We start from the raw sequence: 72,089 nt of genomic DNA, 5'->3' as shown, positions 1-72,089 counted from the left end.
TCATAAATCTGAGCGGAGCGCTGCTCATTATCAGGCTGTGCTATCCGCAGCCTGATAATAATGTAAAATAAACATAGCCTTTCCTTAACTTTAAAAGAAAAACACACACTTATTTATTGCAGTTCTTAGTAAAAAATGAACTCAAGGCTGGGAGCTACTCTGAAGGCTTCTGCAAGCTACTGGTAGCTCACGATCTATTGGCTGGAGACACCTACTGCACTATAAGGCCCTATTACAGGGGGCACAGCCAGACCTGATAAAACTGCAATAGCTTTGGGGGGAAGATTTAGGGTCACCTTTTTATAAAGGGCTTGGAGGAGAGTGCTTAGATTCTACCCCTCAGGCCCCTCAAAATACTCACTTCAAGCTCATCCAGATTTATTAGTCACATCGGGCTCATCTCACTCCCCGACGCCTATGTGCTATGTTCCCAGCTTAGACTTTGGCTTGCCCTAAATGCGATGCGGACAATGTGGACTTCTTTCCTGTGGTATGGGACTGCCTGTTACTGGTGCCATATTGAACTACTGTCCTTCAGGTGGTCAATATGGCTATTGACCGTGAGTTTTCACTCAGCCCCAAGTTGTGCTGGCTCCACCAACGCTCTGCGGGTAGGAAAGTAACCAACAGGTTTACAGCTCTGCATTGACTCCTGGTCGTAGACAAATACCTATGAGCTGGAAATCCTCTTGAGGGCAGGATTTGTACTGATGGGGGATGGAAATGTTTAAATGGGTGGATAGTGAGAGGGGAGCGTTTCATAAAGAGGAGTTCCAAGGGGTCGGGAGGGTGCCTATTCAGCCGGAATGGGCGCTTGGTGTTACTAGCTTGTCCTCGACTGTATCACGCGGGAGCCATTGTGATAGGTGATCGTCCTTCGAATTACCCCTCACCCTAGAACACAGAGGGGATCTACCCCATACAATGGAAGGCCCTTCTTAGGTTCTTCTGGGTGGGGAATGTGTTTGGCAACTGCTGATGTGTGTATGCGGCCGGGGGCTGGATGAATGCGCCACTGCTTTCCTTGCATTCATGTTCTGCGTTACTTTTGCAAGCACTAGAAGGACTTATTGAAGGTGACGCCCTTCCACATCATGTACTTCCCCTGTTATTATTGATATATTATACTTAAAGCTGCTGGATTGTTCTATATTGATCTCGTGCTGTTTTTGCCGGGCATCTCGCCCACCACCCCCACAGACTGCTTTGCATCTGTTTGGTTGTTTTAATAGTTTGAAACGCTAATAAATGTATAAGAATAAAACACCTGCACACTTACCATGCAAAGTGACGTCCTTAATGATGTGATTTCATACATCATCTGTGATGTTATCAATAATCACAGAACATCATGACTGATGTAATATGGGAGGTTCTAAGCAATGCATGACAAGTGTGCAAGTTATTGTTACTTTAGTTAAATATAACTGACGACTGTTAGTGTTTTTTGGAGTTTCAAATGGTATTTGTAAACTGACTTGTGCACCTAACTTTAAATTGTGTTTTAACCTTAGTGTTTTTTTCAGTCAATTGTGAAGGTTTTTGTCGTGTAAATTAAGGTATTACCATGCATAAATATAACATCACTTTAACCTTGTTTTTTTAGGTGAATTTCTAGAGTTGCTGTTAATTGTAAAGTAATATTTAATTCCAATACCTAACTATCCCAGTGTCGGCTTGGGTGCACGGTCTGGCCATGGGGATAACCACCCCCCACTGCAAATGGTCTTCTGATATGCCCCCAGTTGCTGGCCAGTCGCACAACACCCCCACAGACACCCACCCAACTATGTTGTTGTTTTTTTGGTCCTACAGTAATCTCCCTTTCCAGGAAGGATCTGAGGTGGATGACATTTTTTGGGAAAGTTTCACTAGCATTCGTCAAACAGTGCCAAAGTTATGAGCAAATCAAAAATTCAATTTGTATGGATTTCCAGTCCTAACAATACACACAAAGAGGAGAGAGAGAGAGAGAGTCTGTGTATATCTATACTACTATAATAAAGGAGAAACTTGCAGGCTTTGAGGCAAGTAAACGCGGGAACCACTGCGCCAATCTACACACCCGATACACCGTAGAAATCCGCAGGGTGTGTAGATGGTTATAGGCTATATTAACTTAAAAAAAAAAACCTTATTTAAAAAAAATTATTAAAAAAAAAAAATAGTCCCCCCAAAGTAGCGCCGGCCGCGACGTGCGTGCTCACGTCGAGGAGCGGCGTCAGAGGACCGGGGACATGGCGCGGGGGAGGAGCTGTCACGTGAGCAGCAGCGGACAGGCCAGGGCGATGAGAGACCAGCATCCACAAAGTTACAGAGGCGGTGCTTTCATTATGCCTCCCTTCGCTCTATCCTTTTTCTCCTTTTCTTTATCTACCTCTCCTCGGCTCTTCTCTCCCCCCTCCCTCTTTGCCTCCCCATATCCCTCTTTCCTCACCTTGTCTATTTCCCCATCTCCTCTCCCTACCCCCAGCCTGATAACAGCACTTTATAGCTGTCATCAATTAGTGCGGCAAGTGCTGAATTATATAAACCGCCTGTTGCCGCGCTCAGCGGCTGCAATTACACCCGAGGAAATAAGCCCGTGCAGAGAACATCAAAGTCTCTCCTTCCCAGTTTGAGCAACACAGCTGCTCGAGGAGAGGGCTTCGGGGGGGGGGCTGCACAGCGCTTAGAAGCAACAGGAGGACTGTGCGCAGCCACAGCTACCAGAAGACTCTGTGTCAGAACAGTGTCCGTCCTGTTCTGTCCCTGAACAAAAGAAGTCATTCTGGGAATTGTAGTTTTGTGTAATGTCATCTGCACACCGTGGGCTTAAGTTTGAAACTACAATATGTTGTTAAAGGAACGTCCGGGAGTGGAAATGTAGGGTCTTAGAGAAATTTTACAAAACTATGCGAGGCCTCTACAGGACAGAGGCAAGTTGGGGAAGAGCAACACAGAGGCAGTGTATGATGCGAAGGGTTAATAAGGCAGAGTGCTGAACATGTAGGGGTAAAAAACATAAGACAGCTAGCTGTACGTGGAGTGCATAACACCCAGATGCCCGAGGTGTAATTGTAATTGCATTTATAAAGTGCTTGCTACCCCAGACGAGGCGTTGAGGTTAGTGGTGGCTGATACGGGGCAGTGGTGGTATTTGTGTGTGTGTGGTAGGGAAGTGTTAGAAACAAGCATTTGCAATGCAATAGGTCTCGCATTAGGAAAGTTTGGGCTATTGGTATTGTAAATTACAAATTTTGTATTTATGTTTTGTATTTGAAAATAGCTAAATTAATAGCTTTGTCATTTACAATGCCAATAGTTATACCTTTCGCAAATGTGACACCTATAGCATTTGTAATGCAATATGTGTTGTGTTTACGTGACTTACATGTATTGATATTGATATTACAAATAACAATGGCTTTTAATTTCTTTTCAATAATTAATACTTAAATAAAAGTTATTGTAATTTATAATGGCAATAGCTTAAAGTTTTGTAAATAACGTTTGTGAAGATTATGTTCAGTGTATTTTATTGTGACGAAAATCCAAGAACAGAAGTGACATATTAACATCTTTTTGTTACATCTATACTACTATAATAAAGGAGAAACTTGCAGGCTTTGAGGCAAGTAAACGCGGGAACCACTGCGCCAATCTACACACCCGATACACCGTAGAAATCGGCAAGGTGTGTAGATGGTTATAGGCTATATAAACTTTTTAAAAAAACCTTATTTAAAAAAATGTATAAAAAAAAAATAGTCCCCCCAAAGTAGCGCGACCGCGACGTGCGTGCTCACGTCGAGGAGCGGCGTCAGAGCGGCGTCAGAGGACCGGCGGACATGGCGCGGGGGAGGAGTGGTCACGTGAGCAGCAGCGGACAGGCCAGCGGCGGTGAGAGACCAGCGGAGAGGCGGTCATGACGCGGGGAGGAGCGGCGGCGGACAGGCGGTGAGGAGCAGAGCGCGAGGACCTGTCAACTCAGGAGCGGAGAATGAGGTAAGCAGGCGGGTGTCGGGCCAGGCGGGGGACGGGGAGTTACTAAAGGCAATGTCGGGGCAGGCGGGGGTCGGGGCAGGAGGGGGACGGGGACTAACACCTCCAGGCGAGGGTCGGGCCAGGCGGCAGGCGGGGGACGGGGCAGGCGGGGGCACGGGCTGCTGGGCAATGTCGGGGCAGGCGGGGGTAGGGGGAAGCCTGAAAGCACCCGGACAAGGTCGGGACGGGCTGCTAGTTTTATATGAAGGCTTAACAATTGTTACCTGTGGAAAAAAAACATATTTAATTTCGGAGGAGTTTAAGAATCAAAAAACAACATACGCTTTTCTACCGCAAAGGAATTCTGGACCCCAATGCATTTCAGGTTTCACCAGTCACCAGGGGCTATTGGGTAGATTGTATGGCGTAAAATGCTTCTAAATGAAATTTAGGGAACAGGATACGGGGACCCCTACCGGGGCCAGGTATCATTCAGTGGCATTTTAGAGCAAAACATCCATCCACCAAACACCTGAGGAAGGAAGAACCACAAAATGCACAGGGCCCAGGCATTATATTGGGGGGAAGCATTGACATTTTAATTTATGATGTGTCAAGTGCAAATCTAAACATGCATTCAAGTCTGAGTGAGAGTGCAAATCGGAACTTTTGCAAAGTATTTAGGAGTGATGGGGCATTCTTAAAAATAACCAAGGATAACCAAGTAATGGCGTAAATTGAAATTTGCCGTTAGGATTAATGAGTTACAATCAGAGTAATGAGTAATTGTGAAAATCTGAGAATACAGTAAGAGAAATGAGTAATGGTGCAAATCTGAGAATGCAGTAAGAGAAATGAGTAATGGTGCAAATCTGAGAATGCAGTAAGAGAAATGAGTAATGGTGCAAATCTGAGAATGCAGTAGGAGTAAGGTGTAATGCTACAAATCTTAGAATGAAGCAATGGAACAAATCTGAAGGTACACTAAGGATTACTGAGTGAAGGGCAAATCGGAACATGCACGGTGGTAGTAGTTCTTGAGATATTATGGGGATGCTTTGTACTAGGGTGCCCACCATACATAATGGTGGTAAATCTCAACATATTGTAAGCACACTTGGCATAGCGCCACGTATCTCCTGTGTAATGATCGCTACGTCATAATATTGGGAATTGCTGGTATTTCATTTTAGCACTGCCTACCTCCCGCTATACCCTCACTCCTCCAATTATCCAGTCATGCATTTATTTTGTGCAACCAGTCGCCTTTTCAACCATCCGTGAAATAATTTGTCAAGCACTCATTGCTTCATCTGCAATACATACACTCATCCATCCAAACATTTGGTCACTCTCCCATTCACCCTCTCACCCATGTACACAATCACACACATATAGAAACTCGCCTGTCAGTGACAATGCTTTTGCCCTTAAAAAATAAGCAGAATTTTTCAATGATTGCTGAAGCTTGCACTGGTGAAAACAACAGTGTTTTTCATATTGCACCAATTACTCTTAGAGGTTTTGCTGAAGATGTTTGGGGGTGCACACTGCGCTGTATTGTAGAGGCAAAGTGGCATATTTACAATAACTGGCGCTTTTCTGCATATCAGCAGGGATGCGCCAGTTATTGTGCGGCACGGCTGCGCCACCATGGATGCGCCGCATTTACAATGCAAAAACAACAGTTGATGGACAGAATGCAGTACAATGTCATACATTCACCCCAGTACAGAGATCTGGCCCTAAATCCATCGTCCATCACCACCCCCTTTTGTACCACTTTGTTCGCCATAAGTTAGCAGGGTATGCTCAGACGTGAGTCCCTTGCTCACTTTGCCACTGGATTCAAGCAAGCCGGGCTGAAGACGGCTGAAATGCCAGAAACCGGTCCTAGGAAGCTTGTTTCCGGTCCAGGGAAGACATGGCTTGGCAGTTCGGGCTGAACTGTTCCCATGAGGCACAGGGTCAGACTGATTTGCATATGGCCATGTCTGAACTGGGGTTGCAGAGTGGGCTAAAGAACGGTGATGGATTAAACCCAGATCTGTTGACTGAGTGTGAGTGTTTGATTGGTTCAGATGCTCCGTCCATCACCACCCCCTTTTGTACCGCTTTGTTCGCCATAAGTTGGTAGAGTATGCTCAGACGTGAGTCCCTTGCTCACTTTGCCATTGGATTCAAGCAAGCCTGGCTGAAGACGACTGAAATGCCAGAAAACGGTCCTAGGAAGCTTGTTTCCGGTCCAGGGAAGGCATGGCTTGGCAGTTCGAGGTGGACTGTTCCCATGAGGCACAGGGCCAGACTGATTTGCATATGGCCATGTCTGAACTGGGGTGGCAGAGTGGGCTAAAGAACGGTGATGGATTAAACCCAGATCTGTTGACTGGGTGTGAGTGTTTGATAGGTTCAGATGCTCCGTCCATCACCACCCCCTTTTGTACCGCTTTATTCGCCATAAGTTGGCAGGGTATGCTCAGACGTGAGTCCCTTGCTCACTTTGCCTCTGGGTTCAAGCAAGCCTGGCCGAAGACGGCTGAAATGCCAGAAACCGGTCCTAGGAAGCTTGTTTCCGGTCCAGGGAAGGCATGGCTTGGCAGTTCGGGCTGGACTGTTCCCATGAGGCACAGGGTCAGATTGATTTGCATATGGCCATGTCTGAACTGGGGTGGCAGAGTGGGCTAAAGAACGGTAATGGATTAAACCAAGATCTGTTGACTGGGTGTGAGTGTTTGATTGGTTCAGATGTTCCGTCCATCACCACCCCCTTTTGTACCGCTTTGTTTGCCATAAGTTGGCATGGTATGCTCAGACGTGAGTCCCTTGCTCACTTTGCCACTGGATTCAAGCAAGCCTGGCTGAAGACGGCTGAAATGCCAGAAACCGGTTCTAGGAAGCTTGTTTCCGGTCCAGGGAAGGCATGGCTTGGCAGTTCGGGCTGGACTGTTCCCATGAGGCACAGGGTCAGACTGATTTGCATATGGCCATGTCTGAACTGGGGTGGCAGTGTGGGCTAAAGAACGGTGATGGATTAAACCCAGATCTGTTGACTGGGTGTGAGTGTTTGATTGGTTCAGATGCTCCATCCATCACCACCCCCTTTTGTACCGCATTTACAATGCGGCACACCATGGGGAAAAAATGGACAGATGTGTGACGCATCTGCTGCCGTAAAGGCAGCGCATTGCTGGAGTTGTCCCGATGAAGACCCTCGTTGTAAGGATCATCCACCCTACAAGCATTTGGGTTGAAACTTAGACTGCCACCTACCCTATCAACTCCTACCATCAGCAGGATGTATACAGCCGTTTAGGAGCTTGATTGTAGAAAATAATGTATTGATCTTTGCATTTCTAATGTGGCCCGATTGATGGGGACCATCAAAAATAACATTCACATGAACTTCAATGTATGCTATTGTTTTTTCACAATTGATTGAATAGTGAGTCACAACTATTTCATTCTGATCTTTACCCTGCACCCCCTCCTTCCCCCCTTTTTCCTGTGTGGGCACATAAAAAACACTGAAAATACCAATGTTTCCCTTTGATACATATCGTCTACACCATTGAGAGGTGATACGAGTATGGTGTGAATAAAAACACTGTACGGTCTGATTTGTTCCTTTCCTTTCTTTCTAAATTGTGTCAAGTAATTTTGTGATATACTTTATACTAATTGCTTCTTCAGGTCTGGGACCCCCCTGTCCGTAACGGGAGTTGTATCGCAAGCGCGACGCAGCTCCAGCAAGGCTCGGGGGTGCCCTATCCTTAAAATGATGCATCAATCCTAACGCCTGCTTCAAGTAGGCGCAGGGTTTTGACGTAGCATTGGCCTTAAAAGTGACTGAGTGAAATCTTATAGATTTCACTCAGCCACTTTTAGGAGGCATTCCTGCACTGGAGCACCCGCCCCCACGCAGGAACGCCTACATGTGGCGCAGGGCTTTACAACGTGACGCATCTCCCAAAAGTGACGCAACAGTGACGTAAAAGAGGCACAAGGGGCTTGTAAATCTGCCCCAAATTGTTGTATCTGGCTTTTGCCCTTTAGTTGCCTCTTGTGGCTCAGCGAGTTAACACTCACCTCTTGCATCTAATGTGATCTGCAGATAAGGTGTTGGAATCCGTTCCTTTTTTATTATGAATATTGTATGATAATACATTGGTTAATAGTAGCACCTGCCGTTGTACACCTTTTAGAAAATTGAAGACATTTTAACTTTCCTCTGTATATTTATCTAATAATAGAAGCTAAATTAAATATAGGGATTATTTGGAAAGTGCTGGATTTTGAGCCTGAAAACAATTCCAGATGCAAACTGCACAACCGGTAAACAGGGGCGCAACTAGAACTGAACTTCAGGGGGGCTAACACTGACCAACAACGCCCCTTATCTCTCTGCAGCACATTCCTGACAAACATTTCATTTTTTTATAGCACTACTCATACTTTACTCACACTCTGTTCTGTGATCTGGATGGTACACGTTCTTTGTAGCAGGCACATTAACCCTCTGTGCTGTGTGGGTGGCAGGAGCGCCCATGTGAGTGCACGGTGAACAATGCGACAGTGAGAGTAGGGTGAGAGGAGTGACTGCAGGGTGAGTGAGGTGACCATATGAATTAGGGTGCAGATGTAAGTGCAGAGTGGGACGAATTATTGCATGGTTAGTGATGGGGTTGTTTGAGTGAGATTGCAGAGTGAGCAGTGAGGTAGACAGGTGAGTGAAGTGTCACATAAGTGCAGGGGGAGTAGTGTGCTTGTGTGACTGCAGGATGAGGTACAGGGTGAACAGCACAAGTGCATTGTAAGTGCAGAGTGATCACTGAGTGCACGGTGAGCTGGTGAATGGTGTGAGTGCATGGGGATCAGTGTGAGCGCATTGTGATCGATGTGAGTGCAGGGGGAGTGGGTGAATGGTGTGAGTGCATGGTGATCAGTGTGAGTGCATTGTGATCACTGTGAGTGCAGGGTGAGCGGTTGAATGGTGTGAGTGCATGGTGATCAGTGTGAGTGCATTGGGATCGCCGTGAATGAGGGTGAGCGTGAAAGTGAAGGGCAAGAATGAGGAATGAGTTGTCTGAATGCAGGGTGCATTCCCAAACACTTGAAGTAACTCAGCATGTTATTGAGGTGGAGTAGGGTTTCAGATGTAAGTTAAACTATTTCTATTATGGCATTAATCAGGGAACGAGGGTGGAGAAAATAAATAATGTGCTGTTCCTGTAACAAACTTCCAGTCTTGTGATTAGGGTTACCAGCTCATTATTTTGATGTCCCTGATGGGAAAAAAAAGAGTCACCTAAAGCTGTTTTCAGCACTTATCTGTACATACTTCGAACAGCAAATATAAATAGAAAGCACCTTTAATTGCTTTCTGGAGCTGCCTCAATGATCCATGAATGATAATTAAAGGGAACAAAGACAGAGAAGTCACATTACAAATCAATGCATACTTTTATTTATTTATAACTCTATTTAGGGGCCGATTCTGATCTCGGTCGGAAAGCACTCTGACCGAGCCGGATCCGTGGTGATTTCTGACCGAAGCGGACTCCTGCAGTCCGACCGAGTGAGTACGATGCGGCTGTATGCTGTCGGACTCAGATCGGTCGGACTCCCATAGCAGTCAATGGGAGCTGGTCATACAACGCGTACACGGGCTCCCATTGACTGAATGGGTATGTCTCGGACAAGTGCGCCCTCTACAGTGGGTACGCATTGTGCCATCCGCACCGTATATGCCTGTGTTGGGGAGACCCATGGGACTCCCCCTGTGTCCGAGTCGTAACTCCGTGGGTAACTGGGGGTCCGGCGCGGACCCCCAAAGTCCACCTCCGGAAGATATTGCGAGCCGGGCGCTCCGACTCGATCCGGCTGTCCGAATCGAGCATCGTACTAGTTCGTTCATGATACGTCTCCATTGCGCGCCATGGTTAGCTTACGGCCGAGACGTACGGGGCGGTTCGGACCAGGAAACGATTCGGACGGAGATTTTGCGCTTCTTCGCATCGTACTTCGTCGTCCAGACCCGTGTACGAACGGACGGAAATTCAGCCTCTGAATCAGATCTGCTGATGCCGAACACGATTCGGTGCCCTTCCGACCGAGAGCGGAATCGGCCCCTTAGTTTCAAGAGGAGGTCTTTGCAGGCTCTTTAAACAAAACATGGCTGGCATTTTCCTTTTGGCAACCCTACTTTATATTCCTTTTCATGGAATGCATTCTCACACTAAGGCAGTAAATGTAAAATACAAATGTAAGGAATAGGCAGAGTGGGAGCCCAGGGGGTACTGGAACCAGAAAAAAAAAAAGCCTAGGTCATCAGTTTACAAAGGTATGTAAATATGCAAATGGTCTTTAAAGACCTGAACAACTCAGGCTTGCCAAAGATAAGACTCCTGACACTGCCCAGCAGAGCCCACACCAGCTTGAGCTGCAGCAGCCTGGACTGAGACACACAACGGTGGGTGGGGGGAGCTGAAGCCCTTTTTGCCCTATGGGTGTTGCGCGTCTGCCGGTGGGTAATTATAGCACACGGCATGGTACTCACCGGATGTGCAGTCTGCGCATCATTCCTCGCTTCCGTCATCCTAAAGGGGGCGGTTCCATTGTTTTACACAGCTAGGGATTTGATCACGATTTTCTCTAGGTTTCAACAAGGGGACAAATGGCTCAGGGTGCATAATGAGGTGTCATATTGATGAGTGGGGTTGCATCGCACTTGCAGCACACAATGTGGTACATGCGCTACACAAGCCCCAAATGCAATTTATGAAGCCACGTAAGGCCACCTCGGGTGGCCCTGTGTGGCTTTATAAATCCAGAGCAACACAACACAGTGTAAATTGCGGAGTTGCGTTACTCTGCCCTGGGAAGGCGTTCCATGGGCATTGCGGAGGTATTCCCTCACAACTCCTATATTATAAGTGCAGGAATGCGGCATATTCTTTTAAATGCGGTGCATTCCTGCCCTTTCCCTGTCACGCAGCGCAGCAAAGCGTCTTGCTGTGCTGTGCTGCGTGACTTTGTCATTAAGATTGCACTAAGTGTCTGAGTTGGAATCTCAATTCCTGCAAACACATGAGACAGCGCAAGGGGGCGAATATAGTCCCTTTGATTTAACCCCTCAGGGTTTGACGCCTGCCCATCCCTTCTGAGGTTCGAGCGCACGCCAAGTGCAACCCCACCTTGTTGTTCAACGTCTTGGTATTATTAAAAGCCACCGCTGCCGAGGTTCCTTGATTCCCCCCTTGAAGAACCAGCCGTTCACTGGCACACATCTCTTCATTCACTACCATTCCACGCCACTATCGCAGGAGGCTTCGCTTATTTTTCTAATCATGGTAGATTTCTGAAACTTTTTAAAAGTAATATTGACCTGTGCCATCAACTTAAAAGACTCCATGAAGGAACCTTTGCGAAGGTACGCTTTGGTAAATTTGGCCAGCTGTCTAGGGCATTTCCAATTGAGAAAGGGGTTAGGCAGGGGTGTGTACTTGCCCCCACACTATTTTCCCTCTTTCTAAATGGCCTTATAGAAGATCTGACCAGCGCAAAATATATTGATGCCCCTAATTTAGCTGTCGCTAAATTCCCTGCACCAATGTTTGCGGACGACACCCTGCTGCTTTCAAAAACACCAATGGGGATGCAGCGGGTGTTAGACCAATTTACCGAATTCTGTAAGAAAAGGAACCTGGTGATTAACATAGATAAAACAAAGTACATGGTGTTTAACGCCAGCACAATTAATTGCCCCCACCCGAAAATGGATGGACGACCCCTGGAAAGGGTAAATAACTTTGTCTACCTAGGTTTGACATTGAACGACAAAATGGGGTGGGATACTCAAATGTCTACGGCTAACCTAGGGCTGTCACAGGCCGCGGGGGGAATCTTAAAAGTGCAGAAAACTTGTGTGCATAAACTAGTGAGTGCCCCGCTAGAAATATACAAAGTTCAAGCCAGATCTTCCACCCTCTATGGGGCGGAACTTTGGGGGCACCGACCAGTAAATGAGATCGGTGTTACCGAAAATAACTTTATTAGGCAGCTGCTCACTCTACCAAAAAGCACACCGCTAATACCATTAAGGCTGGATTTAAATCTGAGGCCAATTGCAGAAGTAATTGCCTCTCGCCCCCTCCTTTATTGGCGAAGATTGTGGAGTGTCCCGGAGCTTGAGAGCTATAGAGAAGAATTGAAAACCGTGAAGGCCTGTCAGGGGGCAGGTAGGATACAGTGGCTATCATTTATAAGGGGGTTAGCGACCAAGATTGGACTGGAGAACCTGTGGTTCAATCCTGAGGCTGCATGCCAAGTTATCTCGAGACAAACCCTGGCTGAGACCATAAAACATCATAATCTACAGGAAGCTCTTCAATCAGCCAGGCCCTCCAGTCTCACGGATAGCTTTTTAGATCACAAGAATGTTTACAGATTTGAGAAGGAACTAGATATGATTGAACCGGTTCTAGCAAAGAAGTTGTATCTACAGTTTAGATATGGCACACTGCCCCTGCATTCATATACAGACAAATGGAAAGAGGGCCCAGCTCGCCCCTGCCCAGGATGTGGAAACTCTAATGAGACCCTAATGCATGTAATCTTGTTCTGTCCTGCCTATAGTAACAGCAGAAAGAAATGGATTATACAGCTATGTCTGAACTTGGGAGTTAGGAATTATCTAGAGTTTTTTAGAATTCTAAAATCCGATACTAATGCACTAATAGTTACCGCCGTTGCCAAGTTTCTGTTCTCTATGTGGCTAATAAGACGGAGAATGCTTCGGAAGTAACAAAGCTCCTGGGCGGTTGTTGGATAACACATCCAGGAAGACTTTGGGCTTCTACTGTATTTTAACTTTTTAAATTTGTTAATATATAACTTATTGTCTTAGGAATTTTAATGGGACTCCGCCACCAAATGGAAATTTGTAGTCTATGTATATCAACCGGGATGTAATATGTGTATTTATTCAATGTCTAAAATGTGTTCTGTACTTTTATGGTTCATAAGCAAACCGAAATAAAGTTTTTTGAATGAATGAATGAATATTGAAAGCAAGTAGACTTTTTTATGTTATCATTTAAAGCAGTTTAAATGTGGTTTGACAGATTAGTACAAATTTCCAGACAGAGAAATAAACCCTTTACATAAGAAATCCATTGGTGGCTCGCAGAGGTAATGCTGTGTGGCGGTGAGGCGGGGCAGGTTGGAGTCCGACATACGACGGCAAAGGTGAACGTAAATAAAGAAATATCTGCCATCGCATGTCAGACTCCACTACCCCAACTCAGCCCCGCCCAGCCTCACAGCCCCACAGTGTTACCACTGCGAGAGCTGCCACTGAAGAAATCTACAAACAGATTTATACATATTTCAAAACTGAGATATAAAGTATTTTCATGACGAATACAAAAGGCATTAGTAACCTGGGAATCAATGCAGGATAGAGAGGTATATAAAATGTTTACCAAATAAAAAATAGCATATAAAAAGAGGTTTTTCCATGGTGCACATTCTCTTTGAAAGCACAACAAAATAAAATAAATGAACCATGCTCCATTCTGTCTGCATGCCGTCTTTGCTTGTCTGGCCTAAAGAGGGGGGGCGGGGGCAGAGAGAGAGAGTGTATGTGCGCGCACACACATGCATGCAAGATCATTTTGAGAGATGTTCTTTGCAGTGGGGGTGTTCCAATATTTTTCCTGCTAAAGTGTTTCACTGTATTGAAATGTTTAAATACTTTTTTGTCACACACATTGTTTAAAATGTAATTTATTGTTTAGGCAACTCTACAGTAGCTTTGATGACAATCCCATTCGTTTTTTGTTTTTTTTAACCAAAGGTTGGCAAGCAATGAAACCTTAAAGTACAGAATACCGGTTACTTGATCAAAACAACGTGATCATTTAATACCATTATAAAATTGCATGTAAAGGCTTCCCATAAATATGTTTAGAGAACATACGTCAATCTTGGTTCATTCTTGAATCTAATTTATCCAAGTCCTTTTTGCAAATTATAGGACAGTTTTTGTTTTAAAGCAAATCTAAATTATATAGGAGAGTGTAGATTCTCACGACACACAAACATTTCTTTCAGAAAAAGATCCACCTGGAATATCAAAAGATTGCTCACTGCATACTGTACCATCGGCTAGGACGACGCTGCTGCCTGAAAATGAGCTAAACGACCATCGCCACCAAGACGAAACATACAACACGATTTCTATTAATCAATAAAAATACATAGGCCTGATTTTACTGAAGGTCTCCCATAACTTAAGGCAGTCCTAACACTACTCTCTGTGGTTTAAGACAGACGTAAAACTTTATTAATCCAGAAAAACTGAAGCCAGGGGTACATCGGCCTAATTTACGTAAGACTGTTGTTATCCAAGGAAGGTCTTAGTAAATGAGGCCCTTGTTTTCTACTTTAGTATGTAAAAAGATAACATTATGAGTAACAGTATAGCAAGAATCAGACAACAAAAGCCACAGCATGTCCACAAAGAAGAGTCACAAACAGACTGGTCTTCGTACTGTTCGGTGCAAGGCTCAGGGATGGTGATACTAACAGGCAGAGCCGACTCTTTGGTGTACTGCACAGAATATCTCATGGCAGGAGATGTCTTCCTAGAAGATCTCTTGCCACTAGTAGTCCATGGACAGATCCCTAGATGGCAGGCCTCACAGTTCTCAGGCTGGTGTGGCCCATGGAGGCTTACATACACTTTGGTGTGTTGCGGCTCGTCATCCACGTACTCGCCGTAGCACGACCTGCGGATGAAGATCAGCAGGTTGTTTAAGATGATGTTGATGTTCTCCTTGCTAAACGTTGGTTCTTCAAAAATTTCTGCACTGCAGCTGTTACACTTCTGCCCCAAGATATTCATTTTCACAGTCCCTCGTCTTCTCTTCTTTTCCAGTTTCATTTGGAAGAGGATTAGTACGTGTACCGATGCCCAGGTGTGGCCGCAGCGGGAGCAGCAGAACCTGAGGACGGAAAAGGTAGAACAAGTTACTCGGTCCTGGAAGAGCAATATCGCAAAGCGTATTGACATAGAGTGTGGAGTCTTAACTCTCCCAATCCATAAATACTCTGTACCACTTACACTACCCTTTAATACTCTTCAATTTCTTTCCCCTGATGAGAAATATACTACTCCGTAAGATCTTTGTACCCTGTCTGCATCATAGACATGCCAAGGTTCAATTTGTTATTTTTTTTATATTCAGGTCAATGACAGGGACAGTTGGATGGCTCAAGGCACTAAGTTTCTAGAGCTATGAAATGTAATCAACATGGTGTAGGCACAAAAAATTGAGCTTTTTATATCACAATACTGAACGATCATGTACAGAATATCGTTATTACAAAAATATGGTGTCACACAGTATCATTGTCTAGAATATTGTTTTTTTTGTAAATAGTATTGTTTTAAATTGTTTCATTTAAAATATAGTTGTAAAGAGATTGTTATTTATTGTTGTGTTTTTTATTTAGATAAGTTTCATGTTTTATTTGTCAATTATGTTGATTTTGGAAGTGGGTTGCTGATCTTGTAGGGGAATAGGTTGGGAAGTTAATTACATTTTAAATGATCGTATATTGCTGGCAATTATTTGTGTAATGTATAATTATTTGTGTAAAATGTTTTATTTTTTGTTTTAGTTCTTGTTTTATTTACATTTTATTTTATAAATGTTAGAGTATATTTAACTGCTAGTATTTCTGTAAGTTATTTATATTTTAGTAGGTTCTGTAGGTGAATAGGGTTGGAAGTTATTGAAGGTATAATATTTTTATAGTTAATTGTTTATCATGTTTAATTGATAAATCGATAATTATTTTTATGGTGGGCATATTAAGTACTTTATTTCTTTTTCCATTATTCATTAATTTGAATTAAGTATTTTAATAGTATTGTTTGTAAAATGCATATTTATTTTTTGTATTTGAAAGTAAATGTGTTGGTTTATTAATTTGCAATACATTTTGTTAGATATATCATTTACGTTGTAAGTTTTCTATTATGTATTTTTTAATTTGTTTAATACTTTGTAATAAGTATTTTTCTATTTATTTCTTTTAATATGATATTTGGTATTTACATGTTTTGTATAAAAGGATGAGGAGGTGGAAGGCTTTTTGTAGTCCCTGCAAAGACCAACATTTTTTCTACTGTTACTTGGACTGGAGTGAAAATAGTAAATGTAATCCTTCCGGAGACTGACACTTTCCCTTTTGTTTATTAGACTGGAGTGGTAATAGTCAATATAATCCCTCTGAAGTCGAAAACCTACCCTTCTGTTTATTTCGATGGAGTGAGATTTGTAATTAAAGCCCTTGTAGGAAAGATAGTTTATGTAATAATTGTTAAACAGTATTTATTGCAATTATTTTTTGTATATTTGTATATATTGTTGCGAGATTGGTAACAATTTCATTCACGGGAAACTGATGGAATTTCATTTTTGGGATTGACCAGATCATATTGGACAAACGAGGCGGGGACAGAGAACGTGCTCTGCGGAGATTGGATTCTGCATACATCATTTTGTTAAACAGTCTCCATCCAACAGGACTCAATCAAGATGAGGAAATGCGCGTACATCTAGGCTGACCTGCACTGGGGACTGTATATTTTCTGGCCTAAACATCAGGGTTCACATTGGTATCTGTTTTGTTTTTACTTTTAGTATTACTTTATAGCAGATTATGGTCTGATATGTAAAGGAGTTGGACTTTATCATCCTTTTTGTGCCTTTCACTGCTCATAACATAGACTTTAGAATTTATTTGATTGTTTACTGATATCACACTTAGGTTTCTTCCTATCACCTAGGACATTTCAGTACTTCGTACTCAGAATCCACACTTAAAACACGCACGTTGGTGTCATCCCTTTCACTGTCTTGACATTCAGAATCAGAGAATCTTCTAAAAATGTAACTGCTGTGTATCTATTCTGCTTTTTCTTGCAGACCTTTTGAAAATGATGCATGATTCTGGACCCCAAACGTCTTTGATTTTGAGCTGGACATTTTGTTTCGTTGGCAAAATGTCCCGAAAATTCACATGTGTAATACTTGATCTCACAATAATGCACATGATCTCTACAGAAATAGCACAGAATATTGTGCAAATCTTTAACAAGATGTTTGCAGAGGGAATTTTTCCTTCTAATTAGAAACAGGCCTCTGTTCAGTCTTTGCTAAAAAAGGATAACCTGAATGCACTGGACCCAAACAACTATAGCCCCATATCAAGACTCCCTTGACCGCCAAATTGGCAGGGAAGGTGATAAATGAACAACTCTCAGAGTGCATAGAGGAAAACGCTCTTCTGGATGACACTCAGCATGATTTTAGAATAAATGGAGTACAGAATTAGCCTAGATAAAAGCGACGGAAGACATCCGAGGAAGGTTTGATAACGGGGGACAGTGGATCTGGTCTTGCTGGACCTCTCCGCAGTTTTTGATATGGTCAACCATGAGATCCTAGTTGACCGTATGCAGAGCCTATGGATCAAGGCCATTGCACTAGATCACCTTCAACCATTTCTCGCAAATTGACAACAATGTGTGGTACTGGGCAACATTTCATCAAGACCTTTCTCTCTGCCTTTCTGAGCCCCCCAGGGCTCAGCCCTGAGTCCTACTCTCTTCAATCTTTATGTTACACCACTGGTGACACTCATAAAATATTCTGGTTTCTCTCTTGCATCATACGCCGATGACACTCAAATTGCGGTGTCAGGAAATTACATAAAAGCTCCTCAAAATTCTGCTGAGTGCTGCCAAGGAGCTGAAACTGCACGCAGTGCTGTTCGTACTGCGATTTTCTGCCGGTATCCCGCTCTGTGAAGAAAAACCAGCACGAACGTCACCATAGTATTTTCAAGTAGATTTTGCTGCCCTTCGAGAAGAAAATATTTTTGGGAAGCTGCCCCCTGACTGCAGCCGTCCGTGTTATAAAATCTCATCAGAAGTTCTCGTAGAGATCTGAAATCACGCTAGGGAATGCCAAATTTTGATTGCGTTCACCAGCTCCCATTCTGGAGCCTCATGTTGTTCCAGTAGTCATCGCGTTGCTTCAACGGGAAAAATATTCCACCACGCAGTGACTGGCGCATTTTGGCGGGAACGCTACCTACAGAGAAACGTGGAGTCGCCAAACCTTTCCAGTTCCGCGAGTGGAATTAAAATTCCACGCAAGAATAACTAAACCGGTTCACCCTGCTGCAAAGTACAGAATTTCGATGCTGCGTTCTGATTCACAAAACTACCTACTCATCATTGATGTCCAGCTTTGAGTTGCGATTATTTCCTCACTTTTTGGGATTCACACAGTAGTACAATTCGGAAATCTACGCAAGTCATGGCTTTCTTGGTGTACTGCTTGATCCCTACAGTTTCTCTGGTGGGACGTCTGCCAGAAAGTTATATCTGTACATTTTACGTATTTCCATTCTTTTTTACAAAATAAAAATAATTTTTTCAATGTGAATATCAGCTTTATCCTAAACTGGAGATGGACACGCTGTGAAAGCGCGAGCCTGGATGGAGCCGGGGGCGGTCTCGTCCTCAGCTTTGGGTCCACTTGGACCCTTGAGCCCAGCAGGAGCTGAGCCCGACCACTCCCTTTGAAGGGGTGTCAGCTGTCAGAGGCTATGAACGTCATCATGTAGTGTCTAGCTAGACACATTCTAGTGTTCCGCCTGTGATGTAATACACACTTTACACCCACCCACCACAGGCGTCACCAGGCAGGCGACCCTGCATTCTGTTACAACTGGAGCGTTGTCTTGTGGCATCTCCGACCCACAGACAATGCGCAGGTGCAGGGGCGTAACAAACACCCCCGCAGCCCCCGCAGTGCGGGGGGGCCTCTCAGCCCTGAGAAGGTGAAGGGGGCCCCTCAGCCTTGAGTAGGTGAAGGGGGCCCCTCGGTGGAGATCAGATCTGTGAGTGAGAGGCTCTGAAGCAGGTGCAGGCTGTCTGCAGCCTGCTCCGAGCCCCTCCGCTCTGACCCAGGACTGAAGAGAAACAATGTTTCAACTTACATTGTTCCTCTTCAGTTAGAGTCAGAGCCACGAGCTGGAAAGAGGATGGGGGTGGGGGCGCGGAGGGGGGGGGGCAGGGGCAGAGAGAGCATTCTCCACGGCAATGCTCATGTGAGAAGGGAGAAGGGACGAGGCAGCAACATGGTGCCCTCGGGTAAGAGCACACTTGTTAGAAGGCACACTACTTTGTCTGCCCTCAGTCAGGAGTGTTTAGTAATTGATCTCAGTGTGCCAAGTTGTGTTTGTGTTGCTCTGGTTGCAGATGAGAGGCGGGGACATTATCTCTCATTTTGTAACGAGATAACAAAGAAACTTGACGCTATCATTCCGCTGAAAACAATCAAGAAAAGGGGAAAACCCTCGGCACCCTGGTACACGGACAAACTGAAAAAATTGAAAAACACCTGTAAAAGGGCGGAGAAGCTCTGGAGGAAAAATTACTCAGAACAGGAGAAAGTGCGATGGAGGCTCACTATCATACAATATAAGAAGGAAATAACTATAGCCAAAACAAGCCACTTCGCAGACCTAATTCTCAAAAGCTCTAATAAGCCCTGCGACACTTTCAGGATTATCAGAGAGATTTCCCATCCTGCTTGTGCTGATAGCCAAATCAAGCCCTCACAAGAACTCTGTGACGGCCTAGCAGTGTTTTTTCAGGAAAGAATCCGTAAAATTGTCGAGGGAATGAATAGTAAGTCTATCCCCACAATGAAGGATAACAGCAATCAAGTGAACAGAGATGAGAAGGTGGAATTTGCTAGAAACCCCTCTCCAAACGCCATTCTGGAAAACTTTGTGGTCCCCTCAGAACAGGAATTTCTAAGAACAGCTCTCAATACGTCGTCAGGATCCCCTCTAGACCCTCTTCCCCATAGAATAGCTAAGAAATTCGAGGATGATATCTTCCCAGCTCTGCATCAGCTTTGTAACCAGTCTCTCCACACAGGCTCCGTACCAAAAAATTGGAAACTGGCGGTTGTTACCCCGCTATTAAAAAAACCAAATCTGGACCCAAACTGCCAAAAGAACTACCGACCTATATCCCTCTTACCATACCCGATAAAGATCATAGAGCGATGGGTCAGCAGATCCCTAGCCCTCTTCCTAGAAACCAATAACATCCTGGAAGAGGAGCAGTTTGGTTTCACACCAATTCATGGAACTGAGTCAGCTTTGCTGACAGTCATGGATGACCTGCGAATGAGGGCGGACAGGGGAGAATCAGCCATTCTGATTCTGCTGGACCTGTCCGCCGCATTCGATACGGTGAACCACGACATCCTGATAAAAAGACTAAAGAACATCGGAGTCGGAGGTGTCGCGCTCGACTGGTTCCGTTCCTACCTGACGGACAGATGGCAGGCAGTAGCTATTCCTCCATATCAATCAGAGTTCGTTAAAGTCCCGCATGGGGTCCCACAGGGGTCTGCTATCAGCCCCATACTTTTTAACATTTATATGCAACCCCTGATGAGGATAATCAAAAGCCATGGCATCAGCGTGACAAATTACGCAGATGACACCCAGCTAACGATCTCGCTTGATGGAGCCCATGCAAACTCTCTGGAGACTTTCCACACTTGCATGCTGGAAATGTCACTCTGGCTCAACCAGAACTCACTACAATTCAACAGTGACAAAATTGAAATACTGCACTGCACAGTAGGAAAAATCCCCAAAAGTCTACCTTTAGACTTCTGGCCTCAGCTGTTAGGGGACTCACCTACCCCAGTGAACTCAGTAAGAAATCTCGGAGTCACTATTAACAGCAGCCTGAGCCTAGAGACTAACGTCAACAAGCAGGTTAGCAGCTGCCTTGCCTTACTGCGAGGACTGCGAAAGCTGCTACCTCTCCTGCCACCACAGACTAGAGCTAACATAGTCAGGAGCACCATCCTCAGCCGCCTGGATTACTGCAACGCCCTCTTGCTAGAATCCCCTGCCTATCTCATTTCCAGACTTCAAAGTATCCAGGCGGCAGCAGCCAAACTGGCACTCTCTTGGGAACGAAGATCTTCTACCACTCTTGCCTTGGCCGACTTACACTGGCTGCCCATACACCAGAGGATTTGCTTCAAATCCCTATGTATTGTCTTCAGGGCAGTTCATGGGCTAGGCCCCCGACCACTCCAAAACAAATTCAACTGGTATGAGCCCACCCGGTCTCTTCGATCCTCATCTCTTAACTTTATCAGCATTCCTAGGTTTAAGAAAGCCACCTGTGGGGGAAGAGCCTTCAGTATAGCTGCAGCCCACTTATGGAACAACCTCCCTACTGACATCAGGAAAACAAACAAACTGATGGCCTTTCGTAAAAAGGTGAAAACATGGCTCTTCCCAGAAAAATCTTCCAAAAAATCTACCAAAAAAATCTAACTGATCAGCACCTTGTCCTCTCTGTTCTACAGGGTTTTCAGCTACATGTACCTAGCGCCAGGATGCCCGTAGGGTTACAGAGCGCTCTACAAATGCTATAAATAATTATAGTGTGAAGGTGGCTGACTGTTCTGGATGCCTGGGGTCGGGCTGAAGACGTCTTGCGTCTTGGTCGTCTTATTTGGACTTATTAAAAGTAATGTGCCACGGTAGAGCAATACACCTTGTTTGCTGTCCCAACAGACAGTGGAGAGAGAGTGGACAGCTTGGAGAGAGAGAGTGGAGAAAGTGAATGGAAAGAGAGAGAGAGTGGAGACAGAAAGTGGTCAGACAGTGGAAAGAGAGAGTGGAGAGAGTGAAGAAATTGGAGAGAGTGAGTGGAGAGAGAGAGAGGAGAGAGAGAGTGGAAAGAGTGGAGAGATTGGAGAGAGAGAGTGGAGAGAGAGAGTGGGTGGAGAGAGAGAGTGGAAAGAGAGAGTGGCAAGAGAGTGGAGAGAGAGTGGAGAGAGAGTGGAGGGAGACAGTGGAGAGAGAGCGTGGAGAGAGAGAGAGTGAAACGAGTAGAGAGATTGGGGAGAGAGAGAGTGAGTGGAGAGAGAGAGTGGAGAGAGAGAGTGGAGAGCGAGAGTGGAGAGAGCGAGAGTGGAGAGAGAGAGAGTGGAGAGAGATAGTGGAGAGAGAGAGTGGAGATAGAGAGTGGAGAGTGAGAGAGTGGAGAGCGAGAGAGTGGAGAGCGAGAGAGTGGCCAGCGAGAGAGTGGAGAGAGAGAGTGGAGACAGAGAGTGGAGACAGAGAGTGGAGAGCGAGAGAGTGGGGAGAGAGTGGAGAGAGGGTGGAGAGAGAGAGTGGAGAGAGAGTGGAGGGAGAGAGTGGAGAGATTGGAGAGAGAGAGTGAAGAGAGAGAGTGGAGAGAGAGAGAGAGAGGAGAGAGAGTGTGGAGAGAGAGAGTGGAGAGAGAGAATGGAGAGAGAGTGGAGAGAGAGAATGGAGGGAGACAGTAGAGAGATTGGAAAGAGAGAGTAGAGAGCGATAGAGTGGAGAGAGAGAGAGTGGAGAGAGAGTGGAGAGAGAGAGAGTGGAGAGAGAGTGGAGAGAGAGAGTTGAGACAGAGAGTGGAGAGAGAGTGGAGGGAGAGTGGAGGGGTTGGAGAGAGAGAGTGGAAAGAGGGAAAGACAGTGGAGAGAGAGTGGAGAGGTTGGGGGAGATTGGAAAGAGAGAGAGACAGTGGAGAGAGAGTGGGGAGGTTGGGGAGAGAGAGTGAGTGGATAGAGAGAGTGGAAAGAGCGAGTGGTTAGAGAGTGGCAAGAGAGTGGAGAGAGAGTGGAGAGAGAGTGGAGACAGAGAGGGGAGAGAAAGTGGAGGGAGACAGTGGAGAGAGAGAGTGGAGAGAGAGAGAGTGCAAAGAGTAGAGAGATTGGAGAGAGAGAGTGAGTGGAGAGAGAGAGTGGAGAGCAAGAGTGGAGAGGGAGAGTGGAGAGAGGGAGAGTGGAGAGAGGGAGAGTGGAGAGAGGGAGAGTGGAGAGAGAGAGAGTGGAGAGAGAGAGAGAGTGGAGAGAGATAGTGGAGAGAGAGAGTGGAGAGAGAGAGTGGCGAGAGAGTGGAGAGAGAGTGGAGAGCGAGAGAGTGGAGAGCGAGAGAGTGGAGAGCAAGAGAGTGGACAGCGAGAGAGTGGAGAGAGAGAGTGGAGAGCGAGAGAGTGGGGAGAGAGTGGAGAGAGAGTGGAGAGAGAGAGTGGAGACAGAGAGTGGTGAGAGAGTGGAGACAGAGTGGAGAGAGAGAGTGGAGAGAGAGTGGAGGGAGAGAGTGGAGAGATTGGAGAGAGAGAGTGGAGGGAGAGAGAGTGGAGACAGAGAGAGTGGCGACAGAGTGGAGAGAGAGAGAGTGGAGAGAGACAGTGGAGAGAGACAGTGGAGAGAGTGGAGAGAGAAAGTGGAGAGAGAGAGAGGAGAGAGAGAGTGGAGAGAGAGTGGAGAGAGAGAATGGAGAGAGAGTAGAGAGAGAGATTGGAGGGAGACAGTAGAGAGATTGGAAAGAGAGTGGAGAGCGTGAGAGTGGAGAGCGAGAGAGTGGAGATAGAGTGGAGAGAGAGAGAGTGGAGAGAGAGAGAGTGGAGAGAGAGAGAGTGGAGAGAGAGAGTGGAGAGGGAGAGAGAGTGGAGGGAGAGAGTGGAGAGGTTGGAGAGAGAGAGTGGAAAGAGGGAGATACAGTGGAGAGAGAGTGAAGAGGTTGGGGGGAGATTGGAAAGAGAGAAAGACAGTGGAGAGGTTGGGGAGAGAGAGTGGAAAGAGAGAGAGACAGTGGAGAGAGAGTGGAGAGGGTGGAGAGAGAGACAGTGGAGGGAGAGTGGGACAGTGGAGATAGAGAGGACAGAGTAGAGAGATAGAGAGTGGAGAGAGAGGGTGGAGAGAGAGTGGAGAGAGAGAGAGAGTGGAGAGAGAGTAGGGAGACTGACTGACTGACAGAGACTGAATACTGACTGACTGAGAGACTGACTGGCTGAGAGACTGACAAAGAGAGAGACTGGCTGACTTAGAGAGAGAGAGAGACTGACTTACTGACAGAGACTGACTGACTGAGGTAGAGAGATACTGACTGAGAGAGAGAGAGACTGACTGACAGAGAGAGAGAGGCTGACAGAGAGAGGCAGAGGCTGACTGACTGAGATACAGAGAGACTGGGAGACTGACAGAGAAAGAGAGATTGACTGACAGAGAGAGACTGACTGACAGCGAGAGAGAGACTGACAGAGAGAGACTGGCTGACAGAGAGAGAGACTGACTGAGAGAGAGAGAGACTCACTGAGAGAGACTGGCTGACTGCGAGAGAGAGAGAATGACTGACTGAGAGAGACTGACAGAGGAGAGAGAGAGAGAGAGACTGTCTGGAAGACTGACTGAGAGAGAGGGAATGACTTACTGAGAAAGACTGACTGACTCAGAGAGAGAGACTAGGAGAGAGAGAGACTGACTGACAGAGAGACTGACAGAGAGAGAGACTGACAGAGAGAGAGAGAGACTGACAGAGAAAGAGAGACTGACCGACAGAGAGAGAGATAGAGACTTGCTCATAAATTGCTTGCTCATAAATTGCAGATCCGCCACCAAACACTCGACCGAACTAGCTGAGACCATCCTCAACCACAGCATAGACCTAGCATTCATCACTGAGACCTGGCTAGACGACTCCTCCCCACCTATCCTAGATATGCTGGTCCCTCCAGTGTATTCCATCATCAACAAAAATAGGAAGGACCAAAAAAAAGGTGGAGGTGTGGCAATTTTCTACAACAACAACCTTTCAGTGGTCGAATGCGACGCCTTCAACTACAACGCCTTCGAATGCCTTACAACCAATATCAAAACCACTGACAACAACCTACTGCAATGCCACCTAATTTACCATCCCCCAGGCAACAACACTATATTCACAGAACAACTCTCAAACCTAATCGCCAACTGCTCCCTCAAAGAGTCCAACACCATCATTCTAGGGGATCTTAATCTGCATTGGAACAACGAGAACAATGCCACTATAAAATCACTAAACGAACTTCTCCACGCAAACAACCTCTCCCAACACTGCTCAAAAGAGACCCACAACAAAGGGGCAACACTGGACGCCATCATCACCAGGAATGATGCAATCTCTATTGAACACATCCTCCCGGTAGATTGGTCTGACCACCACCTAATCCTATTCCACCTCACTCAACAGATCCAGTCCCACCCCACAAGCACAGCCCCCAGCACTTGGTCCAGGAGTCTATCACAAATCAACCCAAAAGAACTAGAAGAAAAAATAGCCTCCTCCATGCCAAGCCACACAAAAGTTCTCTCAACTACCGAACTCATCTCTCACTACAACTCCACCACATCCGCCATACTAGACCAACTGGCACCTCTAAAACTAAAAAGACCCAGGAACATTCCATCGAGAACCTGGTTTAACAAAGACATCAACGAGGAAAGGAGACTCCTCAGAGCCACAGAACGACATTGGAGAAAAAAACCCTCCTGTAGCCGTCGCGCGGACCTCAGAGCAGTAAGAAGAAGGTACAAGAACCACATCAACAATGAAAAAACAAACTTCTTCTGCAATACGCTAGAAAAGGCAAAAAACAGACCTAGAGAACTCTTTGAGATCATCAAAAAACAAACCTCCAAGCCATCCACCGTCCATGCTCAACCCTCCAAAACGCTATGTGACAACTTCGTCTCCTTCTTCAATGAAAAAATAGCCAAGATCGAACTATCCCTAGACATCAGCCCTACCCCGACCATCAACATCAACCTAACCTACAACATTCACCACCGCTGGAGACACAACCTCTACTGCCTGGTCCTCTTTCGACCTCGTCCAAGAAGCCGAGATCCTCAACCTAATCTCATCCTCCAAACCCTCCTCCCATAACCTTGATCCCATCCCCGCCCAAATGGCCAAAGACCTCAAACTCACCCTTGCCCCACTCTGGTGTAAAATCATCAACAGCTCCCTAAAATCTGGCATCATCCCGGACTGCCTTAAAGTTGGCCAGGTCACTCCCCTCCTGAAGAAACCAGGTCTGGATCCCAACGACCTTAACAATTGCAGACCAGTCTCAAGTCTACCCTTCCTAGCCAAAATCCTAGAAAAATGCGTACTACGCCAACTCAACAACCAGCTCGACAGCATCAACCTGCTTGATCAAAACCAATCAGGCTTCAGAAAAGGCTACAGCACCGAAACTGCAATCCTGAACATAGTAGATGACATCCGCAACTCCCTTGACTCGGATCAATGCTGCCTACTCATCCTTCTTGACCTGTCAGCGGCATTTGACACGGTTGACCACAAGCTCCTCATCAAGGCCCTCAAAGAACGAGTAGGCGCGGAGGACATGATCCTGAAATGGTTTGTCTCCTTCTTTCAGAACCGCCTCCAAAGAGTAAAAATAAAATCCTTCACATCAGACCCTCTCCCCGTGACCAGAGGGGTCCCCCAGGGATCCGTCCTTTCCCCTCAACTGTTCAACATATACATGGTTCCCCTCACCATCATACTGAAGAAAGCCAACATCCCTTTCCATCTATACGCGGACGACACTCAGATCTACATAGAAGCCACTTCCTATAACGACATCCTAAGGCTCAACAACACTCTAAATGAAATCCAAGAATGGCTAGGGACGAATCACCTCAAATTAAACCAAGGAAAAACCGAGATCCTCCTCATCTCCAACAAAGATGACAACCCCAAATTGACTGAATGGATGAAAGCAATTGACGCTCTCAAAGGAAATCTCACCCTGACCAACACAGTAAAATCACTTGGAATCACCCTAGATCACAAACTAACTATGTCAAACCACATCAAGAACTCCGTGAAAAGCGCCTTCCTTAATCTGAAGCTCCTCAATAAAATCAAACCACACATCCCGCAAAAAGATCTCCAACAAGCCACCCAAGCATTGGTCCTATCCAGACAGGACTATGGGATCGCAACACTATCCGGCACAGCCATATCCCACCTAGCGCCACTGAAAACCACCCTCAATGCAGCAGCCAGAATGGTCTCAGGTGCAAAGGAAATTTGACCACATATCCCCCGCACTCAAAGATCTTAAATGGCTTCCAGTGGAAATGCGCGCAAACTTCAGAACGGCTTGTCTCACACACAAAGCCCTACACACAGGAAAACCAGAATATCTAGCCTCCAAGCTCAAGAAAGCGGGTCAATCGAGAAACCTCAGAAGTTCAAACTCCCTACTACTCATCCCCTTGAAAACCCGGAAACAAAAAACCGCCAGCTGCTCCTTTGCCGGAAACGCACCAAAAATCTGGAACTGCATCCCAGTGGACATCAGAACCACCCCTTCCTTTCCCGAATTCAAGAGAAGACTAAAAATCCTCTACCTCAACCGCGCATTCCCGAACTCTACCTCAATAGCGCAACCTGGAACTCGGACTACCTCAACAACTCTACATCAAAACCGCCCCCCTGGCGGAAGACCACTGAGCTAACCGCTGACCTTGTATGTACCCTGTTTGCAGTATGCTGCACTATTTTTCGCACCTGTCTCTTCCTGACTGAATGTAAAGCGCTCCGATACCCTTGGGTCTGGCCAGCGCTATAGAAAACTCCAAAAATAAATAAGATAAATAAATAAAGACTGACCGACAGAGAGAGAGAGAGAGACTGACTGAGAGAAAGAGAGACTGACCGAGAGAGACTGATTGACAGAGAGAGCCACTGACTGAGAGAGAGAGAGAGAGAGACTCACTGAGAGAGACTGGATGACTGTGAGAGAGAGAGAATGACTGACTGAGAGAGACTGACAGAGGAGAGAGAGAGAGAGAGAGACTGTCTGGAAGACTGACAGAGAGAGAGACTAAGAGAGAGAAACTGAGAAAGAGACTGACAGAGAGGGGGACTGACAGGGAGAGAGACTGACTGAGAGAGAGACTGACAGAGAGAGAGAGACTGACTGACTGAGAGAGAGATTGAAAGAGAGAGACTGAGAGAGAGACTGGCAGAGAGAGGGACTGACAGAGAGAGACTTACTGACTGAGAGAGAGACTGACAGAGAGAGGGAGACTGACTGACAGAGAGAGGGAGACTGACTGACAGAGAGAGAGAGACAGACTGCGAGAGAGAGACTGGCTGACTGAGAGAGAGAGACTGACTGACTGAGAGAGACTGGCAGAGAGAAACTGTCTGAGAGACTGACTGACAGAAAGGGAGAGACTGACTCACAGAAAGACAGAGACTGACAGAGAGAGACTGACTGACTGAGAGAGACTGACTGACCGAGAGGGAGAGAGAGAGACTAAACAACTTACAGAGAGAGGGACTGACAGAGAGAGACTTACTGACTGAGAGAGAGACTGACAGAGAGAGGGAGACTGACTGACAGAGAGAGGGAGACTGACTGACAGAGAGAGAGAGACAGACTGCGAGAGAGAGACTGGCTGACTTAGGGAGAGAGACTGACTGACTGAGAGAGACTGGCAGAGAGAAACTGTCTGAGAGACTGACTGACAGAAAGGGAGAGACTGACTCACAGAAAGACAGAGACTGACAGAGAGAGGCTGACTGACAGAGAGAGACTGACTGACTGACAGAGAGACTGACTGACTGACAGAAAGAGATAGATATAGAGAGACTGACAGAGAGAGAGACTGACTGGCTAAGAGAGACTGAATGACAGAGAGAGATAGACTGACTGACTGACTGACAGAGAGAGAGAGGGAGAGAGAGACTGTGATGGAATTTGGGTCAACGTGTGTATGAAGCTATGCAATGCCTCTTAAGATTGCTATTGTCTACTAATAAAAATGTATTATCAAAATGTGCTCCTTGTAGTTACATCTGCTTTTGAAATACTGCATTGTCGCTTTGTCTAATGATTTAAAACGGAAACGAGAAGGAGCAGTGGATGCACTTTTGTCAAAACTGAACGATGAGTGGGCCCGGTGTTGTATATCAGGACAGGAGTCTGCATCAGGAAACCCACCTAAAATTGGGCAAACTTCCCCGGTGTACTGATGGCAGGGACCCTGTAATGAATGGACCACTAAGTATGATAGCCTGCGGGCAGACTAAGCCCAACCTTTAACTCCACCATCAAGTGTTACTTATAACGGCTGCATTGGTGACTGTGGTGTAACAATAGCCCCGCATCCCCTGCAGTATGGGGGGTCACTGGCCTGAGAGCTCTAGACTGGCATGGAGGATGGGAGGGGGCCCCCTCCATGTAGTTTGCAGGGGGGCCCCCTCAAGTTTCGTTACGCCACTGCGCAGGTGTCGTGTTCCATAGAGGTTTAACACAATCTTGGTTTTCAGGAGCTGTGAAAGCCAGCATTGTGTTAAAAAACGAAAAAGAAAATAGCCTCACAAAGACCAAAGACTCTCACAGCAGGGAGAGTACATGGGGGGGGGGTGGGGGGGGGTCAGGTAGTGAAGCAAAATTGCTAAGAAATTGCCACACGGAGGAGGGGGGTTCTCGGTGTGGCCCTGGAGTGACACTTTTGTTCTCAAGCAGATGCTTCTAAATTAGAAGTGGGGGGCCCTGAGGTGGAAGGGGGTGAGGGGGTGGAAGAGATTGAAGGGCAAAGAGGGAATAGCTCGGCCAGCCTTCTACCGACGTCACTGGTATTTTTAGCAAAACGTACTGTCACTTAGAAAAAAAATTATTTTATGGTTCGCACGCTGGTTTTCTTTCTTCTTTTTTGTGGTGGGCGCGGGGGCTCAGTTCGTATCTGGACTCATACAGCCAAGCCGGACCTCTGGCTCGGCCCTGGCTCGGCCCTGGCTCGGCTCTTCCCATGAGCTGTCTGGCTCCCCCACCTCTATCCTCAAACCCCAAAAGCTTGTCGCACTTTGGGCATTTTTTCACCCACTGTGCACACTCACTCAAAACATTTTGGGGGCGGCATTCAGGTGTGCAAACACGAAAATAAATAGAGAATGTTTGTGAATGCAACCTGATGTTGTAGATGTAGCCAGCCACCCAGTCCCCAATCAGCACTGGTTACCCCCGTGTCTCACCTGCCAAAGGCCTGCTGTTCGTACTGCCCCCAGACTGGGAACAGAAACCGGCCCTGGCACACTGCTCAGCCAGCCCCCCCTGGGGTGAGGGGGAGTGCAGGAAAGCAGTGTGCGAGGGCCGGTTTCGGCCGATTTTGTTACTGGGGGCCGATATTGCCGACCCCCGGTAACAGAAAAACGGCCCCCCAGGGGTCCAAAATCGGCCCCCACCCTAGCGGCCCACCGGGGAAACGCCCGGTGCCCGCTATGGCCAGTCCGGCCCTGCCCACAGCAGGGACCACTCATCCCTCGGCTTCTCTCGAAACATCAAGGCCCTGAAGTAGTAGTCCCAGACGTCCTCATCTTTGCCCATGTTCACCCGATGGAAGCCTGGAAGGGACACTTCAGTCAGAGGAGCGCTGCGCGTGTCTGTGGAGGTGTCCGCTGCAGCTCCTGGGTGTGGCAAAGTGGATAAACACCTGCGAGTGAGGACTGAGAAACGAAACTGAGACACTCACTCACTGAGCAAACTTAACTCTTTCAGCGCACTACTAGCAGTGACATTCATCTCGTTTTCATTCTTTTTCGCAATTATGTAGGATAGACCGGCATTCATTGCAAATAACTAGTTACATTCCTGGCAGGGCTGACTCACCTTTTCATTCTTCCAAGGCCGAAAGGTGGTATACTGCAACATCAACCAGTGTGCGCCAAGATTTTGGAATTACATGTTTGCCAAGGCCATTGGAATTCTGCAATTATGCGGTTATAATGCTTTCCACATAACGTCCCATCTGATACAAAATTCTCAGATTTTCTAAAAAAAATTGTTTCTAGTTCAAACGGATCAGTTATTAGAGATAACACCCAACGAGGTGCTCCTCTTTGCCCAGGTTTAACTGCCCTCCAAATGTATTTATTATGTATTTTATTTATTGAGCTTTATAAAGCGCAAACATGACCCTTTCAGGAATTAGAGTGATGTACAACTTTGAGGAAAAAAGATGAGCACATACAGGTGACCTTTTAGGGAATCAGAGCGCTGTCCAGCAGGAAAAATACACATATGTAAGTATACAAATGCGGGGACAACAAAGGTGAGGGAAAGTATGGGCGAGGGTTGACGTACGTGCTCTGGATTCGGAATGGTCATTAAAAAGTAAGCAAACTTTTTGGGGGCGGAAGTTAGATGTGCAATCAGGGAAGGGAAAATAAAAAGAGAGTGTATGTGAATGCAAACGGATGTTATGAATTTACCTAGCAGCCACAAGCAGCGCTGGTTCTCTGATTTTTATAATCATGATATATGTCTTAATCTTTATTGAAGTGATATTAAAAGCATGTAGACTTTTTTTTATGCTCAAATGTCCTATTTACAGTGGTGTAAATGTGGTTTGACAGATTAGTACAGATTTCCAGACAGAGAAATAAACTCTTTACATGAGAAATCAAGGATATATTTTAAGAAACAGATACCACAAAGTTTTTGTTTTACCAATAGTTTGCAAGCTTTGGAGCTTTGAAACACTATTGGTTCACTGACCATAACAACGTGACAATGTAATACCATTACAAGGTTGCATGTAAAAACGTTCCATACATATGTCTTTAAGAATCTCTGTCACTTTTGGTAATTTTTTTAATCAAATTTAATCAAGTCCATTTTGCAAATTATGACATATTTCTTTATTTCCTTTTTGCAAATTATGACAGGTTTTTCTTTATGTCTTTATTTCCATTTTGCAAATTATGACAGGTTTTTCTTTATGTCTTTATTTCCATTTTGCAAATTATGACATTTTTCAGCCTTGATTCGTATCGCACCCTGTCAATGCTCAATTTTGACTATAAGATATTGAGCAAAGTTCTAGTGACCCTGCTACTCCTGCATATGTGCCCTCAGGGTCATTCTGATCAGACTGGTTTCATTCCCATTCCCAGCGCCATGCACAACATCTGTCAATTACTTCTGACTTTGGACCAGCGTGAGCGTCTGCCCTGGTTATGTCCGTAGATACCCAGAAAGCCTACAATTCACTTTGTTAGGAATTTCTATATGTCACTTTGTTTGGCATAGACTTTAGCCTTTCTTTTGTCAAAGCTACTTTCTTCTGACACACTGGCCAGGATCTGGACTGTCCCAATGGTTTCGGAGGCATTTTCTGTGCAACGGGGCAGAAGACAGGACTGCCCTTTATCCCCCTACTATTTGTGCTTACAGTGGAACCTTTAGCGGGCACGGTCCACCTAAGCATTCATTATCAAGGGATGCCTTTCACCTCTGATGATACCTATTTATCATTGTATGCAGATGACACGCTGCTGTATTTGAGAGGTGAAGACTCCGATGTTGGAGGAGCTGTATGTGAACTGATGGTCTTTGGTCGTTCTTCAGGTCTGGTGGTCAACTGGGACAAATCTTGTATTTATCCCCCTCGGAAATGATTCTGAGGGAGACAGAAGTCTCTCTGTGGTCCAGATGTTATAATGGGAATTGCATGCTATTATATACTAAGGGGTAACCATTTCTTGCTCTGCGAAATTATGTCTTGCTATTGTTAGCTTGAGACACCTGGTGTCTTTCTGGACTACACTACCACTGTCAGTAAGTAGAGGACAGTTTCAAAAAGAATTGTAATGATAAAATCTCCTTTATCTATTCTCTGCCATCCTGTTGGAGTTGCCCCGGAAATTCTTTTGGGAACTTGATAAAGCCGGCACCTGCATCTAGAGTGTGGGACATTAATGTGTTGATACGAACCGCATCCTTTGTTGGGGCCCATGCCTTGCAGAGGACTTGCAAAGCAATGCCCTACTCCTGTGTACTTTCAGTGCTGGCCGCCTGGCGATGGGTGGGGATTCCTCAGGTGGACAGCATCTTAGTCTCAAGTTAAAAGGGAGAGGACCAACCCAAGGCACTGGGTGCCAACACAAAAGTGTAAAGTGAATTTGTCCCTTGGACTTGTTTTAACAACCAATCATACTACCTTGCACACTGCTTTCAATGCCCTGTATCTTGGAGAAATATCTCCCTCTATTGTACATAAAAGCCCATTGCAAATGTGACTCCAAACATATATTAAAAAATTATCAAAAATGTATGACTTCATTAATGAAGATCATATAAAACTGTCATAAACAACAATGTATTACACAGAAAATAAATAAAAATGTGTTAAAAACATATTACACAGAAAAAGACAAATTAAAGTGAATCAATGTGAAATCATCAGGTTACATTAATCCGTTAGAATCTTGAGCACCACGTCAAGCCACTATTAGCAAATGACATTGCATAAGTTCATCGGATTTAATAAAGGAACAATTGCGTCAACGCGTTTCGGTGTGTTTACTTGTTTTTCCTGTCCCGTATATAAAAATTTGCAAATACAATCTTTTTCAGATTGTCTTCGGGGATTTGCAAACCACTTGTTAAACAAAGTTAAATGTGCCCATAATCATCTGGACAACCGGATCTATGTCAATCGACTAACAGCTTACTCCACTCTGAGTTGCTTTGATTCATACTCTCTAGGGTGATCTATATTATGGGCCCTTCTGATCTCGTGATTGATAGTGCCACAAGGAGCCGTCTTAATCCTCGAAAATAGTTCCTTGTTTCTCAAAGCGGGCGCTTAGGCGTTGTAAAAGTCACCAAGCCGCTACAGACGTGGGGCGTGTAAATCGATCCCGTCTATTTCCACCTTCATGGGCGTTAAGGATCCCAGTTACGGAGATCCTAACTGTTTTATTTATTTGGCGGTGTCCTCCTCTTACGGGTCCCTCGTTCAACGTGTGGTTTTCCCGGTAGTAAAGGGGACAGCATCTTGGGTCACAGTACTGGGGGATCTCTTTGTAGGCAGGGAATTTTGCCCTTACTTAGAACTCTGGGAAGCGTATGACATACCAGATGGACATTTTTTACCACATAGTGCCTTGGTACACAAGATGGGTGAATGGTGGGGTTGTGGGGTTGTGGAAAAGCCGAGCCACCAGAGCACGAATGTTTGCACTATCTTTTTCTCATCACAAGGTAAACAAAAGTGGTCATTCTGCTTAGAGTTAAATACCTCAATGCATCAGTTTTTAACCATTGTGAACCACATGAGTCATAAATCTGAGCGGAGCCATGCTCATTATCAGGCTGTGCTATCTGCAGCCTGATAATAATGTTAAATAAACATAGCCTTTCTTTAACTTTAAAAGAAAAACACACACATTGCAGTTCTTAGTAAAAAATAAACTCAAGGCTGGGAGCTACTCTGAAGGCTTCTGCAAGCTACTGGTAGCTCACGATCTATTGGCTGGAGATGCCTACTGCGCTATAAGGCCCTATTACAGGGGGCACAGCCAGACCTGATGAAATTGCAATAGCTTTGGGAGGAAGATTTAGGGTCACCTTTTTATAAAGGGCTTGGAGGAAAGTGCTAGATTCTACCCCTCTGGCCCCTCGAAATGCTCACTTCAAGCTTATCCAGATTTATTAGTTACATCGGGCTCATCTCACTCCCCGACGCCTATGTGCTATGTTCCCAGCTTAGACTTTGGCTTGCCCTAAATGCGATGCGGACAATGTGGACTTCTTTCATGTGGTATGGGACTGCCTGTTGCTGGTGCCATATTGGAAAACTGTCTTTCAGGTGGTCCGTGTGGCTATTGATTGTGAGTTTTCACTAAGCCCCAAGTTGTGCTGGCTCCACCAACGCTCGGCGTGTAGGAAAGTAACCGACAGGTTTACAGATCTGCGTTGATTCCTGGTCGTAGACAAATACCTATGAGCTGGAAATCCTCTTGAGGGCAGGATTTGTACAGATGGGGGATGGAAGTGTTTAAAGGGGTGGATAGCGAGAGAGAAGCGATACATAAATGGGAGCTCCTATGGGCAGGGGCGTAACACAGGCCCCCGCAACCCCCCGTGGTGCTGGAGTGGCCCCGAGCTGCAGGGGGCCCCCTCAGCACAGTGCTCAGGCCTGAGCTCTCCAGATAAAAACCGGAGTGGGGGCCCCTCTGCGTACATTCCAGGGAGGCCCCTTAAACTTTCGTTACGCCACTGCCTAAGGGTCAAAAGGGTGCCTGTTCTGCCTGCATGAGACGCTGTGTTACTAGCTTGTGCTCAACTGCATCATGCGGGTGCCATTGTGATAGGTGATCGTCCTTCAAATGCCCTCTCACCCTCTAACAAAGAGGGGATCTTCCCCTACAATGGAATGCCCTTCTTAGGTTCTTCTGGGTGAGTAATGTGTTTGGCCACTGCTGTTGTGTGTATGCGGCTGGGGGCTGGATGAATGCGACACTGCTTTCCTTGCAATCGGATGAATGACAGTGCGATGCGGTCATTTGGATTGCGGTACTTTACATCGCAGTTTTCACAACGCAAGTCGTTACAATGACTTGCGTTGGAGGGCGCTGGATTGAGGATTAATATGATTTTCTATTCCAACTCCAGCCCACGTAACAGTAGGAAAGGTTTTGGAATAGAAAATCACACTACTCTTTAACCAAGAGCGCCATCCAGCGCTAGTCGTAGTAATGACTTGCATTGCAATGGCTGCATGGTAAAGGTTGTGCGGTGTAAGCACCGCATTGTAAACTGTTTCCCCTTGCAATCGTGCTCTGCGTTACTTTTGCAAGCACTGGAAGGACTTATTGAAGGTGACGCCTATCCACATCATGTACTTCCCATGTTATTATTGATATATTATACTTAATGCTGCTGGCTTGTTAAATACTGATCTTGTGCTGTTTATGCCGGCGTCTCGCCCACCACCCCACTGCTTTGCATCTGTTTAGTTGTTTTCATGGTTTGAAATGCTAATGCACAGTGACATTCAAAATGATGTCATTTCATATGTCATCTGTGATGTTATGAATATTATCACAGAACGTCATGAGTGATGTAATATGGGAGGTCCTAAGCAGTGCATGACAAGTGTGCAAGTTATAGTTACTTTAGTTAAATATAACTGGTGAATTCTAGATGTTTTTTGAGTTTTAATCTGACATTTCCACCTATCAATAAAATGTCACTTTAACCTTAGTTTTTTTCCAGTGAATTACTTAGGTGTTAGGTAAGGTATTATCATGCCTATATGTAACACTAGCAGCCCATCCCGACGTTGTCGGGGTATGAATTGCTGCCGGCCAGTAGTATATTGTTTTGTAGGATTTCGTTTAGATAGCATTTCTTATCTGTGACAGGCCTGCGAAATGCTCCGATTCACAGTGCACTGCTGATGCACTTAAGAGTGCGCGTTCAGTACTGTGTGAACTCAAGTTTCCCTACTTTATTTTTCCTTGCAATATTATCGCAAACTCGACAACATGGCATGAGCACAATTTACATTACAGAAGAACACATTCATTTGTGGCAGGCACGGGGAGACAAAGCGATTTGCCTGGAATCACAGGATGTTGAGCTGATGCCGAGTTTCGAATGTAGCTCCCCAGCTTTAACCCTTTCGATGCTGGTGACGAGCTCAGCTCGTCATGATGCACGGTTGAGCTGTGCTGATGACGAGCTGAGCTCGTCATAAAAGCACCAAAATCACCACTTTCCAGCACAGGAGGGGAAAACGCCCAGCAGCCATGTGGTTAAAGGTCGCAATTCTAGAACTTGTGGCGGGAGGTGTGTCTAAAAGTGTATGTCGGTGCTGGCCATCAATGAGAGAGACCTGTGCATTTTTCAAATGGGTGGTAAAAAAATATGAGTATGTTGCTGGAGATGTGGGTCGCCATGCCACCAATGTACTTACCGGGGGTGGGTAAACACCCATTATTCCGCAACTTTCTTTCCGCATTCCATCACTCCGCATTCTTTCATTACGAAAGTACCATGACTCTGCAATGCCATTATAGCGCATGGCATTACATTTTATATGCTTTTACCACTCATACATTTACAACGAAATTCGTTGTAAATGCATGAATGGTAAAAGCATGTTTTTTTATGTTTGGATAAGGTAAGTATTGGTATAGGGGTATATGTTTTGGGGTACTGAGGTATATGTTTTGGGGTGTTTGGGTATTTTAAGGGTTCAGATATAGTTTTGGGTTATGGGGTACAGGGGTAGTTTTAGGGTTTAAGGATAGGTATGGGTTTTGGGGTACAGGGGTATTTTTAGGGTTCAGGGCTAGGTTTGGGTTTTGGGGTATAGGGGTATTTTTAGGGTTCAGGGGTAGGTTTGGGTTTTGGGGTACAGTGGTATTTTAAGGGTTCAGGGCTAGGTTTGGGATTTGGGGTACAGGGTTTTGTTTAGGGTTCAGGGCTAGGTTTGGGTTTTGGGGTACAGTGGTATTTTAGGGTTCAGGGGTAGGTTTGGGTTTTGGGGTACAGGGTTATTTTTAGGGTTCAGGGGTAGGTTTGGGTTTTGGGGTACAGGGGTATTTTTAGGGTTCAGGGGTAGGTTTGGGTTTTGAGGTACAGGGGTAATTTAAGGGTTCAGGGCTAAGTTTGTGTTTTGGGGTACAGGGGTATTTTTAGGGTTCAGGGCTAGGTTTGGGTTTTGGGGTACAGGGGTATTTTTAGGGTTCAGGGGTAGGTTTGGGTTTTGAGGTACAGGGTATATTTATAGGGTTAAGATGGGTTATTGTTTAAGGGTGTTGGGGTATTTTAAGGAGTAAGGGTGTATTATGATTATGGAGTGCAGGGGTATTTAAAGGGAGCAGGGTGGAATTAGATTTTTAGGGTGTAAAGGGGAGCGCGGGGCAAGCACACCCGGAGCTGGAATGTACAGAACCTGGGAAGAAAAAATAATGAAATATTGGGCACAAAGGTCACTTTTTTTCTCCGTAATCCCGCGCCCCGCACACGCCCCCGCCCCCAGCACACGCCCACAGCACACGATATGAGACATGGCTTGAAGGGCGGAACGCACCACACGCCCCCAGCGTTTGTCACGGCCCCAGCACATGCCCACAGCACAACGCAGACACGCCCACAAGGGACTACTTTGCTGGCACGGTTCTTTTACCTTTTAAATGTATATGGTGGGCGTCTGCATAGCCTATGTCCTTCTGCTGCAACTGCCCTTTCCAATGCTGTATTGGGTGTTGTGATTGGTGCTGTGGTTCCTGAGATTACCTGCCTCAAAGGTTTGGGCTTTCTCTTTATTATATTAGTATGATCACTTTAGCCTTTGTTTTTCCAGTGAATTTGTAAAGTTGTTTTTTAAGGTAAAGTAAGATTTCATTTCCATTGCCCTGAGTTTTAATCCTGATTCTAGCAGGTAGTGGTACAGGGGACAGCGCTAGGGTCTGAATAAAGTCCCTTTGATTTAACTCCTCAGATTTTGACGCCCGCCCAACCCTTGTGAGGTTTGAGCGCGCGCCCAGCGCGACCCCATCTTGTTGCTGCACCTCTTGTGTTATTAAAAGCCACCTCTGCCAAGGTCCCTTGATTCCCCCCTGAAGAGCCAGCCTTTCACTGGCACACATCTGTTCATTCACTGACATCCACACCACTATCACACAACTCATCTCTTATTTTCAAATGCATGATGAATTTCAGAAACTTTATTAAAGTAATATTGAAAGCAAGTGTCATATTTACAGTGGTGTTTAATAATGTTTGATAGATTAGTATAGATTTCTAGACAGAAAAATAAACTGTTTCACAGAGAATTAAACAATATATTATCACAAACAGGTTTATACAGATTTCCAAACTGAGATTCCACAGCGCCTCGAGGCCCTCACGGGTAAAGCAGCAGCCCTCTGCAAATCCTGATTACCACCGCCTGTTCTCTGGTTTCCCACTTCTGGCTGAGAACTAACATGGTACCACCTCACACTTTCCAGTTCTGGGCTTCCAATCTCTGATTATTTCACTCTTTGTCAACGCTAATTTCTTCAAGTATCACCAGGCAAAATGTATGTGGGTAAAAATGCGTGAAATGTGTGCACTACTTGTAAACCTGAGTCAGGCATAAACTACTGTCAGTAGGTATTCGGTGAGAAAAATATTGTACAACATTCTCTAAATACTAAAGTAGTTGAAGATTTGCTCTATTTTTCGACATGCTATATTTAGCCAATCATGTTCACATTTGTTTTAGAGCGTTTTATGCCTTAAATATAACCTTAAATTAGGCTCTTCACCACTGGATCATTTTGCAAGATGTTTTTGCAGTGGGGGTGTTCCATTATTGTTACTGTTAAACTGTTAAACTGTTTTTCTATTTTGTGATTTTTTTTATTTTTTTTTATTTATTGAGTTTTATGACAGCATACAGACAGTAAAGAACAAAAGCACTTTTTGCCATAATACCGTTGAGCATTAAACAGTATCTTATCCATTACATCAGGTCATAGATTCTTAGAGTAACAGCATTTAGAGGACAAGGAAGAGAAAAATAAAAGAAATATCATATACATTAATTTCACCCCAATTTTCCTTACTAGCCCAACCAATTAGCTAACGGAGACCATATTTTAAGCCCATACGTTTTCTTCTTAATGCCCTTGATTTTATATAATGCTATATCAAGATGGTACATAGACAGTAATTTAGTTTGCCATGTAATAAAATTTGGTGGGTCTTCATCCAGCCATTGGGATGTGATGCAAGAACGATATGCCGACATGCAAATAAAAATGAATCCTTCCTCAAATGCAGAACCCTAATACGTTGTACTTTCATTGCACCCACAAATAACCAAAGGAGCTGTTAATTTAACAGAAATACTCAAACTACTCCTTAAATAACACTCCATATCCGCAATAAATTGCGATAACCTAGGGCATCTATAAAACATACGGGCAGCGTCCGCTGTGTGTAGGTTACAGTGACTGCAGTTCGTCCCACGCGTTGAGTCCATTTAGCCAGTTTATTTGGCGTATAATATAATTCAAAAACTGACATAGAATGTTGGATAATCATTGACCCATTAAGTAACACATTCCCCGCCATCTCCATACTTCTATCTAAATTGACTTGTTCAACATTCAGCTTGCTTTGCCATTTAAGTGCCCTATCCTCTAAATCGTCTTCCACCTTCTCCAGAAGCAACTGATACAAAGATCCTATTTTATGCTGTCCCTTTATGGCTTCAACTATCCCTATTTTCCCCAGCAATATCATCTGTTTTGCAAGTTTGTGGCCACAAAAACTTCGTATCTGAAGATACTTAAAAAAATCACCCTGGTACACATGATATTCCTTCCTTAGATAATCAAACGACACAAAATCCTTTTTGTAACACACATTATTTAAAATTAAATTGTTGTTTGAGTAAATTCTACAACCGCGCTGCAGAGGACATTTCCACAGTTTAAAATTTTTTCAAAAAAATTTTTAATAACCAATATCTGGCAGGAGATGAAACTTTAAAGCACAGACTACTGGTCCATTGGTTAAAACAACATGACAATTTAATATCATTATAAAATTGCATGTAAAGGCATTCAATACATTTGCTTGAGAACGGATGCCACTCTTAGTTTATTTTGCAATCTAATTTACCCACGTCCTTTTGAAAAGAATAGGACAGTTTTTTTTTAAAACAAGAAAATCTAAATTAGACACACAGGGGCAGATTTAGAAGCCCCTTGCGCCACTTTTGAATCACTTTTCACGTGGAAAAAGTGACGCAAACTTGCCGCAAGGGGCTTGTAAATTTGCCCCACAACATTTTCAGACGCTGTATGGGCAAATCACAGCATACTGTACCATTGGCTAAGACAATGATGCTGTCACAAAAAGAACTGCAGAGACCATCGCCACCAAGACATGGCTCTGTCCCAAATGAATTCCAACCAAAATCATGTGCCAATAAATTGCCAATGCTATTATTAGTGCCAGCCAGCGGCAATGCATTCAGTTGCCATCGAAGAGTGGACATTCCACCATTGATAGCCATCTATACTATGAAAATTTGATATAGGCATGGCCAAAAACATCCATGGTGCACCAGTCAAAGTGCCATCAGATTCACAGTGCTGGAAATAAGTGGCAACAAACTGACAACACCCTGAGTAGCTTGGCACTGTCTTGTTTGCAGTGCTTTGTAGCCTTTGCATTGAACTTGAGAATTATCCGGAGTTGAATTTTAAGGTAGCTCCGTATTATGCCATCCATCCTTCAGGCCAAGAAAAAACATACAAACCGATTTCTGTTAATCAATAAAAAGAAAACATGTGCCTGATTTTACTCATGTTCTCCCATAGCTTAAGACAGTCCTAACTCTACTCTCCGCGGTTCAAGAACGAATTAAAACTTCATAAATCCAGAAAAATTGAAGTCAGGAGTACATCAGACTAATTTACATGGGTCTGTTGTTATCCAAAGAAGGCCATGGTAAATGAGGCCCATGTTTTCTACTTTAATATGTACCAAATTAATATTGTCAACAGTATAGCAAGAAGCAGACAGCAAAAGCAACAGCCACAGCACTCGTACCAACAAGACCAGTCACAAACAGACTGGTCTTTGTGCTTTTCGGTGTTAGACTCAGGAATGGGGATACTAACGGGCAGAGCCGACTCTTTGGTGAACTTCACAGAATATCCCTTGGCAGGAGATGTCTTCCCAGAAGACCTCTTGCCACTTGTAGTCCAAGGACAGATCCCCAGCTGGCAGGCCTCACAGTTCTCAGGCTGGTGTGGCCCATGGAGGCTTCCATACACCAAGGTGGGTTGCGGCTCGTCATTCACATACTCGCCGTAGCAAAACTTCCGAATGGAGATCAGCAGGTTGTTTAAGATGATGCTGATGTTCTCCTCAGTAAACTCTGGTTCTTCATAAATTCCTGTGCTGCAGCTGTTACACTTCTGCCCCAAGATATTCATTATCACAGTCCCTCGTCTTCCCTGCTTTTCCAGTTTCATTTGGAAAAAGATCGTTACATGTGCCGATGCCCAGATGTGGCCGCAGCGAGAGCAGCAGAACCTGCGGGTGGAAAAGGTAGAACAAGTTACCTGGTCCTGAAAGAGCAATAGCGCAAAGCGTAATGACATACAGTGCAGAGTCTGCACTCTCCCAATCTATAAATACTCTGTACCACTTACACATCCCTTTAATACTCTTCAATTTCTTTCCCCTGATGAGAAATATACTGCACCGTTGGATCTTCGTACCCTGTCTGCATCATAGGCATGCTAAGTTTCAATTTGTTGTGTTTTTTAATATTCAGGTCAATGACAGGGACAGTTGGTTGGCTCAGGGCACTAAGTTTCTAGAGCTATGATCTGTAAACAACCTGGTGATCACACAAAATATTGAGTCACAATACCGAAATATACAGAATATCTTTAGTACAAAATATGGTGTCACACAGTATCATTGTCAAGAATATTTTTTATTGTGGAAAATAATATTGTTTTAATTGTTTCATTTAGAATGGTTTGCATAAATATAGTTGTGAAGACATTGTTATTTATTTATTTGTTTTTCATTTACTTAAGTTTCATTTTTTATTTATAATTTATATTTAAATTGTTTGTCGATTATGTTGGTTTTGGAAGTGGGTTGCTGATTTTGTAGGGGAATAAGATGGGAAGTGAATTAAATTTTAAATGATTGTATATTGCTTGTAATTATTGGTGTAATGTATCATTTATGTAAAATGTTTTATTTTTTATTTTATTTCTTACTTGTTTTATTTACATATTATTTTATAAATCTTTAGAGTATATTTAAATGCTCCTATTTCTGTTAGGTATTTATATTTTAGTAGGTTCTGTAGGTGAATAGGGTTGGAAGTTATCAAAGTGATCGAAATTATAATATATTTTTAGTTAATTGTTTATCATGTTTAATGGATACATCGATAATTATTTTATGGTGGACATATTAAGAACTTTATTTCATTTTTAATTATTCATTAATTCGAATTAAGTATTTTAATTGTAATCTCTGTAAAATACATATTAATGTTTTGTATTTCAAACTAAATGTTTTGGTTATTAATTTGCAATACATTTGATTTTTTTAAATGTATTTTTTAATTTGTTTAATACTTTGTAATACGTATTTTTCTGTTTATACTCTAATTCTTTTAATATGATATTAGGCATTTACATGTTTTGTATAAAAGGATAAAGAGGTGGAAGGCTCTTTGTAGTCCCGCCAAAGCCCAACATTTTGTCTACTATTGCTTGGACTGGAGTGAAAATAGTGAATGTAACCCTTTCGGAGTCTAACACTTTCTCTACTGTTTATTAGACTGGAGTGGTAATAGTAAATATTATCCCTCTGAAGTCCAAAACCCACCCTTCGGTTTATTTGGATGGAGTGAGATTTATAATTTAAGCCCTTACAGAAAACAGAGTTTATGTAATGTTTGTTTAACATTATTTATTGCAATTTGTGTACATGTTTATATATTGTTGCGAGATTAGCAACAACTTCATTCACGGGAAACTGGTGGAATTTCATTTTTTAAATTGACAGGATAATACTAGACAAATGAGGCGGGGACAGAGAACGTGCCCTGCAGAGATTGGAATCTGCATACATCATATTGTTAAACAGTCACCATCCAACAGGACTCAATCAAGATGAGGAAATGCACATACATTTAGGCTGACCTGCATTGGGGACTGCACATTTCAGGTCTAAACATCAGGGTTCATATTGGTATCTGTATTTTTATTATATTTCTTTATAGGAGATTATGGTCTGTTGTTATAAAAGAAAAAAACTTTTCTTTTCTTCTTCCTTGGTGGTATGCAGACAGAAAGGAAACAGGATAGGATTAGATGATACCTATCTTTTTGATGCACAGATTTGTGTAAAGGGGTTGCACTTTATCCTCCTTTTTGCATCTTTCACCGCTCATGTCACCTCATAATATAGACTCAGTACGATATGACGGCAGCTGCTGACTAATGTTATTGATTTTTGACTAATATCACACTTAGGTTTTTTCCTATCTCTTAGGACATTTCAGTACAGCATGCTCAGAATCCACACTTAAAACATGCATGTTGGTGTGATCCCTTTCACTGTCTTCACATTCAGAATCAGAGTTTTCTTCTAAAAACATAACTGCTGTGTATCTATTCTTTTTCTTGCAGACCTTTTGAAAATGACCCATGATTCCGGACCCTGAACGTCTTTGATTCCAAGCTGGACATTTATATTTCATTGGCAAAATGTCATGAAAAACCGTATCTGTAACACTGGATCTCACTACTATACCGAGATTCTTTCTTTTTGTATGTAGGTTTTGGCTTCTTGTGTCGTGCACTATCACATTTCTTGCTAGACTTGATTTTATTCACAACATGCTTACTCTCCTGTAAGTCCTCTGACTCACTTGTTTTCTTGGTGTCAGCTAAAACAGTGTTAGCACATCTCCCTGTAAGTTCTGCACGTTTAACAATTTCTACTATATCCTGAAGAGGTGATTCACCGTTCACCCATAGAATCTCTTCTATGCTGGAATTAGCTGCATGCATAACTATTTGGTCTCTGATGAGCTCATCATGTAAAACCCAAAACGTCAGGTTAATGCTAAATTTTTTAGGGAAGAAACGTATTCCTCTACAGTTTTGTTTTTTTGTTGCTTTCGTTGGTAGAATTTATATCTATCAATGCCCACACAAACAATAGGGGCATAATACACATCAAGATCTTCCATAGCGCGTAAGAGAACATAGCCACCATCCTGTGGGTTCTACACAATACGATATGATACCTTTACCCAATGGGTCCTAAGGAGTGTAACAAAACGCTCTTCTTCTTTTCAGGGGTGAAATCATCATCTTCATCCAGAGTAGAGATATAGTTTAAAAAATACCCTTTCCATTCTTGCCACATGAGTGCATTTTCACCAGAGGAAGGTTGAGTGGAGTAAAATTTAGACAACCACCTGATGCCAATACCTGTATGATGCACAATGTAATAATAACAAGAAGTGAGAGAATTAAAGTTGTAATGAGGAGAAGAAGGAAAAAGAAAAACAATATAAATAAAAATCTCAGAAACCTTTCAAACCTGTTATGTTTGGTGTGCGTGTCACCGTGATGAAGAAGGAGTGCGTACCACCAAAATCCTGGAACGCTGCCAAGATGGTGTGCAGAAAACTGCAAGTGACACGCCAAAGTATTTTCAAAAAACCCAGTTGCCTGACGGAATATTTTTGCTGACACCCAGTACCTTTGGAAGGCGCGTGAGCTCAAGCTACAACACCGTTGAACAGGATGTAGCATGTGAAATCGGGAGCACAGCAAGTGACACTCAATGGGATCCGTAAATGGGATAGCTGTCCAACGGATTAATTTCACCGATACACAGTATCTTTGAAGCGTGGATGCATCTATTGTCAAACTCAAGATGGTGCCAATGGTGTACATGTACAAGTCATGCGTGTGTCGAATGTAGAACTACTGGGAACACTGAACGAAGAAGATGCAGAGAGGAAAATGTAAGGAGGGAGCTGCAATGTGGGTGGCTTGTGGGTAGGTCTGAGGGCTGATGCCACAAAGCGTTTGAGTAAGTATGAGGACCGAACCACGAGAACACTTCTTAATTTGCGGTAGGACACGCTGAGCAGAATGGTTTTAGCTCTGAACCTTTTCTACCTAGGATGCTAATAAGCGTTCCTCTCTGCCATTTCCTCATGGGGCTGTAGTTACTACCCGAACCGGGTAAGTGACAATGATGTTGTACTTAGCCCATGTTATGAGAATCACAATCACTGAGCTACGTACAGATGGTGGTATTTTGTATCATGTTACGTGGGGTATGCAGTTATCAATTTGCTCGCATGCCATATATAATTAATCTGTCTTCTTGTTGTGAGCATAATCTGCTTCCATGTCATGTATGTCTATTTTTTGCGTTCCAGGTTTATTTAATAGTTATCGAAGGTACATAATATTATCCTTTGATTCCCTGTGTGACTGTTTACCTTCACCAGAGTGTCCACTATTTTCATACTCACTTTACTAAGTAGGACCATACTGACTGACTGAAAAATATTTATAGAGAGCACTAATGCCGAGGCGTCTTGGCGCTAAAGAGAAGTGAACAGACACCATAAATACAGGATAAGCGCTGCGCGAAAATCCAGGTTTTAATTTCCCTCCTGAACAGCAGTCGGTTGGATATCATTCTCAAATGAACAGGGAGTGAATTCCATTTTAGCTGCTAGGAAGGTAAAGCGTTTTCCTCCCCACCTTGCTCTTTTTATCTTGGGAAGTTTGAATAACCCAAGACTGGCAGACCCCAGAGCACGCATTGGTGTGTAGCGGGAAAACAGGGACCGCACATCCTCTGCCTCTCCACCGAACAAAGCTTTATGAACCAGGCAGAGTGATTTAAACTCAACGCGCCGACGTACGGGGAGCCAATGGAGTTGTTTTAACGCATTTGATGTGGGATGATGTTTCGGTGGATTAAGCAACACTCTGGCTGCCGCATTCTGAATTGATTGCAGTTTTCCCAATTGTGCGGCACCCGCTCCCAGATACAGGGCATTGCCATAATCAATTCTGGAGAGAATTGTGGCAATTATAACTGTTTTCCTCAAAGATAGAGGAATGAACGGGAGGATCTTTCTCTAGCGCTTCAACATAATAAAAGTAAGCAGATGATACTTGAGTGATATGAACAGCCCAGGCCAGAGTTTTGTCAAACATAAAGCCAAGATTCCTAGCTTTATTTACTGGTACTGAGCAGATCCCAGCTGAAGATGGCCACCAAAGCTGATTCCAGATCGGGGTTTTGTGACCAAACTCTAAAACTTCAGTTTTGTCAGTATTCAGTTTTACAAAATTAGAATTCATCCAGGTCATCAAAGCTGAGGTGCACTTGGAGAATTCCGCCGCCATGACATCCACTGCATGAGTTACCCACACTATCAGCTGAGTGTCATCAGCGTATGACACCAGCGTGAAAACATAACTTTTTATTAATTTTGCCAGGACCAACATATTAGAAGCCAGCACAAAAATATTTTAACATAGGGTAATGAACTACTCCATTAAAATATTGTGTCTCAGAGCATCACAACACCTATTTTAGCCTATCACTTCACCACCACCCTACACATCCCACTCAAGCCCACACACCCCACTTCACCTGACAGCTACGAAAAGATTCCCGGCAAAGAGACTCTAGTGGGTACCCTTCGGGTATTGCAGCACCGGCCCGACGAGGAGCAAGCCCAATGATGAAGCATGACACCTTCAGGGTGTGTGAAGGCCCTTGGTCTTATTGGAGCATAGTCCCCTTCCTGGAAGCTATAGACTCTAACTGTTGTGTTCAAGGAACTGCACACCCTTTTCTGATACCTAATTGACACAAAGAGTATGTGTGCTAGACCTCAAAGCGCCTGGTTCCCTTTTCTATAGATCCTCTATATTTTTGTGCATGATAGTCTGTCTTACAACCAGTCTACCTGCAGTCAGAGATTATTTTAATAATGATGTGTTCAGATGAGCGGTAAATGACGAGGTTACAAAATTGGGTTCCACTATGTTTCTTGCCTGGCACGTATTCTTATCATTATTTTCATATCACACCTGCTAAAACCAGTAATAAACACAAGCTGGCCTTCTTCCTCTTTTATGAATGATCTTAAAACAGCACATACAAGAAGAAATCTCTAAAAAAGTATTTTTAGATGATATAAAGTAATTGTAATCGATTATCAAGCAAAGCAACAGAATTGCCGTGCTTAAATGAATACACATATCTCTAATGTCCTAAATAATATCTTTAACTTTCTTGGTGATGAAATATCTCTAATAATATAGATGATAATATTATACATCTTATCCAAAACTTATACTTTAACTGATTTTTTTTTAAAGTTTTTATATATCTATACTACTATTATAAAGAGAGAACTGTGTCCTTTGAGCCAGGTAAACTCGAAAAGTACACCACCAATCCAAACACCCAATACATCTTTGAAAACGTCAGGCAAGCAGAAGGACATAGGCTATATAAAAACAAAATATATATATGTTAGAAGGGAAACGTAATTTTTAAGGGAAAGTAGTCCCTTAGAAGTAGCGCCAGCTAACGACGTGCGTGCTGATGCGTGCTGACATCACAGGGGAGCGCGGAAGCCGGAAGCAACACCCTGCGAGGAGCGGACAGGAGAAAGGAAGCGACACCCTCCAAGGTCTGGAGCGCATAGAGGAGCGTTGACATGCCCAGGGGAGCGCAGAGTAAGAGCAGACAGGAGAGTCGGCAGAAGCGGCCAGGACCAAGAAAACGAGCGCGGAGAAACAGCGGAAGCGACACCCTCCAAGGTTCGGAGCGCGTAGAGGAGCGTCGACATGCCCAGGGGAGCGCAGAGTAAGAGCGAACAGGAGAGTCGGCAGAAGCGGCCAGGACCAAGAAAACGAGCGCGGAGAAACAGCGGAAGCGACACCCTCCAAGGTTGGGAGCGCGTAGAGGAGCGTCGACATGCCCAGGGGAGCGCAGAGTAAGAGCGGACAGGAGAGTCGGCAGAAGCGGCCAGGACCAAGAAAACTAGCGCAGAGAAACAGCGGAAGCAACACCCTCCAAGGTCCGGAGCGAGTAGAGGAGCGTTTACAGGCCCAGGGGAGCGCAGAGTAAGAGCAGACAGAAGAGTCGGCAGAAGCGGCCAGGACCAAGAAAACTAGCGCGAAGAAACAGCGGAAGCAACACCCTCCAAGGTCCAGAGCGCGTAGAGGAGCGTCGACATGCCCATGGAGCGCAGAGTAAGAGCGGACAGGAGAGTCGGCAGAAGCGGCCAGGACCAAGAAAACGAGCGCGGAGAACCAGCGGACACGAGCGTGGGCAGAAGCGGCTAGGACCAAGAAAACTAGCGCGGAGAAACAGCAGAAGCGACACCCTCCAAGGTCCAGAGCGCGTAGAGGAGCGTCGACATGCCCAGGAGCGCAGAGTAAGAGCGGACAGGAGAGTCGGCAGAAGCGGCCAGGACCAAGAAAACGAGCGCGGAGAACCAGCGGACACGAGCGTGGGCAGAAGCGGCCAGGACCAAGAAAACTAGCGCGGAGAAACAGCAGAAGCGACACCCTCCAAGGTCCAGAGCGCGTAGAGGAGCGTCGACATGCCCAGGAGCGCAGAGTAAGAGCGGACAGGAGAGTCGGCAGAAGCGGCCAGGACCAAGAAAACGAGCGCGGAGAACCAGCGAACACGAGCGTGGGCAGAAGCGGCCAGGACCAAGAAAACGGCAGCAAGGAAACACTGTAAGTACGCTCTGCTGCTCCCGGCCGCTCTGCTGCGCCTCTCCTGCTGCGATGCTGCCCCCAGCCCCCTTCTGCCCCGGGCGACGCCGGGGCGGGCTGCTAGTGGTCTAATAAAAGGAGTCACTTGTCCGCGCGTGACGTAGTATTGCAGCCAATGCACTTCCGGCGCAGCCTTAGGCATCATCACACAAAAGCAGATGTCTGCAGAGCTGCAGCCATATGGGGGTTTAGCATTGTTTAGAAGGGAAAGCTCAGCCTGTGCTTTAATAATGGCTCGAACCAATAACATTGCAAGAATGAGCCCCATCAGCCAACAGTATCACAGCAATGCAGCGACAGCAGTGACGTCAATGCTACTGGGCACTGAGTGTTTCCAAGACTGGAAACTCATGTTGTTAAAACAAGGTGACCCGGCGAGTCCCCCTCCCCTCCCCCCTCCCACTCCGACCCCTGCTGTGAGACAGTACAAACCCAGTAAGATGCTCGAAGAGAGTCGAAGTGATTCCTTTCTCGCCACGTACATCAGGAGCGTATGTCCAGGGAATTTGTTTTCAAACTTCATCTGGGAACAGCTTGAAGGTTGTCATCCTTTCCAAATGTACATAACAAATGATGGTGTGTCCAAGTTCTTCCTGCCCCTGGTTTCCTTTCCTGGAATGCATCTCCCCTAAGTGATGGAAAGGGAAGTGAGGCTGATTTTAAAACGCCCCGCTATTGGTAGTTGTACTTGAAGGCTGAGTTAATTGGCGCTTGCTGTCTGTCTGTCTGTCTGACTAAAAGCAGCGCTTTGCTAGAGGTTTACACTGCGCGAGAGCTGTGAATGCCACATACGTCGCTTCTCAAGAGGAGCATAGGAAGATACTATATATTTTTTTATCTCTACTGAAATTTCATGTCCGGCATTTCGCAAGGACTTTCTGCAGATGGAATTAATGTAGAACTATCAAGTTGGCTTGTATTTGGAAGCGCGCCTTTACTCATTGGGGCATTTACCAATTTACCAACTGTTACCCTATTGAAGGACATGCATTTTATCGACTTTGGAAGGATGAAAGGCTAGGCTTTGGGATTCGAACCTGTGGCCATGAAGGTCAGCATACATTCCTCAGTAGTCTGTAGACAAAACAGTAGGGCTGCTACAGAGTCAGTCTTATGTGACGGACTCCATACCAGCCCTTCTTGCCTCTCAGGTTTGCTTAATTCTGTTATAGTTTAATGATAGTGTCCATGGCATCCGCCTGGCTACTTCCATTGCTGTTCGCTCCTGCAGACCTTTTAATGGTCACCAAGGTCCTTATAATTTCCGACCGCCACCTCCCCCACCACTACCTCACCCCATGACGAATAGCGGAATTTGCAGAGAGGGCAAGGTTTGAATGGGCCTTTAGAGTGCTGAAGTTTCTCTCTGTGGAGGAGTGTGGCCTGGGGCAGTGTGAGTGGTTGGCAAATCCTTTCACCAATACCAACAAGCATTTGCTCGCATGATTAAAGTTTGAGCTATTGGCATTGCTAAATAATGCAACACCAATAGCTAAAACTTTAACATATTGCAAATGCTTGTTTTTTTTTTTGCAGAGTTTTACTTAGCGGGAAGTCGACCACAACCGAACCGGGTATCAGAGCGCTTTACATATCACCAGTTCCGTTACATTCATTTTTGTTAGGCTCGAGGAGATTAAGTGATTTAAACAGAATCACAGGATGTTTGAGCAACATTACCGAGACTCGAGCCCAGTTCCCCAGGTCCGAGGTCCAGCGCCCTAGCCGTTAGGCCACCTCCTCTCCTCTCTCCCCTTGAAGATGTTGCCCACTTCTGCCATGAGCTTCACTTTTACGGGGAAAATTAAGTTCTCTCACTCAAAAAAAGCCAGCCGCCTCAGGTGTGAGCGGTTACTCTTCAGGTACATAAAGGGCCGGCCCGGCCCGAACGCAGCTGACCCTGATTGTGGCTCCGCGGTGCTACTGTGCGTGTGGACCCCGACTCTGCTGCTCTCCAGGCCCCGCTGGACCCTGCGCCTGAGCCCCCTGGACCCTGCCTGGGCTCCCCGGCCTCCCCTCCCTGGACCCTGCTCTTGCTCCAGGCCCGCTCGTGCTGCTGTGGATGGGCGGAGCGCCCCCCCCCCCCCTCCATGCCTGCCGACCCCGGGGCCGTGAGGGTCTTCCTCGGACGCCTCCTGGAGGAGGCCTGCGGGCGGGTGCTGCGCCGCCTCTGGGGGGACCTGCTGCCCAGAGCCGAGGCCCTGCAGCGCCCCGACGCCCAGCTCCTGAAGGCCGTCCTCGGCCTGCCCGCCCCCCCCCCCCAGCAGGTCACCCCGCTGCTCCTGGAGGCCTATGACCTCGACCCGCTGCCCCCCGCCGCCCCGCAGGCCGTGGCCGGGAGCCTGCTGGAGTGCCTGGACCCGCCCCACTTCGAGCTGGTGCTGTGGCACCGGCAGCAGGCCGCGGTGAGAGAGCGTCGGCTCCAGGCGCTGCTGGCCACCCCGGGCGGCTTCAGCCAGGCGCTCCTGGAGGAGCTGGAGGGGCTGCGGGGCCGCCACTGCCCCCACCTGCTCCTGGAGGAGATGGACGAGCTGCTGCGGGGCCGCCACTGGAAGAGCAGCAGACCCTGGACCTGGTCCTGGCGGAGCCCCCCAGCCGAGTCTGCTTCTACCTCAACGTGTGCCTCAACCCGCCAGATGCGGAGGCCCTACGGGCCGTCCGGGCCCCGCTCCGCGCCCTCCTGGAAGCCGAGAGGACCAGCGCCCCCGGAGCCGTCACCATCAGACTCCCGGGCCGCGTCTGCCGGCTCCTGGCGCTGCACACAGGCGACGCCCCGGAGGCCGAGGCGCTGCTGAGGGGCAGCACAGCTACAGTGAGAGGCGGCAGTGCCTGGAGGCCTGGGGGCTGCCCCGCCGGCCGGTGACGGTCGCCATCATCCCCATCCAAGCGTGCTTGTAAATAAATAAACAAATACTGCTCACTGCACCTCGAGTCCGTGCACTCTGTTCACAGCGGGCGATCTAGTGTTATTATATTTTAAAATCAATTATGTATTTTCTTACATATCAATTTTAATGAAACTTATCAGTGCTTTTTTGCTATCGTAGCTGCAGGTTACGGTTCCGTTCGTTTGTATACGGGTACTGGTGTGCTTTAAAACATTGGCATAAACAAAACAATGAAGACGCATGATGGCTTATGAAAGTGCCACCTGCTGGCCATTCCGGAAAAAACAAATCATCAAAAGCTGATATTTATTTCTGAGAAAATTGCCAAATTTGTGTGCCGCTCACTTGGGATTAGGGGTGGGCAGAAGCAGGGGCGGTGGGTGAGATTTGAAAGTGGTGGGGCGCAAAGTGATTTGCATACAGCACCGTAGCGAGCGAGCGCAGCGAGCGAGCCTGAACCCCAAAAGGGGGGTTTGGGGGGATTACCCCCCCCAAGAAAATTTTGAAAAAAAAGAAGAAAAATCGTGCATTTTCAAGCAAATTTGAGGAAGCAGGAAGGTTAATAAAGCAATTGTGGAAGTGCAGTTATTACATTCATAGATGGCTTAACATAGGTAGCTGCTTATTCAGTATAACCACAGAGCTTCATACATTCTGTCCTATTACGCTCAGGTGCTGAATTCAGACTATAAGACTTTCATGAAAATCTCAGATCAACAATATTCACACCTAAGGTGGGAGCAAACGAGGCACTCCACACTTTTCTAGCAAAGAAACACATTTTAAATTACTGTAGGACTGGTATATACATCTGGCAAAACTCTACAAATAATACCCTAGTGCTAGTGCGCCTCGCTGCGCTGGGGAGATTGTGATAAGTTAACATAGGTGATCTACTTCATATGTCGTGGCCTTGTCCCAAAAATACGGCCCCCTCGTTGTGCTTGCTTTCCTGCCCCCTGTTCCCTCGTTGTGCTTGCTTTCCTGCCCCCTGTTCCCTCGTTGTGCTTGCTTTCCTGCCCCCTGTTCCCTGTGTGTGGCTCTCTGTGTGTGTGGGGCTCTGCGTGTGTGTGTGTGGGGGGGGGCTCTGTGTGTGTGTGGGGGGCTCTGTGTGGGGGGCTCTGTGTGTGTGGGGGGCTCTATGTGTGTGGGGGGCTCTATGTGTGGGGGGCTCTATGTGTGTGGGGGGCTCTATGTGTGTGTGGGGGGCTGTGTGTGTGTGGGGGGCTGTGTGTGTGAGAAGGGCTCTGTGTGTGTGTGTGGGGCTCTGTGTGTGTGTGTGGGGCTCTGTGTGTGTGTGTGGGGCTCTGTGTGTGTGTGTGGGGCTCTGTGTGTGTGTGTGGGGCTCTGTGTGTGTGTGGGGCTCTGTGTGTGTGTGTGGGGCTCTGTGTGTGTGTGGGGCTCTGTGTGTGTGTGGGCCTCTGTGTGTGTGTGGGGCTCTGTGTGTGTGTGGGGCTCTGTGTGTGTGTGGGGCTCTGTGTGTGTGTGGGGCTCTGTGTGTGTGTGGGGCTCTGTGTGTGTGTGGGGCTCTGTGTGTGTGTGGGGCTCTGTGTGTGTGTGGGGCTCTGTGTGTGTGTGGGGCTCTGTGTGTGTTGGGCTCTGTGTGTGTTGGGCTCTGTGTGTGTGGCTCTGTCTGGCTGTGTGTGTGGCTCTGTCTGGCTGTGTGTGTGGCTCTGTCTGGCTGTGTGCGTGGCTCTGTCTGGCTGTGTGCGTGGCTCTGTGGTTGTGTGCGTGGCTCTGTGGTTGTGTGCGTGGCTCTGTGGTTGTGTGCGTGGCTCAGTGTGTGTGTGTGTAGGTGGCTCTGTGTGTGTGTAGGTGGCTGTGTAGGTGGCTCTGTGTATGGGTGGGTGGCTGTATGTGGGTGGCCGCTATGTGCAGAAAAACACTTGCGAGTGCAAAAGGAGGGTACAGTGTCTGCCCTTAAAGTCCAGTGAGCTCTGCACCGTCTTTCAATCAACACACCCTACCCAACAGCGGTCAATGAACCAATCCAGAGAAGAGTGGGAGCACGGAGGACCACACAAGACACGATCAAAAGCTGACCCAACAGCTGCCGATGGACCACACCAGAGAAAAGAGGGGGGAAAGAGGGCGGTATAAGACTATCAAAAGCCAACCCAACAGTGAACGAGAAGAAACCCCAATGAAGTAATGTGATATGATTAAAAACCAACTCAGTGACTGCTGATATACAGTGTGGCAGAAAGGAACAAAGATGGCTTTACAGAAGTGTGATAATGACATTCAACTCAATTTTAAAGGGAGTGCTGATAGAGAGACGGTAGGGGTGAGAGTGAAATGATGTTAATGAAGACAGCTCAGCATCTATCAACATTGCTGGATAATAGAGAGAAGTCAGGGCGACAAAGAGCTGTACTATGTTTCAAACCAACCTTAACTAAATGTGTAAATGTGCGGTCTGACACCAATCTGATAAGACTGGGCTGATTGTTAAAACAATACCACGACGATCATGCCCATGCCAAGCTCCCTTTATGTGCCCGCACACAGCCACACACTATGGCAGTAAGCACAAGCACAGCACACTCTTTAATGTAGGTAGACAAACTCTGCACGTGCACACTGACTTTTATTGCATATAGGCACCCACGCTTAATATATGCACAGACTCACTTTCCTTGTACAAACACACTCGCTGTATGCACTCAGTCACTACCCTTGAATGCACACATGCTTCGTGTGAGGCCACACTAGAACATGCTTCCCGCAGGGACGTGTAGGCCACGCCTGTCTGCCCGCATCTACACTCTCCTCTATACAGATATACGATGCCCTAGTGTGTCCTCACCCACACTGTCCATGTTCACACTTTCCCTGCTGCCCAGGGTTGGACTGGCCTAAGGGGCAATCAGGCAGTGCCCGGGGGGCTAATCTGACAGGTCAGAGTGTAAGAAAGTTTTTGGCTTGTTTTATTACCTGCTGGGAGGGTTTTTATATTTCCCAGGGTGTACACACAGACCCCGTTCTCTCAATGGCTGCTCACCATCTCTCTCTCTCTGTCTCCGCACCCTCCTCCCCCCAGTTCTGTAGACAGCCACAGTATGCCACCGGGGACTCAAGTGTACCTGCAGCACACACTGACCCCGAATGCCCCCTTATCTACCCTCAACCAGACCCTACAAAGACATAACAGCATACATGGAGGGAGTCTTCCAATGGTTATGCCAGCGTGCCACCTTCGATCCCGGACTTTTGCCAGCAAAACAAGCCCCTCCCCCCGCTCTTTATGAATACTCTGATTCCCAGATACCCCTTTAACGCACAATTCTCCAAGGCATGCAGGTTCGCCATGTGCAAAAGAATAGCGCGGGTGAACAGAGAGAAGAGAAAGATTTTCAAAGCAAAGGGTGGAAAGAATAAAGGAGGGAGACAGGTGGCAAGAGTTTCATGGACCGTACTTCACACATACTACTTTATTTCCATTGTTATCTAGCAGCCTAAGGGCTAGATTTTGCGTTGGGTGGTAATGGATAATCATCTGATACACGTTCGAAATGTTAATTGGAGAGGGAAATCTGTTGGTGGAATTTTCTTCTCCATCGTGGTATCATGGTAAAGGAAGTACCACTTCTGGTACTTTATGATCAGACGATTTATGGACTGTCCCTGTGCCAAGTGTCAGGGTGTGAAACAAGAAATTCTCCCAGTTTAGGCTATACATTCTCCTGTCTATGACCCGCTGGATTCAAGTGTTGCACTTTGCAGCTCTGAAATATATGTGCACTCATTAATTCTAACTTTCCCAGCCTGTATACACCGACCGTGCTGCACTGAGGTTATCTGTTCTCCCTTCGAGCATTATCAATGTTATCATTTGCATCAGTACTCCGGATGTGTTGCAACGGCTTTAAAGCCCCCCCTTACACAATTTCATTAAAGGAAAGAGACTAACATCCAATATATTCTCTCTAGATTGAAATGACGACATGGTGGTGTCCCACATCTAGCACCAGAATGTCACACCTTTGTCGAAACGGGAAACTCAAGGTCTAATAGAAAATGGCGAGAGGCCTAGGCTGCCACATATGCTGGGACACTGCATACTACGCTGGTTGATAAACACACAGCCAAGACAAAGTTTTGCCGGGAGGTTTCAAGACTTAACACGAGTATTAATAGCGAAGAGAGAAATTACGAATAATTGGAGGGCTACAAGGGGACTAAGAACAGAGATCTGGAAAAGAGAGCTGGAGAAGTGGGCAGACGCAGAAAATAGAATTCATAGCTGCCAAGGTTTAAGATTGCTTATGTGTGACATTTTCAGAATTTCAATGTTATAATGAGTGACATTCAACAACTATGAGTGACACTTTCTTGCTTGCAAAATCAAGCAATGAAGAAGAGGGAAAAATATATAAATATCAGATATTACACCCCTTTGAGCAACTAGAAACTCTAAGAAGATCTTAAAACTGCTGCAAAACTAACCTACTGCCCTTAAATAAACGTGTTGCCTGGAAGCAGTGCATCACTGCAGTCAAGCCCCAGGTTCAGGTTTTTTTTAATGGATGCGGGGGGTGAGAAAGCTACATACATGAGGGTGCTGCCTGGACGCTGTGTGTCCCTGCAGCCAGGCCCCAGATTCAGGGATTGTGAGGGAATCAGGGGTGTGTGGGAAAGCTTCGTACACCCAAAGTAGCATTGAGCATGGTTGAGCAGCAGGCAGTATTACCTATGCTCTAATCTCATCCTTTGAGAATTAAAGACAAAGCATTAATATGCAATTTCAGAATGAGATACCCATCTAGTGATCAAATTGTTCAGTGAGAACCTGGTAAAGCTGTGACAAATCCCAGCTTCTCTGTATCACTAACTTGTGTTATCCTAGACAAAGTGTTTATTTCACAGAGCCTTCTTTATGTTCATTATTACATATGAGAGTGCCTTCAAATATGCGTGTCATACAAATTAAAACATGTTTGTATAAATCGTAATGGTACCAACTAATTGTGAAAAAAATTCCTTCATATCTTAGAGTTTAACTGTACTCTGCAAGTATAATACGTCACAGATATTGTACAACTGAATCAGATGAAGGCATGCCTTCTGGGGTTACTAAATATTTTCTAAATTACACCATTGCTAAAATGCTGCAAGTAAATGACCTCTGCACAACAAAGATGTCATCAATTGGTTTGAGAGGTGCAAATTGGAATCCTGTTCATTTCTTTTTGTTGCAGTTTTATAGTGTGCTTTGGAGCCCTTTACATGAGTACCAGTTATAATATAGATGGTCAGATTTGTTTTTTAGGAACAGTAAGATTAAGTAATTTGCCCATATTCACAGGATATTGAGCCAATGCCCAGACTTGAACCTGGTTCCCGAGTTCCAAAGTCTGCAGCTCTGACGGAAACACCACATGCTCTGCCATGTTTCGTGTTTAATTTAATGGACTATAACGGGAATCTAGTTTGCCTATAGGTTACAAGTGAGAACTGACTTACCTCTCAGCAAACAGTCAGTAGAAAACACGTCATGCAGATAGAAAACAGTGCTCCCATGAGGTGAATGCTCCTTTCCTGGTGTTCCTTCTTTTAATGACTGCTCCCCTTTGAGTCTTCTGCTCCTGCCTTTTTCGCTAATATATAAGCTGAGTTTGTGATCCCCACTGTCTCACTTGGGCACCACCCCCACTGCCTTCCTTACAGATGCTGGGAGGGGAGAGCCATTTGTGCGCCATAAAAGTATCCGACACCATGCGGCCTGCTCGACCACCTCCACGCAGTACACTGTGAGGGGTCACTCCACCTCGCCTCGGGCACTTCACTATACTGTGTTTAGCAAGGTACAGGCGACAGCATTTATAAGAATTACTTCAGGCACAGTTTTTGTTTCATGTGAACATCACCAGCAAAAACCGGAGCTCCAGACCAAACAGGCATACAAACAGCCTAGCTAAAATAAATCAGTTGGCACACTGACCTGCACAGCTACCTCTCAGGACTCGACTATACTTGACAGGTGGCAGGCCGGCAATGAAAAAGGTACAGGCGACAGCATTTATAAGAATTACTTCAGGCACAGTTTTTGTTTCATGTGAACATCACCAGCAAAAACCGGAGCTCCAGACCAAACAAGCATACAAACAGCCTAGCTAAAATAAATCAGTTGGCACACTGACCTGCACAGCTACCTCTCAGGACTCAACTATACTTGACAGGCGGCAGGCCGGCAATGAAAAAGGAAGCTGCCGCCCGTCATGGCATACACTCCAATTATGTTTTTCAATGTACTGTCCTGGTAAATTCGGCAACATCCACCCATTCCAAAAACGGGTGCATAATCCCCAAAGGCCCGAGCCAAACGACGTCATCACAACTTAGGAGAAGCCACACTGTTAGCGCCCATAAAACAAATATTTATCAAGATGCAGTGCGCTTATCTGCCACATTAATGTCGGAACCCGTAGGACAATTACTACTCACCACACTTATCCCCGCAGTCAGGTCTGGCGAGATCCCGTGAGTGCTGTGCAACAACCAGCCAGGCAAACGTCACAGCGCAAATCCAGAATGACCAATCACTGCATAGCTTCACAGTGAAGTCACGCACTGATTGGCCATGCAGTGCTGAGCCTGAGCCAGTGTGCCACCAGCCAATCCTGGGTCTGCATGTAGCGCCTGGATTGGCTAGCGAGGCACATTTGCTGCTCGCCCTTTCGCCCTTAGAAAACCCGGGCTGTGGCACCAAACAAGCACCCCTGGGTCCCGCTGGGGAATTTACAGTGCGCATGCTTGTGAAAGTCTTCAACTTTCCCAAGCATGCGCACTATAAGTTCCCCACGAAACTGTGCCCTACGGTCTGCTGCAGCCTGAGTGTGGACTGTCACTCAAGCTGCAGCAGGCCACACCCCTACACAATTCCCGCCGGCGGCTGATTGCTAGTATTCAATGTATTTAATTGCGGCCGGCGGCCGCGATGCGTCCATGGTGGCTGGTGGGGCTACGCCCCTACGCCCCAATGGACGCACCGCTGCTGGGCAGAAGACACATCATTTCACTCCGGTGAATTCCACTCTTACATAAAAACTCCTCCAGATTCCGCAGAGTACTGCAGAGGAGCTGGAAATGCATGTTGTGCCGTCCGCGCTGCAATTTAGTGCCGGTATACCGCTCTGTCAGAAAAATCAGCCCGAATGGCACCAGAGTATTTTCGAATAGATTTTACTGCCCTCTGAGTAGAAATTATTCTTGGGGAGCACCCCTCTGACTGAGGCCGCCCGCGTTATAAAATCCCATCAGAAGTTCTCGTGCCGTCAGAAATCACACTAGGGGGCGCCAAAGTCCGCTCGCGCTCACCAGCACCCATTCTGGAGCCTCATGTTCTTCCTGTTGTCATTGCGTTGCTTGAACTGGAAAACAATTCCACCATGCAGTGACTGGCTGAATTTGGGGGTAACACTACCTACAGAGTAACGCGGAGTCGCCAAATTTTTCCAGTTCCAATAGTGGAATTAAAATTCCACTCAAGCCTACCTCGGATAACAAAACCGGCTCGCCCTGCTGCAAAATACAGATTTTCGTGGCTGCGTTTTGATTCCCAAAACTACCTACACATCATCGATTTCCAGCTCTGTTTCGATTATTTCCTCACTTTTGGGGGATTTCAAACAGTATTGTGTTGTATTGTAATTGCATTTATATAGCGCTTACTATCCGTAATGAGGCATGGAAGCGCTTTTTCGGCGAGTAGTACGCTACTCTGGAACCCATAACGGATTAGTGTTGAGTCGCTGTAGTGAAATATGACAGTAATGTCATTTGAGTGGTGGACATGTTAGTCAGTCATTTCGATTCAGAAGGATAGGAGAAAGATAGAAGAGGGAAAAAGGTTTGCATTTATATAGCACTTGTTACCCCTGATGGGGTGTTAAAGTGCCTTTTTTGGCAAGTAGCACGCCACTCCAGAACCCCTAATGGATTAGTGGTGAATTAGTAAAGTAAAATTTGAAAATAATTTGAGTGGTGGACATTAGTCAGTTGTTTGGATAGAGAAGGATAGCGGAGGGATAAGGTGGGTTTGCAAATCATTTATTTAACTTACCTGCACCAGGTTTGGTTCTAGAAATAAAATAACTTTAACTGTCAGTAGTACAAGTCGGAAATCATGGCTTTCTTGGTGTACTGTTTGAGCCCTACAGTTTCTCTGGTGGGGCGTCTGCCTAAAAGTTATATCTGAACTTTTTACGTATTCCCATTTTTTTTTACCCATAAATAGCATTTTTTCAATGTGAGTATCAGCTGCTTTCTCCTAAACTTGATGAGGGCGCGCGCTGAAAGCTCGAGCCGGGCTCGAGCCAGGTGGCGGTCTGTGCCTCAGCCCTGGGGTCACTTGGACCCTTGACGAGCTGAACTGAGCCCGGCCACTCCCTGTGAGGGAGGGTCACAGTTGTCACAGGATGTGACGTCATCATCCTGTTACAACTGGAGCGTTGTCTTGTGGCATCTCCGACCCACAGACAATGTGCAAGTGTCGTGTTTCATAGTTTTAACACAATCCTGGTTTTCAAGAGCTGTGAAAGCCAGCATTGTATTAAAACTAAAAAAAAAAAATACTCACAAAGACCAAAGGCTCTCCCAGCAGGAAGATGGTGAGAATAGTGTGTGGGGGTGGGGGGGATTAGAGAAAGAGATAGAACGGTAAAGAGTGAAGGATAAATAGCTAGGCCAGCCCGGCGTGACTGCTAATTTTGCACAACCTACTGTCACTTAAAAAAAAAAAAATGTATGGTTCTCATGCTGCTGTTTTTTTTTTTTTTTGGTGTGGATGTGGCCTCAGGTCGTATTTCGACTCATACACCTTCCCATGAGCTGTCTCTCTGGCTCGCCCACCTCTATCCTCAACCCCCAAAAGCTTGTCTCCCTTTGGGCCTTTTTTCACCCACTCTGCACACTCACTTACTCCAAACACTCTGTGGTTTGTAGTCAGGTGTGCAAACAAGGAAGGGAAAATATCTAGAGAATGTTTGTGAATGGAAACGGATGTTATAGATGTATAGAGCTACCTCAGTCAGCACTGGTGACTCCTGTGTCTGTCTCACCTGCCAAAGGCCTGCTGATGGCACCACTTCCAGTCACTTCCGGCGGAAGTGCGGTTCTCCCACAGCAGGGACCACTCATCCCTCGGCTTCTCTCGAAACATCAAGGCCCTGAAGTAGTAGTCCCAGACGTCCTCATCTTTGCCCATGTTCACTCGATGGAAGCCTGGAAGGGACACTTCTGCCAGAGAAGCGCTGAGCGTGTCTGTGTGGAGATGTCCGCTGCAGCTCCTGGGTGTGGCAAAGGTGGAAAAACACCTGCGAGTGAGGACTGGGAAACGAAACAGACACTCACTGAGCAAAATTAACCCTTTCAGCGCACAGCTAGTGCTGAAAAAGGCACCTCGCCGTTCCCTCTTTTTCACGATTACCGTGGAGAGAGGTGCTTCAGAAGAGATCTTCATTCTTGGTAGGGCTGACGCGCTTTTTCATTCTTCCAAGGTCGAGAAGTGGCTTACTGCAATATCAACCAGTGCGCGCTAAAACTCTGGGGTTCAGTGGTGCCATGCTCATCGGCGTTGTGCAACTATGCGGACATAATGTTTTCCACATAATTACGGATTTACTTGTTGCTCAGCCCACCTGCTACATAATTATCAGATTTCCTAGAAAGTTGTTTTTAGTTCAAAAAGATCAAAAGTTTCCACAGAAACCACACACACGGTGCCTCGCAGTGCAAAGACTTAAATTTTTGCCAAGGTTAACAGCCCTCCTGTTAAGTCGTCTACTGGGGTTAAACTGGTACCAGGGAAGTAAAATTTTAGCCCAGAAAGTACTAATATTGTGTATTAAACTAAAAAGATCATGAAACGATACTGTCACAGGATGTGAGGCTTTGTCCCACATAATTTGCCATGTTCTTGCCTCATAACTCAGTCAACCCTGCTGCAAAATCTGGTCTCATTTTACCGCATAATTCCAGCGGCCTCGAGGGATGGGGTGGACAGCTGAACACTAGACTAACAGTCCTTAAAGATCCCTTTAACACACAGTTTGAGGTGTTTGTTCTAACTTTGCAGGTTTCATTCAGTAGCTGTGTAGTGCCCGGCCCCATTTTCGTATGATTTTGTACTCAGAGAGTTTGGTAGTTTTGAGAGTTTGGTAGTTTTGAGAGTTTGGGGGTCCGCTGCCCCTGTCATGGCCCTGGCACTGCAGCTGTCTGTGCGCCCAGTGCCTCATGTCGTGTGTCACAATGCCCTCCTCCTCCTAAATTGTATTGTTCTGAGACGAATTCGGAAGGGTAGGAGCAGCCACAGGTACTGGTCAATCATCTAACGACTTTTCTGGACGTATTATTAGTAAAACACCTTCCTGAGCTCCGCCCCGTCCGGACCCCATCTTCCGGGGGCCCCCACCTACGCTCCCTGCACAGGGCCACCATGAGCCTAGAGACGACCCTGAACACACTCATCCATGTGATTTGTCAGAGCCCAAACCACGCCAGGCTTTAAATGTAAAACTGGTTGCCTCAGATACAAAGTCCTGCATCTTTACCTGTCCAAACTACTAGCCATCCCTGGGGACAGGGAGGTCTGGGGAGCAAAGACTCCACTGAATGAATGAATGAATGAATATTCGAACATTGGAATGTTGGGCGCTCCATTGAAGACAGCGGAGTGCTCCCTGTTTCTACGGCCGGTAAAGGCCCGCAGAGCAACATTCTAATGTTTTACAAAGGCTTCTCGAAGCTCGAGGGGATTTATATCCCCTCGAGCTATGAGAACCCTTTGTTTTATTTGTTAGAACATTCTGCCACTAGAGGGCAGAATGTTCTAATAGCCTTATAGCCCTTCGTAGCTGGGTTATACTGGCTATTAACCCCTTCCATGCTGATGACGAACCCCAGCTGTCATGCACTACTGTGCTCGTGTGCTGATGACGGCTGGGGTTCGTCACGGCCCGCCCCTGTTCGTGCTGTTTACAGCACACCAGGGGAATCGCGGCCGCATCGAAGGGGTTAAAGTCCCGTCTATTGTTAAAGTCACTCGCCTTCGGCTCGTGCATTTAACGCGGGAGCGGGACTATAAGGTAGTTTATTAGTCAATTAAAAACCTAAACATTACAAAAGCAATACAGTATGAAAATATTTACCTAAAAGGTTTAAAAACTTATCAGCATCAGACTCTACTGTTGGAAACAACAACATTCAAGCATCTTTGGCTTTTAATCGATGTTTTACTGGTAGGAAAAACAATCTTTGAACTCCCTTGCTCAGGAGCAAAGAACTCAACCGAAACTCTTGTTTGTCAGATAAAATGCTGAAAATACATCTCTTCTGCCTTTAAACGAGTGAGTGAGCCAAAACTTTAACAGGGCTAGCCAAGTCAAGTGAGAATGGGTCATTTTATTTCTTTCTGAAGGGGCCAACGACATGTAACTTTGTCCCACATAGTAGAAGCAAGGAAGACTTGTTTAAGAATGTTCTGCTTCAGTTTGTTTTGTTCAAGGAAGTCACTAAACTATTGTTTTGCCTTCCTTTTGATTCCTTTATTTTTAAGTGCATGGATTAAATGGGCAACCCTTTGATACATCAGCCCCCCTTTTCTAACACGCCAGTATTGATAGCAGGTCTCTTGCTAAACGTTGCAGGCTTCAATCTCAACACAGAAGTAACTCGGAAAGCCACGAGAAGACATCGTAATCTGCACTGGTGTATTGCCCGCGAGCAAATTTGACCTCGAGGAACGGTAATTGCAACAAAAAGAAACTCTTTGAAGGTGACTGGGAAAATTACGAAGACCGTTAAGGCTCGGCTACAAGACCCATCCATTTATTACCTTGGAATGTCCGGAGGAAATAAATGTGGACATATAAATATAAGTATGGCTGGGTTGTGAAATCTCAGCATTTTCGAAATTATGATCAGAAGTACTGAAGAATTTCCACACTGACCACGCCCTGACGAAGTCCACGGAGGTGGACGAAACGCGTTGGCTGATTTTAAAAGGAAATTTGTGAAGATTAAAGCAATTTGTGGGCATGAAACTTTATTGATGAACCACGTCTTCTTTTTGGAAACTACTCTATGGTGGTGCATTTTCACAATTGAAATAATTAACTTTGATCAGTTTGATCGCTCTCTGGGAACGGCGGGAGCAGTGGATGTGCACACCAACAGGATGGATATGGTTGGATATGGACTTTGAGTGGGTAACTTTTGTGGGAGGTGCGGGTGCATTATGGGCTTGCTGTTTCAATAAATGTGGGTGTTTTGTTCAATGCAAGTTGTAGAGATAGGTAGCTGAGATAAGAGTGCTCTCACCATGTACATAAGACAGTTGTGAAAACAAGACACAAGACTTTCCACTTAGCAACAAAATTCACAGCTTCAAGATGTCCCTTTGTGAGATATCGTCAGCCAATCCTAGCTTCTTACCCAGCTGCACTTTACGACTGGGGTTTTTGAGCCAATATTCACAATGTTAACGGAAAAATTTCAGGTTCATGAATACAATATGATGTCTGTTAAAAGGCCAGGACTGACGTAAATTGAGACAACTGCCTTAGGGACACTTAGTAGCTATGACTGCCCACACACCAGCAGCACGGCCATAATGTAGTCAGGCAAAGAGTGCAGAAAGGCCTTGGCAAGCATGCCTTAAGCATCAAGACTAGGTGCCTTGGGAAGCAGAGCTACAAATGAATCTAGTGTAAATTGGAATTTTAAAGGGTTGATAAGGCACTATGCTGGTGGCACGGGCGACCGCTGTAACAATGTCATAATGTTCAGTAAGAAGTAGGTGGATGACATGTAAATGTGTTCAGCAATTTATTCAGTAAAACATTTGAATACAGCATTCATACTTTTTTAATCCATCGATAGTCCAGTAAGTCAGACAGAAATCTGACAGAGGGAAATAGAAATGGGGAAAGACAGACAAAAAGAGGAAGGAGGAGAAAGAGACAAAGGGAAAGAGAGAAGGAAGCAGAGAGAGAGAGGTAGAAAAGCATTTCTCACCAACCAAGGACTGTGCCTGCTGGGGAGCCCACATGGGCCTTTGACCCTTCCACCATTTTGAGAACCTGCATCACTCATCACCAAGCCACATAGGGGTGGAAAGGTCTCCCTATAGCTCAAGTTCTTTGGGGTGTGCCCCGTTACCTGACGCTGATCACCACGATTCTAGACCAATTTCAGCAACCACTGTTCATCTGTGTTCAGGAGATACCACTGTTTGATGATGCTCTAGGATCAGTTCATTACCAACTTACCGGGGGTGGGAGGGGGGAACTGTATCCGGTGTGCTGAGCAAACATGTGTCGGTCTTTATCGACAATGCATCTGTGACTGCAGCAGGCTATTTGTGATCAATGGATTCATAAAGCAGAGCCTGCCTGGATCCCTATAGGGTTTCTTCCTTTGCACTACTAGATCCTCTCTTGTAACACCAGAGTGGGGAATGATTGTTTAACAGATGGAAGGGGAGAAATTAAGAATATTATTAAGTTAAATGTTGCTCATTGGACAGTAGAGGGCAATTATTAATGTTGGCTACCAAACTTCTTCTGAGCATAAGAACTGGACAGAAGCTAGTATTTGTGAGCAGAGCACCAAGTGGCTCTTTGTAGAGGTTGAAGGTGGCTGGACACATTATGGAACCTTGGTGACTCCGCAGGTGAGAGGGATATTTTGGGACTCTGTGGTGCCCATGTGTACAAACTGGTGTTGATTGGAAAGGTCAGAAGAGAACCAATGAAGGCTCTTGCTAGTGAATCCCACTGTAGGGTGTCGATGAGCGTTGAAGGATGGACTGTGTTGAAAGCAGCTGAGATGTCTGTCAATATCAGAAGGCAGGGGCATCTTTGGGGTTTTTGAAGCAAAATGTTATGTTATGTTACAATGATGTATAGCACGCACTGTGTTGTTTCGGGACTGGGCTATGCGCTCTGCATAATGCTGACTTTTAGCTAGGTTCATCATATCTAAAATATTTAAAATCATACTTTAATACTCATATCAAGGATATGAAAAACAGAAAACCTATTAAAACCACCAATGGGTAATAATGTAGGATACAGCTGTAGAGGTAACTGTCTATGATATAGTTGAGTCATCTACAAAATACAATGATTGTGGGTAAACAATCTAACTGTGGGGCCGATTAGGATGGTGGACGGATGTATGACTGCTGGGATGGAGGCGGCGGAAAATGCACCTCATCGTCCACCAGCAGCGGGCCTTCTGTCCGCCATATTAGGAAGGGGAACTGGGCACATTTACCGTCTGCCACGTAAAAACGTGAAACGCCGCGGGAACACACCAGACACCATGGCGGACGGAGCCAATCCAGCCTCCCCGCCGTGCAGAATGACGTCCCGACCGTCCGCAATCTTACGACATCAGAGACCCTCCAGAGCCTGGTTTGTGGCTGCAGGACTCGCTCAGCCAGAGAGCGCTCTCCTCCAGTTTGCCCAGCCAATGCCTACAGAAGGAGCGTCTGCACTGAGGTACTGGATCCCCATTGGTGCCTTTCCTTGTGTGTAGAACGGGGAGATGTTTATAAAGAAAGGGGACAAGCCCACCAAGGAAGTCCGCTCTGTCGCCCTCCAATGCAGAACCCCCTTTCATTAGACTATTAAAGATAATGGGGTAACCCTGCGTCCCTCACAACCTGGGTATTGGTACTCCTTAGACGCATTGGGGAAAATATGGCATTCACTTGCTTGGTTAAAATTATACTTTTTGAAAGGTGACACATCTGCTTACTGACCCTGCTTCCTGTCTCTATCCACCAGAACTATTTAAGACCTAGCCCCCCCCCCCCAGCCAATTCTTTCTACATTGTTTGGACCAGGGGGGAACTGTGCAGGAAGCAGTAGGGAGGGAGAGAGAGAGAGGGGGGAAGGGAAGGAGAGAGAAAGGGAATGGGGAAAGACAGACACAAAGCGGAAGGGAGAGAAATAGAAAAAGGGAAAGATGGGAGGAAGTAGAGAGGGAGGTATAGAAAAGCTTTTGACTGTGTGTGACTCACCGTCGAAAGACTCCTCTGCTGGGGAGCCCACATGGCCCTTTGACCCTTCCACCATTTTGTGAACCTGCATCACCCATCACCCAGCCACATAGGGATGAAAGGGTCTCCCTATAGCCCAAGATCTTTGGGGTGTGCCCTGTTGGTTGAAGCTGATCACTAGAACAATTTCAGCCCCCTCTGTTTATCTGTGTTCAGGTAGATACCTCTGTTTGATGATGCTCTAGGATCAGCTCATTACCAACTTACCAGGGGGGAGCACTGCTTCCGGTGTGCAGCGCCAACATGTTTCGGTCTTCATCAACAGCGCATCTGGGACTGCAGCAGGCTATTTATGATCATGGAGTCAAAAAGCAGAGCCTGCCATGAGCTCGTCTTTTCCTTTGCACTACTAGCTCCTCTCTTGTAACACCAGAGTGGGGAACTGTGGGAGCTATAAGTGGTGCATCCCGAGCTCAGCTCAGCCCCCCAGGCCCTGGCCATTGGGACCCTGTCACCCTGTCCAATGGATGCTGCAACATGTCTTTGGGACTAATCGCTCTCACTATCCAGACTGTGTTGACTTTGTCTGCTGTGAACCCCACCTTGCCTCAGGTGGCTGGAGCACCCCTTTGTTCTGATGCCCAACAGGCAGCCCCCCTCACTTCCGGGTCTCTGTACAACCTTTCCGGGACCAGTGAGGCCGTGAGGACCTCTGAGCAGCAGGAAAGAGAAGATGCCATGGGTACATGTTTCTAGACAGAAAGCTGCCCCAGTGCCTCATGGGAGTCTTGGAGGCGTTGAAGATCAGACAAGGTCTAGATCAGAAGAGGTGGTGCCAACACTGAGAGTAGACACTTTAAAGCAGTCGTTGCAAACTCATTAAAGATTAAGGGCCTCATTCACAAAAGTAAACTCAGACCAAAAGTCTAAGTTTAGACCTGAAGTCTAACTTTACTACTACTAAAGCTAGACTTTTGGTCTACGTTAGACTTTGGTTCTAAACTTAGGCTTCAGGTCTAAACTTAGGCTTCAGGTCTAAACTTAGACTTCAGGTCTAAACTTAGGCTTCAGGTCTAAACTTAGGCTTCAGGTCTAAACTTAGGCTTCAGGTCTAAACTTAGACTTCAGGTCTAAACTTAGGCTTCAGGTCTAAACTTAGACTTCAGGTCTAAACTTAGGCTTCAGGTCTAAACTTAGACTTCAGGTCTAAACTTAGGCTTCAGGTCTAAACTTAGGCTTCAGGTCTAAACTTAGGCTTCAGGTCTAAACTTAGACTTCAGGTCTAAACTTAGGCTTCAGGTCTAAACTTAGACTTCAGGTTTAAACTTAGGCTTCAGGTCTAAACTTAGACTTCAGGTCTAAACTTAGGCTTCAGGTCTAAACTTAGGCTTCAGGTCTAAACTTAGACTTCAGGTCTAAACTTAGGCTTCAGGTCTAAACTTAGACTTCAGGTCTAAACTTAGGCTTCAGGTCTAAACTTAGGCTTCACGTTTAAACTTAGGCTTCAGGTCTAAACTTAGACTTCAGGTCTAAACTTAGGCTTCAGGTCTAAACTTAGACTTCAGGTCTAAACTTAGGCTTCAGGTCTAAACTTAGACTTCAGGTCTAAACTTAGGCTTCAGGTCTAAACTTAGACTTCAGGTCTAAACTTAGGCTTCAGGTCTAAACTTAGGCTTCAGGTCTAAACTTAGGCTTCAGGTCTAAACTTAGACTTCAGGTCTAAACTTAGGCTTCAGGTCTAAACTTAGGCTTCAGGTTTAAACTTAGGCTTCAGGTCTAAACTTAGACTTCAGGTCTAAACTTAGGCTTCAGGTCTAAACTTAGACTACAGGTCTAAACTTAGGCTTCAGGTCTAAACTTAGGCTTTTGGTCTAAGTTTACTTTTGTGACTCAGGCCCGGAGTGTGCAGGCAAAGACGCTACTGCAGACCCCACAATTTAATGGCACCTGAAATATTTACATATTACAAGTAAAACCAACTCATAGACATCAGACAGTTCAATAGACACACTAAAGTATCCGCAATAATTACACAATAGGAAAATTAGGTATTGAATTCTCAATAAACATGTACAGTTTTCGCTTCTAACAATCACCATCCTTGGGTACCCGTAACATCCCCAGCGAATAAAAAAGCCTTGCAATCCACGCTCATAAGAAACAAAGCCGGAGTCCTGAACCCCCACCCCACAGTAATGATCACCCTGAGGCCGTTATGCAATTTTACGGATACGTGAACGCATCCATTTGCAAACATAGAGAATGAATACATGATTGGACGATTATTAACTGTTCTTTAATATGATATATCATTATTTATAGAGAGAATCTGTGGATACTTCACTTCAACCATCTTTGGTGCCTTATAGGCAGGGCCACTGGAATCATGTGGCAAGAAAGGACAAATTATGTGGCATAATGCAGGACATTTTGTAATAGTATTACTTCATTATTTCATCTTTTTAAAACTTGGTAACACTCTGTGGTCATTCATTGGGACCCATTAGTACCAGTTTAACATCCACACATAGCAATAAGCAACAGAAAGGTGACCAGTCCAGCTTTGCAAAGGGCCTTTCACTTCGTGGTAACACGCGTCGTGGCATTTTTTGTAACTTTTGAACTGTTTGAGCTAGAAAAAAAAGTTTAGGTTAAAATTTGCAGATTATGCGGTAGATGATGGAATGTGTGGCAAATGAGGCAAATCTATAATTATGCGAAAATCACAGCTGCCAAACAGTCGCATAATTCCAGTGGGTCTGCTCATAGCTGTAGAGTGGGTGACACAGATCCTAGCTTGACTTGTGTGTCACAGTTCAGCAATATCCTCGTGGCGTCCTCCATGGGGGGTCATTTAGGGGTCAGCCTCTGGCATATTCTGACACCATCTCAGTTAAAACATAGGAGTTATCTAACAGAGGCACAACACTTAAATCATGGTTCTTATTTCAGTAACAACACATCCTAGGATGACATCAGGTCAAAGGTCAAATGATGTCCCTTCCTGTGATGTGCTTGAGGATGTAGGATGTGTGATGTCACGTCCTCTACCCCTGATACTTTGATGAATCGGTGTCCATGGCACCCTCCTGCTGCTGCTAACTTTACTGAAACCTTGCCATTGGAATCTGAGACCAGCTCCCTGGGCGGTGGCATTGTACCCCCATACACCCCTGAGCACTGCTGCCAGTGTGTAACCAGTATTGTATTGAATGATATTGTATCGCATTTATATAGTGCTTGGCGAGGCGTCAAAGCATTTTTTTTGGCGAGTAGCATGCTACTCTGGAACTCAAAAAAGATTAGTGAGAAATTAGTATAGGGAAATATGAAATGAATTTGAGCATTGGGCATGTGAGTCTGTTAGTTGGGTTGAAAGAATAGTAGAGGGATAGAAGAGGGAAGGGTCCAGAAAGTGTTTTTTGGAGCTCAAAGCAGTTGGGAGAGGTTTGGGATGAGTAAAGGTGAGGTGAAGAGGGAAGAGTCAGAGAGAAGGGCGTAGAAAGGCTTTTTGGGGGAACTGATCAGTAAAAGAGGTTTGAGATGATGCAAGGAGGGGTAGAGTAGGGAAGAGCCTAGAAAGAGCTATTTTGGGGACCATAGTAGTGGTATGGGGTTTGGGATGAATGAGAGAGTGGAGGTAGAGGATATATAGAGAGAGGCATAGGGTGAGATATAGGGTAGTGCATTGGAGATGCTGAATTAGAAGTAAAGTAATAACTATAAAGAAACATGAGTACATAGAAGGTATATATGTATAAAAAAGGTAATATATGTATATTTAAGTTGTATTTAATAAACTCAGACTTTCAAATGTTGCTGTTCTTTAAAGTAATGTATATGTTTTTACATTGTTTTAATTCAATAGTGAAGCAATTGTAGATAAATAGTTATGATAAAGATTTCATTATTCATGCAGTCACCTATATACATGTTAAACAGAATAATATAACAATAAGTAATACGTTCATCTGTTAGGCAGAACTAACGCATACCTATATATTTATAAACTTAATTATTATACATGTTTCTATAGAGTAATACACATTTCTAGGTACACATATACAGTCCAAATAAATGCTTATATACAGAGTGAAGAGCTGTACGTTTATGTTTGAATATGGTTGTTATATGGGGAAGAGCCAACTCTTGAGTAGTCTTCTGGAGATAAGGTAGTTATCTCTGGATCTTATGTTTGGGGGTAAAGAGTTCCATAGTTTGGCTGCTTGAACAGAGATGCGCATGAGGTGAGGGAGGCAGAAACGTGTTGTGTGATGCAGGGCAACAGTCAACAGATTGTAAGTGTGGAGTGGGCTTCGCCTGAAGTGGAATTTGACTGAAGATGACTGCTCTCCAGCCACCGGCTCAGATAACAGAAAACAAAAGAAGAGAGAGGTGTGACTGGCATCTGTCACTCACCGGTGCATTGCCTGAGAGGGTTGGCTTTAAGCTGGGTCAGACAAGAGAGGTGTTTGCCTGTGAGTCACAGCCCAGGAAATCTTCTACAACAATACTGGGTACATAACATCATGGCTATGGTAACCTAGGGATACCCAGAGAAATACTACCCGACAGAGGAGTCAAATGAGTTCTGCATTATTTACAAAGTGAAAATGACAATTGTCAACTGTACAGACATTGTAGAGCCAAAATAAACACTTGGAGATGGAGGCTGCTTGAGGACACCAGGGTTGCAGATTCAAAGCAGGACGCATGGACAACAACTTGTCCGCGTTCTGGTACGCTGGGGCTCTGTTTCTCTGGTTGCATCATTGGGTTGGTTGCTGTGTGTGCTGGGGTTGTGAACTGGTGGATTGTGGTGGTCTTGACTTGTCCGCGTTCTGTTACGCTGGGGCTCTGTTTCTCTGGTTGCATTGTTGGGTTGGTTGCTGTGTGTGCTGGGGTTGTGAACTTGTGGATTGTGGTGGTCTTGACTTGCAGCCCTTACAGTCCAGACATTATAAGGTGGAGGTGGAGCATCCCGCACCTCCCTGGGAGGGACGGCAGATTCTCCTTGACTCACGGCAGCCTGGCCATCTTGCTTGAATTCTGGACGTTTCAAGTGACAAAGTCCCACGCGGCAAGCCTCG

General features: G+C 45.5%; 3 protein-coding genes across 4 annotated transcripts in view; all 3 read right to left on the bottom strand.

Moving 5' to 3' along the window:
- Positions 1-14,285: 14,285 nt before the first annotated feature.
- Positions 14,286-15,040, bottom strand: LOC147684216 (receptor-transporting protein 3-like). Its single transcript, XM_086942613.1, has one exon. It carries the CDS (start codon positions 15,038-15,040, stop codon positions 14,408-14,410), a length of 633 nt encoding a protein of 210 aa, XP_086798739.1. The 3' UTR covers positions 14,286-14,407.
- A 23,369-nt stretch (positions 15,041-38,409) lies between these two features.
- LOC147684215 (receptor-transporting protein 3-like) lies at positions 38,410-61,308 on the bottom strand. Of its 2 annotated transcripts, XR_015300985.1 has the most exons (3): positions 61,052-61,279; positions 40,555-41,815; positions 38,410-40,475 (listed from the first exon to the last, which is right to left on the bottom strand). XR_015300985.1 is itself a non-coding variant. In XM_086944615.1 (2 exons), the coding sequence occupies exons 1-2, from the start codon at positions 61,195-61,197 to the stop codon at positions 41,245-41,247; spliced, it is 717 nt and encodes a 238-aa protein (XP_086800741.1). In that variant the 5' UTR covers positions 61,198-61,308; the 3' UTR covers positions 38,410-41,244. The 2 variants fall into 2 exon arrangements, 1 of the variants encoding a protein (XP_086800741.1); XM_086944615.1 differs by having other exon boundaries at positions 38,410-41,815; positions 61,052-61,308.
- Positions 61,309-70,882: 9,574 nt separating this feature from the next.
- The window catches only part of LOC147684214 (receptor-transporting protein 4-like), a 7,429-nt gene continuing 6,222 nt past the window's right edge, over positions 70,883-72,089 (bottom strand). Inside the window, exon 2 of the mRNA XM_086944614.1 lies at positions 70,883-72,089. This exon is cut by the window's right edge and continues 309 nt beyond it. Coding sequence (XP_086800740.1) covers positions 71,699-72,089 — 391 coding nt within the window. The 3' untranslated portion in view covers positions 70,883-71,698.

Source organism: Lissotriton vulgaris, chromosome 11, assembly GCF_964263255.1.
Source record: "Lissotriton vulgaris chromosome 11, aLisVul1.2, whole genome shotgun sequence".
Lineage (NCBI taxonomy): Eukaryota > Metazoa > Chordata > Amphibia > Caudata > Salamandridae > Lissotriton > Lissotriton vulgaris.
The sequence above is the reverse complement of the archived record's forward strand: the minus strand, read 5'-3'. Positions and strand labels throughout refer to the sequence as shown.

Excerpts from the sequence above, each read along its gene's own strand:
- LOC147684216 (XM_086942613.1), bottom strand. The coding sequence starts at position 15,040 with ATGTCAATACGCTTTGCGATATTGCTCTTCCAGGACCGAGTAACTTGT.
- LOC147684215 (XM_086944615.1), bottom strand. The coding sequence starts at position 61,197 with ATGGGCAAAGATGAGGACGTCTGGGACTACTACTTCAGGGCCTTGATG. Across the intron at positions 41,816-61,051 it reads CATCAGCAGGCCTTTGGCAG|GTTCTGCTGCTCTCGCTGCG; the intron begins GTGAGACAGACA and ends TTCCACCCGCAG.